General features: G+C 46.3%; 3 protein-coding genes across 3 annotated transcripts in view; all 3 read right to left on the bottom strand.

The window, feature by feature from the left end:
- Positions 1-354: 354 nt before the first annotated feature.
- On the bottom strand, positions 355-33,248 carry LOC132589539 (dnaJ homolog subfamily B member 6-like). Its single transcript, XM_060262297.1, has 9 exons — positions 33,184-33,248; positions 24,547-24,647; positions 22,232-22,341; positions 17,548-17,607; positions 16,007-16,123; positions 8,633-8,737; positions 8,178-8,280; positions 4,521-4,591; positions 355-935 (listed from the first exon to the last, which is right to left on the bottom strand). Exons 2-9 carry the CDS (start codon positions 24,609-24,611, stop codon positions 409-411), a joined length of 1,158 nt encoding a protein of 385 aa, XP_060118280.1. The 5' UTR covers positions 24,612-24,647; positions 33,184-33,248; the 3' UTR covers positions 355-408.
- LOC132590238 (uncharacterized protein K02A2.6-like) lies at positions 10,277-10,912 on the bottom strand (the record flags this gene model as incomplete). Its single annotated transcript, XM_060263212.1, has 1 exon — positions 10,277-10,912. A coding segment is annotated over one exon (636 nt), but the record flags the coding sequence as incomplete, so codon positions are not given.
- Positions 33,249-54,665: 21,417 nt separating the features above from the next.
- Positions 54,666-60,948, bottom strand: part of LOC132589450 (dnaJ homolog subfamily B member 2-like) — a 14,696-nt gene continuing 8,413 nt past the window's right edge. Inside the window, exons 5-7 of the mRNA XM_060262178.1 lie at positions 60,852-60,948; positions 58,664-58,734; positions 54,666-55,201 (exon numbers count right to left, since the gene is read on the bottom strand). The exon at positions 60,852-60,948 is cut by the window's right edge and continues 6 nt beyond it. Coding sequence (XP_060118161.1) covers positions 54,909-55,201; positions 58,664-58,734; positions 60,852-60,948 — 461 coding nt within the window. The 3' untranslated portion in view covers positions 54,666-54,908. The remainder of the gene's footprint in view (positions 55,202-58,663; positions 58,735-60,851) is intronic.

Here is a 60,948-nt window from a genome sequence, read left to right as displayed (position 1 = left end):
GATAACTGTTTGGTGGATACTTCTGATTTGTGACTGGAAATTCAAAAAGTTATGCTTTTGATCCCTCTAACTCTCAACCTCATAAGCTAAGCAGTGCTCATATTGATTCTTTGCCATATATCAGTCAATTTTTGATGCTTAAAGTTCCTTTGTTCTTTCCTTGTCTGATTACTCTTTTGGCTGTGGCCTTTCTACTATGGCAGGCCTCTGCATTTCTGCTCTTAGGAAAGTCAAATTCTAGGATGTAGATAAGTTATTCAAATTACTACAATTGAGCCTAATGGTACCTGCTGCTCCAACCCCACAGGGAAACCTGTCATTCCCCAATGAATAATACAACTGTAGAGACTAACAGCCAGGCTGTGACCTTTATTGGACACTCATTGTTCTTGTGTTGCATTTTGGGGCTCAGAGAATGACACACATGACAGATTCCCTATCTCTGCGTGTAGGAACTATCTCAGGAATGACATACTGGATGTCTCTAGGAGCAGAGTCATTCTCCTGACACACAAGCTGACTCCTCAGTGCTTCTGTGTTGCCTCCTGACTTTGGTCCTTCAACCATCTTGTCCTCTGTCTCCTTTTTGTTGTCTCCTCCACCTGGACTTTTAGCTCTGATGGCCATGGTGTGAGAGACCAAACGACCACCTACTTCCTCATTGGGTCCCAGTATTCTTTTGTGTGCCCGCCGAGTGCTGCCTCGTCTCTTCTTTGGGTTATGGGAGTTAACTAGATGCTGCCCCACATTCTCCCTCTCAGGCAGACTGTAGGCCATGGCCCTATGCAGGTCCCTGTCAACCTCCTCGGGGTGGGCAATAACAGACTCAATACTCTGTGAGCGTTGTGGAGCTAGGATGTCAGTGGCAGAGCTCAGGACCTCCGGCTGCTCCAGGCTGATCCGTTCCACTCTGGCCTTCATGTTGTTGCCAAGGTCTGGAGAAAAAGCAAAAGGGGAGGGAGTGGACAAGCAAGCATGGGAAGCCCCCATTTCCTGCAGCCACATGATATGGGACCATCTAAGGAGGGCCTTGTATTTTCATAAAATCACAGAGTTGGAAGGGATCATACTGGCCGTCTAGTTTACCTGCCTGCTCAATGAAGGATCAGCCTAAAACATTCTTGACAAGTGTTCATCCAGGCAATGCTTGAAGATTGCCAGTGAGGGGAACTGTCTTGGTGCAGCACTACAAAGTTTGTTCAAGTTCAAGTTTATTTATATCCCGCCCTTCCCACCGAAGCGGCTCAGGGCAGCTCACAACACATAAAAATCTAACATAATTTGAATTTAAAACATCTTACACAATTAAAACAGTAGAATAATAAAACATATAAAACATATAACGGCGGTCTATCAGAACTACACTCGGCTTCCAATGCCAGTTAATTATAAGCCAGCCGGAAGAGGGCTGTCTTACAGGCCCCGTGGAACTGACCAAGGTCCCGCAGGGCCCTCACCTCTTCCGGCAGTTGGTTCCACCAGAAAGGAGCCGTTATGGAGAAGGCCCTGTCCCTGGTGGATTGCAGGCGGGCCTCCTTTGGCTCGGGGATAACAAGCAGATTTTGAGATCCCGATCTCAGTACTCTCTGGGGAACATGTGGGGAGAGACGGCCCCTAAGGTAGGCAGGTCCTAGGCATTGGAATTTATATTAGAACTAGGAATAAGGCCCACTGTGGGGGAAAAATACAACGGTCTCTAGAAAGAGGCTCTGGGTGAGTGCCCCTAATCCTTGCTGGACAGCTTCCACAGTAAGAACCTGTTTCTGGCAGACCCCTCTCTGAAGCCCTAACTCCTATGCCCTCCTCAAACTCCACCACAGAATCTCCAGGGATTTCCCACCAACCTGGAACTGACAGCCATAGTCAGGACTGGGCCCAGTGAGTTCTGCCTCAGAGGCCTTTAGTGATACCTTTCAGACCAACAGTCTGTCTCTAATAACGTTGTTGGTCTTAAGCACACCGCTTATCTGTCCATCCTGCAAAGAAGCCATTTTCTCCAGGGGAAGTGATCTCTGCCATCTAGAGATTAGTGTATGTATGTATTTATTATTTTAGATTTCTATCCCACTCATCTCAAAAATGGGCTCAGGGCAGATTGTAATTGCAGTTGTAATTGTAGCTGCAATTCTGAGTGATCTCCAGCCTTCACCTGGAGATTTGCAACAATGATTCCCCTAGAGGAAATTGTCGGTTTGGAGTCTATGGCATTGTACCTGTCTGAGGTCCCACCCCTCCTCAAATCCCATCCTCTCCAGGCTCCACCCCTCAAATCTCCAGGAATTTCCCAACTATTCAGGCCCAGAAATGTTTCCCGCCTATTCGGGCCCAGAAATGTTGAACAAACTGCCAAAAGCAGTCTTTCCTCACTCAGAAAAGACACATCTCTGATGCTTCTCTCTGTCTTCTCTGTCAACTGGCCTCAGAAGGGCCTACAGCTGTACTGTAGCCTCACGAAAGGTATCACAGCTACCGAGAGCAACAGACCTCTGCTACCCTATCAATGGCCCACACAGACAGCGTCCCAGACACACAGGCTCCAAAGGCCACTGTAATAGCCAGGGAGCCTGGCGGCGCCTCAGAGGGCATGGCTGTCCCACTTTTACTACCTTTTCTGCCTGTTTCCTATCACTCCCTCCTCTCCTCAGCCTCACCCCAGGATGGTCACCCAAGAAGCCTCACAGCATTGTTGTTCAGATCAAAGTGGGGAGAGGAATGAGGAGAAGGATGTATGCTGCTTTGGTCCCCCTCCACTGTGAAAGACTGTCCTTTTCCTGTGTAGAGGCTGCAGGAAGGGGGAAGGTGATGGAAAGCTGTAGTCAGAGGGACATAAAGGGAAGGAGATAAGGTTGCCAACTCCAGGTTAAGAAATTCCTGGAGATTTAAGGGGTGGGGCCTGGAGAGGATGGGATTTGAGGAGGAGTGGGACCTCAGCCAGCTACAATGCCATTTCCTCCTGGGGAACTACTGTTGCCAATCTCCAGATGGCAGAGATCCAATTGTTCTCCAGATGGCAGAGATCAGTTCCCCTTGAGGGGTGTGGGGGGGGGAGTGAATACCTTCGCTTGGGTGGGAAGACAGCAAGGGGGGTACCCACCCAGAGGCCTTTCATGGTTGGTGGGAAATTCCTAAGGTATCACTATAGGCCTCTGAGGGAGAGGTCTTTTCTCCTGTGGAACCACTGTTGCCAATCTCCAGGTGAGGGCTGGTGATAACTCAGAATTAAACCTGCCCTCCAGATGGCAGAGATAGCTCCCTTGAGTGGGGAGGAGTGAATGCTTTCACTTGGGTGGGTGGGAAGACAGCAAGGGTAGGGGGGCACTCACCCAGAGCCTCTAGAGCCTGTTGTATTTTTCTTCACAATGGGCCTTATTACTAGCTATATATAAAAGATGAGAGGGGTGTGAGGATTCTTTAGCATCTGAATAGAGGTGGTATGGAACAGAGGGCCTCCTCGGTCAACGACACATCGACAGTCCTGACCAACGGTTCCAGTGCACAGTCCTTTATGATGTCTATAAATCTCACTTCTACAGCATGACTTGAGCACATGGTTACCCAGGCAATGTAATGGTAGTTGAAGTCTCTCAGTATGATATTATCTGCTTTAGTCACCTCCCATTTCCTTTTCCATCTCAAGATCAGCCACAAAGGTTTGATCTGGTGGGTACCCCCTACTGAAATAACTCTTAGGGCCCAGTACTTTCACTCATATCACTTCTGTTGGTGAATTAATTCCCTTGATGCTTTCTAACTTATTGGATTCTATGCCTTCTTTGATGTACAATGCAACACATCCACCAACCCATCCCTCCCTGTCTTGCCTATAGAGCTTGTACCCTGGAATGACTGCATCCCATAGATTTTCCCCTTTCCACCATGTTGCTGTGATACCTACTATATCTACATTTTCACTGAGCACCAAGCACTCCAGGTCTCCAGTCTTTGCTTATAGACTTCTGACACTGGCATAAAGATACCTATAGTGTGTCTCCGTCTCCAACAACCCTCACCTCCCTTGGCCCCTTAATCTTCACACATGGCCCTCATTCATCATCCTATTGGATGACCCCTGATGGACCTCCTGATGGCACCTGGGTTTTTTTGGCCACTGTGTGCCACGGAGTGTTGGACTGGATGGGCCATTGGCCTGATCCAGCATGGCTTTTTTATGCTCTTATGTTCTTACTTTCACTCTGAAGTTCTATTATGCTCTTATCAGTATTACCGTGAGTGTTTACGCAATCATCCTTTGACTGACTGGTCCTGAACGAGAGGCTCCCCATCTTCTGTCCGCTTGCTCTCCCATCTCTGGGGATCACCCTAATCTGGAGTGATTTATTTATTCCTGATCAGTCAAACCAGGAAAGAGCAAAGGAGTCTTAAACAATTGCATCAGAGATGGGAGTTATTCCAAACTAAGAGAGCTGATACTGAGACACTTTCTGGACGGGGCTCTTACCCTGAAGACACTTGCCTGCCTGTGTGTTCCTCTCTCATGGTCCCCAGACTCTATTTCTTACCATGCATTTCAGCGACTTTGAGCTCCCCATCCTCATCAATCTCCACTGTCTCCTGACCATTCTCGAGAATTCTGCAAAATAGGTCAGATAGTTTTCTCAGGTCAGATTTCCCAGATTTTTACATTTTTGTCAGCCAAGCAAGCTCCCCACTCCCACAGTTCCCTCTGAGCTGCGCTAAGGGGCAATGGCACACAACATTTTAACAGGCAGTTTAGGAATTTCTGCTTCTGCCCACAAGGAGACGTTGGAAATAATGGAGAATGGGGGGACTCCTGGAGCCTAAAGAATTGGACCCCCTTGTCCAATCTTTTTTAAATTTGAGGAAGAAGAAGAAGATATTGGATTTATATCCCGCCCTCCACTCCGAAGAGTCTCAGAGCCGCTCACAATCTCCTTTACCTTCCTCCCCCACAAAGGACACCCTGTGAGGTGGGTGGGGCTGGAGAGGGCTCTCACAGCAGCTGCCCTTTCAAGGACGACCTCTGCCAGAGCTATGGCTGACCCAAGGCCATTCCAGCAGGTGCAAGTGGAGGAGTGGGGAATCAAACCCGGTTCTCCCAGATAAGAGTCCGCACACTTAACCACTACACCAAACTGGCTCTCCAGGAAGTTTTTGAGGAGGGGCACCAGCAGCTTTGCTGCATTTGGTGTCTCTACCTCCAGCCCCCCAAATCCCCTGATACCCCTAGATCAATTCTCCATTATAGACTCATGGACTATAATGGTCACCATAGGTGACACTGGAGCCGGGGGGGGGGGAGATTTTTTTGTACACCCCTATTATGCTTTTCAGTATGAATTGTAAGATGCCTTGAGTCACAGGGAAAAGTGGGATATAAATATTTGAATAAATAAGCAGTTTGGACAACTTGATAACATTTAAGTAACTTCCTGTTGGTTGGGCTAGGCAGGGTTCTGACTGTGATTGATTGTTCCTCCTCTGTTGTACTTGACCTGTAATGCTGGTTGTTGTATTTCACTAAAAAAACAAAGTAGGCTGCAAGAGTTCCACCCACCCCCCACAAGTGCTGATACGTTTTCTAAGGCTCAGTACAGGGCAACAGTAAAACAAAGTCATCCTTTCAAAGAATCTAAAGCACAAAGTATTTATCTATGACAGGGTGGCCAAACTTATTTAAAATAGGAGCCACATAGAATAAATGCCAGATGTTTGAGAGCCACAAGACATGAACAGATGTTTGAGAGATGGAAGGAAGGAAGGAAGGAAGGAAAATAAATGAGGGAAGAGAGGTGGAAAAGAAGCAACTTTAACGTTAAATGCATTCTCTGAGCTGCTGGCTGGCTTGACTTGGAGAAGATGGCTGACAAGGTGGGGGGAGACTTCAAGAGCTACACAATATGTGTGGCTTCTGAGCCACAGTGTAGCCATCCCTGCTGTATGATGATCAAACTAAGACTAATAGCATATACAAGCTTTTAGACATAGATCAACATTTCAATAGACAATACTTACAAAAAATACAACCTTGAGTCAATCATATCCATAGTTTATACATGTGGACGGTTGACATTTTAAAATAGCATGGTGTAGAATATGTCCCTCTTGGAGGCTGTTTTCACTTATAATGTTTAAATTATTCTTAAAATATAGTTTTAAATATAATTTATTCTGAGGTTTGTACAAGGTTAATTTATGTGATAGTGAAATGTAGATTATGTGATAGTGAAATTTAATGCTACTAGTGGGTTTTTTTGCTCATGAGAGAATTCTGCTCACAACACTGGGGAGCTTAGAGGAAACGTTGTTCCCCACATATCCACACAATGGCATTCTTCATGACTGTTCCCTCCCTTTGGAAGCTCGCCTTATAGTCCAAATTCCAGCAGCTTTCAGAAGCACTGAAGGACCTATCTTTATGTGCTGTCTTTTAATGGTTAGAGCTTAGATAGGATGGATAATTTTAATGTAATTATTATCAATTTGTGTTCAGTGGATTATTATAGTACTTAGCTGTCATGGGAAGGCTCCAGGCTACAAATCTTTCGAAAGAAATTGATTGTGTAATTAAAAATACTTGTAAATTAAAAGAGTTGTAGATAATTATTCTTTGACCATCAGTTTTGGGGAATAGTAGCCCCGTTGCGCAGAGTGGTAAAGCAGCAGTACTGCAGTCCTATGGTCTGAACTCTCTGCTCACGACCTGAGTTCGATTCTGGAGGAAGCTGGATTCAGGAAGCCGGCCCGAGGTTGACTCAGCCTTCCATCCTTCCGAGGTCGGTAAAATGAATACCCAGCTTGCTGGAGGGGAAGTGTAAAAGACTGGGGAAGGCAATGGCAAACCACCCCGTAAAAAGTCTGCCGTGAAAATGTTGTGAAAGCAATGTCACCCCAGAGTCGGAAACGACTGGTGCTTGCACAGGGGACCTTTCCTTTCCTTTCCTTTCCTTTCCTTTCCTTTCCGGTATCATTCAGTACTTTCATCAATTATTCGTGCATAGGAGTGAATAAAATAATTGACATAATTGTAGGTGATAGAAAATGGGGAGGGGCTGCAAACATTCTAGATATGAGATTGTGGGGGGGGGGATTGCTCACCATAACGTACAAAAAATATGAGATTGTAAATTCAAAAATATCTCAAAAAATTAGAAAGAGGAACAAAAACAACAAAATGGAAATTTAACAAGTACCAGTTCAAAGTGTGACCCTCTGCCTACAATGATAAGCTCTCATTTCAGTACGTTGTTTCATTCTGGACACTACAGATTACCAAAAAAATTGCAAGTATTCAAAAGCAAGATGCAATGCATTAACAGATCTTGAATATAAATCTAGTGAGGACAAGCTTAAAGAGGTTTGAGCTCATCAAAAGAAGATTATAACAGTGGAAGAAGAAAACATGCGGACAGTTTTTAAATGTTAAAAAAAAAACTCTCAGAAAGAAAATGAAGGTAAGACAAAAACAATGGGATGTAGAATTAAGTAGTAGAAAGAATTTCCTATCTGTAAGTGTGGTATAAGTAGTACCCATGAGACTAAAAAGTAGCATTGAGCTTCTCTCCCATTATGCTGCATGTAACTGCAAGTAATGAGGGGCAGATTGCAGAAGAGAATTCAGATGTCCATTCTACCTATTCTAGGTTTTATCTTCACATTACAGATAAATTTAAATACAAATTGATTTAAGGCTTCTATATGATATTTCTTGTCACAGGAATTCAACAATGGAAGGAACCACAAGTTCCCTGTGGAGGCTGGGGAATGTTTACTCTTAGTCAGGTTTCTTTTTTAGAGAACACCCAGCAGGAACTCATTTGCATATTAGGCCACACCTTCTGATGTCATCATTGTTTTGCATAGGGCTTTTTTGTAGAAAAGGCGCAGCAGAAACTCATTTGCATATTAGGTTGCACCCCCTGACACCAAGCCAGCTGGAACTTATTATTATTAACTGCTTGCCTGTGCGTTCCTGCTCAAAAAAAGCCCTGCCCTTGGATACTTGTCAAAAAAAAGGTTGGTGTGGTTGGAGGAAGCTTTACATAGAGCCCAGGTATCTTTTCCCATTAGATGACCGAAGCAGTCTCTTCTAGCTTTTAGACGTTGTCATCTGTAGACCACAGGTGAGAGAGACCACACTTGCAGTGTGATTATGAGACATAGCAGCCGGTGTCACCGGATTCATCCTGTCAGCTCACCTCCTGGTAGTTATCCGCTTGCCATTGATGTACTTGGTAGTTGTAGAGACAGAATGGAAGCCAATTCCCATTTCAGCACCAGGTCCAAAGGTAGTGTAGAAGTCTAGAAAACAGGAGGTCAGCATCACCACTGAGAGGAATCTGTGCAAGCAGCGCAATACTTAAGAAGCCCATTAGAGGCCTTCCTGAGCAGTGAGTCACACCAGTAGAAGCTTGCAGGTATAAATTTGATAGGTGCAAATGCTCTTTATACTTTTGAAAAGCAGAGGTGAATTGTTATGAGCTGACAGAACAGCTAGGACAGAAAAATGCAGAAACTAAAAACTGAAAATCACAGAAGATAGATTGTGGCAATGGCTGCAATAGATATGTGCAAATAGTGTGAGATAAGATTGTCACTGGGTTCTTCAGAGTACTCCTCAAAGCTGAAAGACAATGGGAATGTATATCCTTACCTGTCTGTCCCGGGGAAGTATAGGAACAATAAGAGTAGGTGACATCTCCGGGCATGACCAACTGAGACATGCTGTCATCCTGATCTATAATTGGAGAAAAATCATCTAGAAAACAGGGACAGACTTATTAGATGTGCTCTGACAATAGAAGTGACAATTAATTAAGTGCACCATATACTCCAGATGATGATGACGATGATTATGAGAGTCGTCGTGCAGTAGTTGTTAGAGTGTTGAACTAGGATCTGGGAGACCCGAGTTCAAATCTCCATTCTACCACAGAAGGTTATTGGGTGACCTTGGGCCAGTCATACACTTGCAGCCTAGCCTAATTTTTACGGGGTTGTTGTGAAAATAAAATGGAGGAATGATGGAAAGATAGCAGAGCGTAAATGAGATAAATAATACATACATCGACCAATTCACCAGGAGACCTGAGCGTGCATAAACTTATTTCAGTGCTTTACAATTAAACAATACAAATCAGGAATTATACTGTTATTTCGAAAGGAAATCCTCTGTAATATTTCAGGAATGGGGAACAGAGCAGGATCTTGTAGCCGGACTACAAGATTAGAGAGGAACTGATATTTAAAGAGACCTGGCACCCTTCTTCTGTTCTTTCCTACAATTCCCAAGGGCTACAAATACAATATAGATTGTACTAACATTCTAAACCTGATACTAGAGAAACAATAAATCCTCAAGCTTCGTTTGTTAGTTTGTCTCATGGATTTGAAAGCATTTGTACGGTCCATAAAGGGCTTGAAACACTTGTTAATGGGACTGCCCAGTAGGTTCATGGTTATTCTCAGGATACAGTCGTTTTGAACCTAGAAGTTCAAGCACACAGTTTGAATCATTGCGCACATATATTTTGATTCTTGCACTGTAATGTACTGGGAGACGAGACGTGGTAAAGGCATTGGTCTTTAATCGCTGGTACATTACAGAACTGGGGAACACGCGGCCGGGTCCGCTAATATATACATGCACCCCGGATCAACCCCCCTGCTGGCCAGCCCAATCCTGGCCAGTTAAACTTCCCGCGCTTGGTCTTGATTGGCGGTGACTTTTCCCGCGCTGCGCCAGGTAACCCGAGGACGTCCCGGCTTGCGCGGCGCGGGTGCAGAGTCCGATACTCAACACTCCTCCCCCCTTAGTTTAAACCACATAGTCCCGGAGGTACGCCGGTGCTCTCCGTTCCCGTGTCGATCTCCTCGGGGTCGCTCTTGGTGCGGAGGCTGGTTCCGTTGTGGGCGATGCTGCTTCTGGCTGCGGGATGTTGGGGTCTGTTTCAGGCTCCGGCTCTGGTTCGGTGTCTCTGGGGGCGTCATAAGTGGGTAGTTCCTGTATTGGCGAGCGCCCTTCCGGACCTTCGGTTGCCCGCGGTTCCCTATTCCCTACCTCCTCTGTTTCTTCGGGTAGGGTGCGGCGGCGCAGCTGATCTATGTGCCGCCTTAGTACCTGGCCCCCTTCGGTGGTCACCTCGTATGACCTGGAACCTGTCACCCTAAGGACTCTCCCCGCGACCCACTCGGGACCGCTTGCGAAGTTCTTCGCGTATACCGGGTCACCCGGAAAGAACCCCCGCACCGCCTCCCGGACCTCTGGGGACCCGCGGACCTCGGGGGCCCGGTCGGGGTGCAGCCTGTCTAGGCGTGTTGTCAGTTTCCTCCCCATAAGCAGTTCTGCGGGGCTGGATCCCGTTATAGGGTTTGGGGTGATCCTGTTGTGGAACAGGAAGGCTGAGAGGCGGTGGTCCCAATCCCCTTGTACTATTCTCCCCAGTGCTTCCTTGGTGGTCCGCACCATCCGCTCTGCTTGGCCGTTGGTGGCCGGATGGAAGGGTGCGGATCTTATGTGTCGTATGAGGTACCTCTCCGTGAACTCCCGGAATTCCCGGGAGGTGAATGCAGTACCGTTATCCGTCACCAGGGTGTCTGGGATCCCGTGCGTGCATAGGACCCTCCTGAGTGCCCGGACGGCTGCTGCTGTGGAGGTCGAGGCTACTGGAATCACCTCCAGCCATTTTGTGTAGGCATCCACAAGTATAAAAAAGATTTGGCCCTGATACGGGCCTGCAAAATCTAAGTGGAGGCGGGACCATGGTCGCCTGTTAGACTCCCATCTGTGGACCGGGGCTGATGGGGGATCGGGCCGGGATTCTTGGCAGGGTTGGCACCTCCTCACCCACCCCTCTATCTCCTCATCCATGCCCGGCCACCACACATAACTACGGGCCAGGGCTTTCATCCTCACGATGCCCGGGTGGGTCTCGTGGAGGTCTTCCAGCACCTGCTTGCGCAAGGGGGGGGGAACCACCACCCGGCTGCCCCAAAGCACACACCCCTTGTGGGTTGATAGCTCGTCCTTCCTGGACGCGAACGGCCTGAACGCGTCTTCGACTTTGCCTGATGGCCACCCCCTCCCCACCCAGTCCCTGACCCATGCCAGGATGCGGTCCCTCCCTGTTGCCCGAGCCACCTCCGCCGCGTGCAGGGGGCGCTCGGGGAGCGATTCAATGAGCATTACCCCATGTGCAGGGGCGGGATCCGGTTCTGTCATGGGGAGCGGCAGGCGGCTGAGGGCATCGGCGTGTCCCATGGCTTTACCCGGGCGGTGGACCAGTTCATACGTGTAGGAGTTCAGGAACTGGTTCCACCTCAGGACCCTCTGGGATAGGATTTGGGGGGTCTGACGGTCTGGAGCTAGGAGGCCCAGGAGCGGCTTGTGGTCCGTGGCGATGGTGAAACGCCTACCGTAGAGGTAGTCGTTGAACTTGTGCACCCCCGCCACGATCGCCAAGGCCTCCTTGTCAATTTGAGCGTAGTTCCGCTCCGCTGGAGATAGAGTCCGTGAATAGTACGCGACTGGCACTTCCCTCCCGTCCGGGAGTTGGTGCCCCAAAACCGCTCCTACTCCGTAGGGGGAGGCGTCGCAAGCTAGGATCAGGGGTAGGTTTTCGTCGTAGTGGTGAAGTACCGCGTTAGAGACCAAGAGGTCCTTCACTGCTTGGAACGCCGCGGCTTGGCGTTGGCCCCAGACCCACGGGGCCTGTTTATCCAGCAAACGGTGCAACGGTTCCGCTACGGCGGCTTTGTGCGGTAGGAACGTGTGATAAAAGTTCAACAATCCTAAAAAACTCTGTAGTTCTGCCTTGCATTTGGGCGCAGGAGCCTGGACTATGGCCCTGGTCTTGTCCGCCGTCGGGTGTATCCCCGCCGCGTCCACGGCGAACCCCAGGAACTCCACTCGCGGGACCCCTAACAAACATTTCTCCTTTTTGACTCTCAGCCCCGCCGCTTGGAACCGTCTGAGGACCTCGCGCAGGCGGCAGCAGAACTCTCCTTCATTGGGGGCGGCGATTAAAACGTCGTCAAAGAAGGGTTGAACTCCGGGGATCCCTTTCAGGAGAGCGTCCATTATGCTCTGGAATATCCCCGGAGCCACACTGACCCCGAACTGCAGCCGTTTAACCCTGAACGCGCCCCTGTGGGTCACGATCGTCTGCGCCTCCGCTGTCTTAGCGTCGACCGGCAGTTGCTGGTATGCTTGTGCTAAGTCCAGCTTCCCAAAAACCTTCGCCCCGGCTAGCGCTGCTAGGACGTGGCTGACCACCGGGACTGGGTAGGGGTTGTCTTGTAGCGCCTTATTGATCGTGCACTTGTAGTCAGCGCAGATCCTCACCTCCCCATTGGGTTTGACGGGCGTTACTATGGGGGTTTCCCATTCCGCGTATGTTACCGGTTCTAGGACGCCCTGGGCCGTTAGGCGGTCCAGTTCTGCCTCTATTTTCGGCTTAAGGGCGAACGGGACGCGCCTCGCTTTAAGCCTTATGGGCCTGACCATTGGGTCAATCGGTAGGGTGATGGGCGGACCCTTATAGCTCCCCAAAGACCCGTCAAAGACCTCGGGGAACTCCCGGCAGACCCCGTCGAAATTGCTTGCCTGCAAGTGGTCCACCCCCACCAGCTGGATCCCCAGGGGATTGAACCAAGCCAACCCTAGAAGTGTGGTCAGTTGGCGCTTGACCACTAGGATGTCCAGGGGCCCTCTGAAACCCCTTCTTTCCACATGCACCCGGGCCCACCCCACGATGTGTACAGGGTTCTTCTGAAAGTCCCTCAGTACGAAGTCCGCTGGCCTCGTTTGAAGGCGGCGGTGGGGGCATAGTTTCTTGAGGGTTTCCTCCGAAATGATGGAGATGGAGGAACCCGAGTCCACTTCCATGGTGCAGGGGGCGCCCTCGATTAGGACCGACATTTTGACCTTGTCTGGGGCCGATAGGGGCAAGTTCAATACCTGCAGAGTGGTGGATGCCGTCGTGTGGGTGTCCAGGGAGTCGTGATGCGCTGATGGTTGTCGGCGGCTGTTCTTGGCCCGGCAAGCCCGGGCGATGTGGCCCGTCTTTCCGCAGCTGCGGCAGTCCAGGTTGCGGTACGGGCAGTCCCGGCGCTCGTGGGGGTCGCCGCAGCTGGCGCACCTGGGACCGGTGGTGGCGGTGGCCCTCTCCGTCGCTCGCTGTCTAGTGGGGGCCCTTGTGTCCGTTCTTTGGGGCCGCCGGAGTTGAAACGCTTCTTCCTCTGTTCGGTCTTCTGGCTCCGTTTCTCCTTGGTGGACTGCTTCACCTCGTGGCTGGCCGAACGCCTTGGTGGCCCTCTCGAAGGCCGTTGCCTCGTTGAAGGCTTGTTGTAGCGTTAGCTCCTCCTTCGCGAAGAGCTTCTGCTGCAATCGCTCGTCGCGGAGGCCCCAGACGAAACGGTCCCGCAGGGCTTCGTCCCTTTTGTCAAAGTTGCAATTTCCGGCGATCTGCCGAAGGGCCGCCAGGTAGACCGCCGCTGTCTCCCCCGACTTTTGGTCCCTCTTGTGGAAGAGGAATCGGCGGGCGACGATGGACGGTTGGGGTGAAAAGTGGCCCGTGAGGAGCCTCACGACTTCCCGGTAGGTCCTCTCCGTCAGCTTAGCTGGAGCGGAGAGACCTCGTGCGATCTCGAAGGTCTCTTCGCCACAGACGCTCAGCAGGACGTCTCTCTTTCTCTCGTCCTCGTCGATCAGGTTCGCCCGCAGGTAGCACTCGACCCTTTCGGTGTAGGTCTCCCATCTCTCGGGGTGCTCCGGGTTGAATTCCGCAAGATGGCCCTTCGTTACGCTCGAGTTCGCCATGGTGGCGGCGGGCTGCCCGATCCTGCGGTCTCTCGCCTTCCTCGTCTCCGGCCGGACCTATCTAGATCCCACCTTCGTCGCCAGTGTAATGTACTGGGAGACGAGACGTGGTAAAGGCATTGGTCTTTAATCGCTGGTACATTACAGAACTGGGGAACACGCGGCCGGGTCCGCTAATATATACATGCACCCCGGATCAACCCCCCTGCTGGCCAGCCCAATCCTGGCCAGTTAAACTTCCTGCGCTTGGTCTTGATTGGCGGTGACTTTTCCCGCGCTGCGCCAGGTAACCCGAGGACGTCCCGGCTTGCGCGGCGCGGGTGCAGAGTCCGATACTCAACATGCACATAGAAGCATTCATTAGAACCACTGGAGTACTAGGGATTGATTCCATGGTTGAACTGACTGTCCAAGGCAACCTATCAATTACCAGTGTTTTTAAGCCCTCCCCAAGCCCTCCCGTGTTTGTGGAGAAACCGGCAGTTGGGGAAAGGGGCTGAGATAAGGAAAATGCTTTATGTGGCTGAAACCTGCAAAAAGGCACATTTTCTCATCTACAGGGCTTCCAATCTACATGGCTTTCAAAGGTGCTTTGATTTTTCACAGTGATTGTACCAAACCAGGGTGAAGAAATATTGCAGCAAAGTAGGGGGAAATATGGAAACAGAACAAATAGATGATAACCAATAACCCCTCTAAGCTGTAGTCTTGTGAGCAAAAATTCTACTTTGTGAACTGCCGTCATTAAAGTTGTGATCTACTGCATAAATCAGCTTTCTCTGGGGCCATTTTTCCTGAGCGGACAAAAATTTGGGAGTCAGAAGCTAAAAAACTGTGAGCTATCTCACACTAACTCAGCTTAGAGGGAACACTGATGATAACGTCATGTAGATGCTCCTGCAACCAACACTGCTGTAAAGGACGCCAAGGTGGAGCAAAACATCTGTGTGGATATTGCCCCAGTCTTCACCCTTGTCTTTCAAATTTACCTTTCCTTCCAGGCTTCTGAATTAGATGGGTCTCTTTTTGCATCTTTGCTGGATGGATGATAGGCAAGTTGTAGCCTTCCAGGTTTAGCAGCCCTGCTCCATCTCCTAGGTTTCTGACAACAGTATCCAGCATAGTCTAAACTCTAGACATCTAGACCTGAGTTCAAAACCATGTGCCCAGCCACAAATGCTGTCTTTGAGAAAGTCACACTGTCTCTAAGTTTCTGTTCCCCATCTGTAAAGTGGAAGCATTTATTTGCTTGACTTTGGATCAGCTAGTGATAACTCCTTGCCAACTGAACTCTTTTAAAATCTTTTTTTTCTTTGGTGAGTGTGTGTGTGCATACGCACACATCTGGAATTCATGGCTGACTTCTGGAGACCCCTAGCGGAGCTTGGACATTTCAGAGAGGTGGCTTGCCTGCTTTGGTATTCCTTGGAGGTCAACCAACCAAGTATTTGCCAGGGTCAGCCCTGCTTAGCGTCCAAGATCTGATGAGATCAGGCTTGTCTGGGCTATTCAGGTCAATTGAACTCTTATGTTACTTCCAGTTTTTCCTCTCATTGCCTCTATGGATACAAAGACAGTCACAGTGACAAAACAGTTTCTGCACCAAAATGTTCTCTATGCTTCCCCTCCTACCTGCCACCCTCTCAACCTCCATCACCTGCAGGATTTTTGCCAGGTTTTTTTTATCAGTTGTTGCTGTATTGTTGCAGGGTTTTAATATGCATACAACCAATATTTTGTTAAATATCAAAAAGTCTGCTAGTGGTTGCTTTGGGGAATGGAAGCTAGTAAGGGAGGTGCAGAAATCTGTGTCTCTTTAGATATACTTTCTCCAAACGCACTTTGCATATGATCTTTTAGGAGTGATCATGCCAAAGCAAGTGTGAGGAAACCCACAATGGAGCCAGGAAAGCTCTAAACATTTGGCAAAAATATGACAACGTCATATGGAAGACAAAACAAAATCTATGGTTTTGAGGGAATGCAAAAGAAACAACTTCAGAGATGTATCGAATGATAAGTAGGGGCTGGGCCCTTTGCTAAATAGTAATGCACATGCTAAGCATCCTAGACTCAGTCCCCTGCAGCTCCAGTGATGGTATAGCTGGTGAAGACATTTGTCCTACACATTAGGGATCTGATACAAATTGGCCTGGTCTAGACTACTTCATATGTTTTCTACATTTCCATCAATATGCTAGCTCGTACCAAAGAACTCTGTGGAAGGACCTTGTTCTCCAAAGACTTCCTTGAAGACCTCGTCTGCATCACGAAAGGTGAATGTGAAGTCAGGAGTCCCCCCTGTGCTCTGATAATGATCAGTTCCTTTGAAGAAACAAATAAGATACTTCTGTTCAGACTACATTATTTCAGTAAGCTATGATGCAGCTCAGGGTGGGAAGAAAGAAGGCAAACAGGGCGGCAAGGGATCTGTTTCAGAAAATTATGCCTTTGCTCAAAGGCTATTTGAGCCAAAATGAAAAGGTCACTGCTAGACAAGAAGGGAGCCCTAGCCGCAGGACCACAACGCAGAAAAATATGATTCTCAAGATGCTTTATTTCACTTTATTAAAAGGGCCGACTCTATGCAGGCATCTCTTAAGAACCATGGTCAAATAGAGGAAAGGTGTACATCAGGAATGCACAGAAGACAGAAATGCCATTGGCCATATTTTGAGCCAAATGATTCATCAGAGTCATTAAGATAATTTATAATACAATGAAAGTTTTACCTCCAGCAGCAATGGTGTAATGCCCATAGAACAAGGTGGGGTGGCCACCAAAGTTTGTTGCTGTCCGCAACTGCTGTACCAAGTTTATCTCTGTTTCTTACTCCCTAACTGGAACACTCACAGAATAGTTTTATTTGCAATCCTCACCCTGTCATAATTCTTCCCAACCACTGGGAGTGCTGTAGGTGCAGCTCTTGCTGCCTCAGAGAGACTAACAGAATAATATACAGCAAGAATGTACAAGAAAAGTTGATTTGGATAGGAAAACTAATGTATTTGCCAAAAAGAAGATACAAATTGAGCATCTGCAAACTTTAACACTGAGTAAGTAAGATGAACTAAGAGTAACATTCATATTTAAATAAATAAAATTAAATACAGACATAATTCTTAAATAGGATTGCCAGGTCCACTGGCAGAGGAAAAGGTGTTAAGGTTGCTACATCAAGGCTGGAAAACTGTATCCTTTGGGGTTGGAGGCTAGAGAGAACAGAGACTTCAGTGAGGTACAACGCCATGCAATCCACCCTCCAAAGCATCCATTTTCTCCAGGGAAACTGATCTCTGGTCTGGAGATGAGCTGTAATTCCAGGGGATCCCCAGGTCCCACCTGGAGGTTGGCATCCCCATTCTAAAATCAAACATTTGTGTTGAAATGTTGCGGGGTGGGGGTGGAAGAGAAGGGAATGCTATCAAATATGAACATCGTTTTGAAACACTTTCTTTACATGCACACATACAATGGGTGTGGGTAGAGGGGTCCCAAAAATGTGTCTTACACCAGGGCCCAGACATGATGCCTCCACTCAGCAGGGAAGAAAAATTCCAGATAAAATTATGTAGGGTTGGCCAGGGGCCTGCAGTGCTGAACAAAATTCACGTTTTCAGGGTGGAAGGAATCACTAGTTTCTACATGCCAACAATGAAAACAACGCATAAGCAAGGCATGTAGTGCATCCCATGCATACCTGGAAATTATGCTACTACATCATAAGTTTCTTTGAATCTGGTGTTTACCTGTACTTGCGTCTATAAGTCCTTCGATGCCATAGAGGTCATACAGATCACGTTTATAATCTAAGAACATAAGAGAAGCCATGTTAGATCAGGCCAATGGCCCATCCAGTCCAACACTCTGTGTCACACAGTGGCCAAAAAAAATTATATATATCTAGAAGGAAGAAGATACTAAACCTGAACTTTAACCAAGTTCTTGATTACATAGGCATTCAGCAGCACAACTTGTGCTCCCTCTTATCAAGAGAAAGGGGGAGTGAGAGAAGGAAAGCCTAGCAATAAGACGGAGGGACAGTCTAATGGAAGGGGATGTGAATGGGGTGGAGATTGAATAGCAGTTTATAGTGGATGGGCTGTACTTTATTTATTTAAAGCATTTTGACTCTACCTTTCTCCCAATCAAGGTCCGCAAGATGGCAAACATAAAAACATTTAAACAATTGAAATACAGTTACAAATATAAAATTAAATTATAATATATAGCCAAAGAACAGTAGAAGGAGGGCCAAATAGAGGAAGGCACCTTGGGCAAGGGGTTCCAAAGTTTTGGTGCCATGTCAAAAAAAAGGGGCCCTTTCTTGAGTCAACATTCATCTAGCCTCAGATGGCAGGGACAACCAAAGCAGGTCCTCCAGGGATGGCCAGAGTGAATGGGTAGGAAGCCAGTGAAGGTAAAACACGACTGGAGTGATATAGACCCTATGACCTACTACATGGGGAGGGATGGTGGCTCAGTGGTAGAGCATCTGCTTGGGAAGCGGAAGGTCCCAGGTTCAGTCCCCGGCATCTCCAAAAAAGGGTCCAGGCAAGTAGGCGTGAAAAACCTCAGCTTGAGACCCTGGAGAGCCGCTGCCAGTCTGAGAAGACAATACTGACTTTGATGGACCAAGGGTCTGATTCAGTAGAAGGCAGCTTCATATGTTCATATGTACACTCAGTATCCTGGTCACAGCATTCTGTACCAGCTGTAGCTTCCAGATAGTCTTCAAGGGTAGCCCCACATAGAGTGCTTTGCAGTAATCTAATCTAGATTTTACTAGGGCATGCACCACTGGGCAAGATCTTTTCTGTCCAGGAAGGGCTGCAGCTGGCTCACCAGCTGAAGCTGCTGAATGGCAACCACCAGCCACTAGGAGGTTTATCCAACAGGAGGCCCAGGGCTGGGAACACTCCCAAGCTACAAACCTGCTCCTTTAAGAGGAGTACAACCCCTTCCAGAACAGGAGATAACCCATTTCCTGGGTCCAACCTTCCCCCCACCAGTAGCACCTGCATTAAAAAAAATGTTTGTGCGTGTGTTTCAATGTATAATAATAATAATAATACATTTTATTTATAAACCGCCTTCCCCGCCGAAGCAGGCTCAGGGCGGCTCACAACATGAATTCAATATACAATAAAATCATATAATTCAATAAATACTACATTATATAAAACCATCATTTAAACCAACATCTCTATTAAATTTTAAACATTTGTGGTGCTATATTACAGATCTTTGATAAATTTAATGGCGAGATACGTCTACAGCGAATCTATCTTTGGTTCAATGTTAGGCGAAGGCCATCTTAAAAAGAGTAGTCTTGCAGGCCCTGCGGAATTGGTCAAGACTCCGCAGGGCCTGCACTTCGTCCAGAAGTTGATTCCACAGGTGTGGAGCTACAATAGAGAAGGCCCGTTCCCTTGTGTTCTTCAATTTGGCCTCCCTCGGCCCAGGGATGTTCAGCTGGTTCTTTCCTGCTGACCTCAGTACTCTCTGGGGTTCATATGGGGAGAGACGGTCCCTCAGGTAGGCAGGCCCTCAACCATATAGGGCTTTAAAGGTAATAACCGGCACTTTGTAACGAACCTGGTATGCAACTGGCAGCCAGTGAAGCTCGAGCAGCCCCGGCTGTATGTGCTCCCATTTCGGGAGCCTTAACAATAGCCTAGCCGCTGCGTTCTGCACCAGCTGCAGCTTCCGGGTTTGGCACAAAGGCAGCCCCATGTAGAGGGCATTACAGTAATCCAGTATCAAGGTGACCGTTGCATGGGTCACTGTTGCTAGGTCCTGACACTCGAGGAAGGGGGCCAACTGCCTCGCCCGTCTAAGATGAAAAAACGCGGACTTGGCAGTGGCCGCTATCTGGGCCTCCATTGACAATGAAGGCTCCAGTAGGACTCCCAAGCTTCTGACCCTGTGCGCGGCTTTCAGTGGCACACCGTCAAAAACTGGGAGAAGAATTTCTCTTCCCAGAGCGCCACGACCCAAGCGAAGGACCTCTGTCTTCGTTGGATTCAGCTTCAACCCACTCAGCCTGAGCCAACCTGCCACGGCTTGTGTGGAGAAACGCCATCTTAGTTAATGGTGGTGCTTGGTTGGGAGGGAACATGAAACTGCTAAGGCAGGCTTTGTGGCCTAGCCTTCCCTTCACTCCCTCCTGCCTTCTGGAGTTAAACCATCAACTCTAGGGGGAAAGCCTCCTAGAGGGGCAGGAAGTTCTTTTTTTTATTGGAGTGAGGCGGGAAAAGGTCAGTTCTTGGCTGGCACTCAAGGAGAGCGGTTGTCAGTCTGTGGGCTCCTGACTGTGGGAGAGGCCTTCTCTTGAGGGAGAGGAGGACTCCAGGAAGTCAGAACGAGGAAGTCATCCACAAGGCAGGGCAAGGTTAGACCAGAGACGGGAGGATGCGTTTAAATCCACCTTTTATTTGTCTTTCTAGTTGTTGTTCGGGTGCTGTGCTAAACTTTTACATGCAACTGCTTTTGTTTTTTTCTTTTCTTTTCTTTTTCTCTTCTAATTAAATATTTTTACTGTTTTGAATGCTGGCAGTCAAACTCTGTATCACATAGATCCCCAACCGCTTTAGACCACGCTGCTTTATGAAGGGGGCCCCGGGGAAAGGGGGAAGGCCTGTAGTTGGATAGGGTGCCAATCCTCCAGGGGTTCCCCGAAGAAGTGCTGTGGCCTCTGTGATACCCAAGTACAGGGTGGCAGAGGACCTTGAGGCCTGGCCTCCGAGCTGGCGAGGGGGATTGGGAGTCCTGTTCCTCTCAATCCAAACCCCTAGACTGAGCAGGTGGTGGCAGCGAGCCCAAGTGGCCGGAGGAGAAATAGCTCCCTCCAAAAAGGGGAACTGGGGTCTGGTAGGCAAACCAGGGCCGTTCCGTCACAGCTTGCAATGCAAGGTCCAGATTTATTGGGATGCAGTCAGGCCGACCATCCATTAGTAGATAGAGCTGGGTGTCATCTGCATATTGATGCCACCCCAGCCCATACCTCCAGGCAATCTGGGCAAGGGGGCGCATATAGATGTTAAATAACATCGGAGAGAGGACTGCTCCCTGCAGCACCCCACAATCTAGTGAGTGCCTCTGGGACAGTTCTCCCCCAATTGCCACCATTTGTCCCCGTCCATCAAGGAAGGAGGAAAGCCACTGTAAGGCCGACCCCCTAATCCCTGCGTCGGCGAGCCGACGGGTCAGTAACTGATGGTCGACCATGTCGAACGCAGACAACAGGTCTAACAACATCAGCACCACCACGCCGCCTCGATCCAGATGCCGCTGGAGATCATCCACTAAGGCGACCAGCCGGACTGGTGAGGATCTAAGATGGAAGCGTCATCCAGAAAACCCTGCAACTGTAACGCTACTGCCCTCTCAGTAATTTTACCTAAAAATGGTAAATTTGAGACCGGTCGGTAATTTGCCAATTCGGCTGGATCTGCTGTACTCTTTTTTCATCATTGACTTCTGGCAATCTTTACTGGGGGCTTGGACATTCAGAGAGGTGGCTTCTGTTGCCTGCCTCTATGATCCAGCCCTCATATTCCTTGGAGATCTCCCATCCAAGTATTTGCCTGGGTTGGCCCTGCTTAGCTTCCAAGGTCTCATGAGATCAGGCTTGCCTGGCCTAACCAGGTCAGAGCTAGTAGCACCTGCATTTTGTTAGGATTAAGTTTCAGCTTGTTAGCCCTCGTCAATTCCAAAACAGCCTCCAGGCACCTGATCACAGTTTCCACAGCCTCCCTGGGATCCTCTGATAGCATGAATTAGAGCTGAAATTAATCTGCTTATTGGTAGCAGCTCAGCCCAAATTTCTGGATGACATCTCCCAGCGGCTTCACAAAGGTGTTGAAAAAGCATGGGGGGCAAGACGGAACCTTGGGAAACCCGACATGCCAAGGGGCAGAGCAGTAGCACCCCAGCACATCCTTATGAAACCTACCCTCAAGGTAGGGCTGGTACCCTCAAGGCACCACAGAAGAGTGCCTCCCAGTCCCGAAAGGCAATCCAGAAGGATACCATGATCAATGGTATCAAAAGCCACTAAGAGGTCCAAGAGATTTAACGGAGTTGCACTCGCCCTGTCCATCTCCCAGTGGATGTCATCCATCAGGGCAACCAAAGCCATTTCAGTCCCACAACCAGTTCTGAAAACACATTGGAACGGATCTAAACAATCCACTTCATTCAGGAATCTTGTTGGCCAGCTACCATTCATTCAGGCCTAGTCATCACTTCTATGACCTGCAGAAGTAAGATCTTAAAGAGCAGGCAGGAGGCCATGAGACACATCTGTAGAAGACACAATGCCGCTAAACAAAAGTAGGAAAGGGGAGCACACTGGAAGCTACTTAAGACATCAGGGACCCTAGAACTCTTGCAGAAAATGTGAAAGGAGAAAAGCTGCTGAACTCTTACTGTCTGACAGCACTTCGTATGCTTCTGCTATCTCCTTGAACCTCTTCTCAGCATATTCCTTATTCCCCGGGTTTTTATCTGGGTGCCACTTCAGTGCATTTTTTCTGTACCTGCAATATTTCAGGGGAAAGAAACAGGACTATAGGCTTACAATTAAAATGAATGATCATCTCACTCAGATACCAACAGTGGGAGCCCTGCCTGCATGCTGAGATATTTATCCCTTGACAGCAACATTAATCTGGAGGGGATGTTGCTAATCCCACATTTTTTCAGATCACTGCATCCCTTAGAGTGATTTTAGAGGAGAATTTTGCTCTGATTTAGGGACAGCATGAATAGTAGATGTGTACATTCAGACCCGAGAATCTATTAATTCTGAAGTTGCCCAAAGCAAGTAGTTTAATCACTTGTATGTTCTTGATAACCTCAAGGCTAGCCTACTGTAATGCTTTCAGTGTTTGGCTGACCTTGATCTGTTGAAAACATCAGCTGATATAGAACACTGCTGTTTACTTCCTTGCTGTTGGGACACAGGGAGCCCATTGATATCCGTGCTTTAGTAACTGGCTCTGTGTTGTCTTCCAGACATGATTCCTGGTGCTTGATCTGAATTGTAACGTCATTACCAACATTATACCTATATATGTCAGATTGTCTTTTCTTTGCATCATCATGAACTTTGAGATCAAAGAGCATCCCCTCTTGATTATACTATCCAGGCACCAAGTTGAAATAGAAAAGGCACATAAAAGGTTTGGGTGACTGTCCCACGATTGCAGAATTCCATTTCCTTGGGGGTCCACCGGAGCCCACAGCTGAATATTTTATAGCAGACTGCTAAAACTTTGGGCTGACAAAGGGTCAAACAGGTTTTGGGTAATTCTGAGTATTTTATTTTACTGGGTGTTTCGAACTGCTGTTATCCACTTTGAGTCCTTGGGAAGTAGTAGGATAAAAATTGGTTGAATTAACCAAATAAAAAGCCAGTTTTACATCATTGTGCAGCTGTTATGCAACCATACACTTATTAACATTTGAACCATACACAACAGATCATGATAGAGCTCACTGCATAAATGGCTCCCTACCTCACCAGCTTTTTGGATTGTACCCCAGACACCCATAAAAAGATTTGGGTTTTTTTAAAGGAAATGTAATATGAAAGTACATTAATATGAAAGGAAATTAACATAAAAGCAGCCATAGTGACTACGAAAACTGTCATTAAGTAGCACCACGTAGACCTATTGTTGTACATAAAAGATGTACAGTGCAATCTATGCAGGATTACTCCAATCAAAGCCAATGACATCAATGGAATTAGACTGGAGTATGTACATATGAAGCTGCCTTATACTGAATCAGACCCTCGGTCCATCAAAGAAGAAGAAGAAGAAGATATTGGATTTATATCCCGCCCTCCACTCCAAAGAGTCTCAGAGCGGCTTACAATCTCCTTTACCTTCCTCCCCCACAACAGACACCCTGTGAGGTGGGTGGGGCTGGAGAGGGCTCTCACAGCAGCTGCCCTTTCAAGGACAACCTCTGCCAGAGCTATGGCTGACCCAAGGCCATTCCAGCAGGTGCAAGTGGAGGAGTGAGGAATCAAACCCGGTTCTCCCACATAAGAGTCCGCACACTTAACCACTACACCAAACTGGCTCTCAGTATTGTTTACTGGCTTGCCTCCATAGCTCTCCAGGGTCTCAAGCTGAGGTTTTTCACACCTTTTTGCCTGGACCCTTTTTAGTTGGAGATGCCGGGGATTGAACCTGGGACCTTCTGCTTCCCAAGCAGATGCTCTACCACCGAGCCACCGTCTCTCCCCACCTCCCTAGGTTCCAGAGGAGAAAACTGAGCTGAAAAGAACTCTGTAGTCTCTCTCAGCCCTGACCTGGGATCTCATTCATTTATTATTTATTTATTACTTTTAAATTTCTATCCCGCCCTCTCTGCCAGCGGACTCAGGGCGGCTGACAGCATTCATATTCACAAGTTAAAACCAAGAAGAACCAAGAAAACATAATTACAATTGAAGATTTTAAAAGCATTTCGTGGTGCTGTATCGCTACAATATAAACGAGTTCACTACAATATAAACGAGTGACTCTGCACAGGACTGCACTGTTAAACGAAAAACCTTGGACATTCAAAGCCAAGGTTCCCGCAACCACAGATTAAGATAAAATTTGCATTTGTGCCTCTCTTATTCCCACCCCAGCATAGGCGAATGGAAACAACAAAGAATGCTTAACAATTTAATTCTTGGTGGCACCCGTGTAGGAAAAGAGACCTGAGGAAGAGCCACTTACGCTTTTTTAATGTCATCTGAAGAGGCGATTTGTGGGATGCCCAGTGCTTGGTAGTAATCGACCATGGTGCTGTTTATTCTGTGCAGAGACCAGTTGTAAATCTGAAAAGAACACAGGGTGATTGTTGGTACATCCATGCTTTTGTAACCTCACAGATGGACTGCTGCAATCCACTTTATGTTGGACTTCCTTGGAAGAGAACTCAGAAATTGCATCTGGTTCAGAGCACAGAAGTCTGATTGTTGCTATGGATTGGCTGCTAGGAACACATAATTTATGTCTCAGACAAGACAGAAGTAATGCTGGTTGGGAAGCCTGATGTCTTAAATGGCATCATGTTTCCCACTTCAGTGGGGTTCAGCTTGAGCCTTGCTGACCTGGTTAAGAGTCTAGGGGTTATAATGGACCCAGCATTACTCCTGGAGAAGCAAGTTAATGCTGCCAATTAAACTTTTTCCCTTACCTTAATTTAGACTAACCTCACTTAGCCTATCTGGCCACCTGGGATCATGCCTTGTTAATATCAAGACTACGTAATGCATTCTACATAGGTCTCCCCTTGGAATCAACTTAGAGGCTCCAGTTGGTGAAGAATACCACAGCTTGGTTATTATTGGGAGCTGGATATTGGCTATCCCATGCAAAGCCCTTCATGGTCTTGGACCCTCATATCTGCAAGGCCACCTCTCCAACTCTGTCTCACCACAACTATTGTGCTCATCTGATCAGGGCCTTCTATAGATCTAAATTTTTACAGATCAACAACTGAGCTTATACATGCCTTCTCTTGTAGTGGTCTCCATCCTATGGAGCGACCTGCCTGAGGAGTTTTGTAAACTATGTAAAACAGAATTGTTTGGGGGAGCATTTTTATAAAGAAAATATGGCTGCCTCATAACAGATTGGCCCAGGAAAATAGCACATAGCTAAAGGACCAACTTGTCCCAGTTGCAGTTCTCAGCAGCCATCTCCTGGTTCTTAATACATAAATAAGTGACCACTAATAATCTCCAGCCAGCCTTCACATCTACCTACTGCCGTCATTTATGCCATGCTGAATCTGGCTTGGGGAACTCGGAGATTTGGAGGTGCTACTGCCTGGGCATGGAGCTCAGCAAAGATATGATGCCATATATACACCACCCTCTGAAGGTACCGTTTTCTTCAGGAGACTAATCTATACAGTCTGGAAGTTCTTTGCAGAGTTACAAGGCAGGCAGTCTGTTTTTAAGATGGGTTTGCAATACAGAAGGCATTTTGATCCTGGTTTGTTTTTTTTAAAAAGCTCATTTTATGATAATAGATAGTAATAAAACTGCTGGAAAGGCTGTGGTGAACAAGGGACCTTTATTCATATGTGGTGGTCATGTCCAGTTATAGGAAACTTTTGGAAATTAATATTTGCAGAAATTGGAAAAATAACTCAGGAACAAATAAATCCTATTGTGGAACTAGCATTACTGAACTCATTTATCAATAAAAATTCTCAATGTAAACAAAAAAAACCCCAGACTTTTTTATTAGTTGCTGCTAGAATGCTTATTGCCCAATGCTGGAAGGCTGCTAAAGGGATTTCTTTGGATAGGTGGCATGCTATATTAAGGAATATAGTGGTACTTGAAACACTGACAAATGATGATTAATCCAGGGGAGAATAAAGAAAGATGATTGCAAGGTATTTTGGAATTGTTTTATGAATTATTTAATGGAATTTCCAGAATATAGCGCATTTAAAAATTGTCCCTTATTGGATGGAAACCTTTATTTAAAATTTTGACTAAGGCATTAATAGAAATATCAGAGGATATTATTTTATAGAAATTGTATCAATGAAAATTATATAAAATTACATCCAACTAGATGGAAGCAGCCCGTTCCCCTCTGTTTCGTCTCACTTATTTTTTTTGTTTTATTGTTAGTGTTTTAGTTCCTTTTGTTGGAATATTACCATAATAAGATGGCTACAGATGGTTTTGCTGTTGGTTTTGTTATTATTTATTTTGTGTAAGTATAAAATAAAAATATTTTTTCAAGAAAGATAATTCATTATAAGGGTTTTTCCACACTATCAGTTTTTGCGGATGATAAATGTGTACATTCTTATTTGTTGTGTGTGGGCCCTACATCTTCCCTCAGGACTGTGCTTTTGTTGTGGGGGCACTGGGAAAGGTCAAAATCTTGTTGTTTTGTTGTGCAGGATGCAACAGTTATGTATGTGTTTATTGTACACACTACACAGCATGACTGTAAGGCGCCAGGGGCACATTTTAGATGTTCTTAATGAAAGGATTAACGTGTCACACCTTCCTGCCTGTACCATTTTGTTAACCTTCTTGAAAAACCACTATATAGGAATGTGGGTATTTGAAAGGTTCTTTAGAGATTAATTTATCAAGGTGAACTCTCCTTTTTGCTATTTTTGCATATCATTTTTGCATGGCTTTATTAAGCGACAAAGAACAGGAAAGCTACCTATTATAATTATATTACACCTATTATATCAGTCCTCCATCATTTTGTGAATGTTTTATTGCTACTTCTTCAGAATTTGTGTTATCCTCCCATCGAGTACTGATGTGTGTACCTAACTAATCACATTAAAAGTGTTATGGCCCACACACCCATTCCACTTAAAGCAAGTTTATCTTCCTTAGCCCCCAGCCCAGTTATCTGGTACAGGCAGACAGGATAAAATGCTGTTGACTTTGAAAAGAGATTTGTGGGACTGTCATACTAAAGCTAAAATGTGGTTGGGATATGCTTTGATCATGCAGAAAGCCCTTAAATGTGCCTATTAATTGATGTTGTTTCTTGCAGTAGCTGTCAGAAAAAGACCAATTCTGTGTTGGGAAATTCCTGAGGTTTGTGGGTGGAGTCTGGGGTGAATGGAGATTAGGGAGAGGGGGAAAGGAGCTTCACGGGATAGATTGCCATAGTCTCAAAGCAGCCATCTTCTCCACAAAAACGATATCATTTGGAGCCCAGTTGAAATTCTGGGAGACCTTCAGGCTCCATCTGGAGGTTAGCAGCCAACTGTTTATAAATAAAGGCGCTAGAAGCATAATTATGAGGCTCTCTGAGAGGTAAAGGGAGACCAGTGTTTCATACCAGATAGGCAAGCTTGTTTCAAGAATGCTTAACTGGAAGCCTAAGAAACAGCCACAAATATGTTGGTGACATGACAAGGGAGATGACTCTGGCTATATTAGCCCCAGATTTGGTAGAATCAGTAGAAGCTTTTGCCAAGCCCCCACAATTTCTCAAAGGATTAAAAGATTAGCACAGAACCTCAAACCCCTGTTTACAGCATTCCCGTTAAGGCCAACAAACAGAGCACATGGGCTTTCCCCTGGTGTTGCTGCCCAGCGCTGGTGTTCATAAATTCACTGCAGCTGGACATTTTGGTTAGTAGCCATTGATGGACCTGTCTCCAGTTAATCCATCTAATCCCCTTTTAAAGACATCTATGGTAGTGGCCACTGCTACACCTCTGGCAGCGAAGTCTCTGGTCGAAGAACTTGGCAGTTGCTATCTAAACCAGTGTCAGCACTAGTCATTTAACACATGATGCAAAATTGCAGTCAGTTTTAAAGCTGCAATAGACATCCATCTTGTATCTGTCCTATATTGTGCATATTCGATCATAGTCATACAAACTCAGTTCAGTGACATATTGTAGGAAGAATATTAAAAGTGTTTGTTCCTTAGTGTGGAAAGGTGTTGAACTGATTCTAATGCTTGCGAAGTCAGAATACACTAAGGGTGTTTTCGCACTCACCTTCAGCCGGCGCGACCCCCCTCTTCACCGCGCAGGATCTGCGCAGATTTCGCACTAAACGCCGCGGAGCAGCCGGAAGAGCCGGAAACTCCCGGCGCAAAAGCCGCTCAAACGGAAACTGCCAAAAAGCAGTTTCCGTTTGCGTGGCTTTTGCGACGGGAGTTTCCGGCTCTTCCGGCTGCTCCGCGGCGTTTAGTGCAAAATCCGCGCAGATCCTGCGCGGTGAAGAGGGAAGTCGCGCCGGCTGAAGGTGAGTGCGAAAACACCCATAGAGTGGTCCCGGTATCCCTCTACCTAACCTACTTCTTAGGATTATTGTGAGGCTAAAACATAATGCTGAGCTCCTTGGAGCAAGATTGAGATACAAATGACATAAATAAATTAAAAGGGTAGGTTTCCCTGCTTCAGTGTCCTTCATTTTTATTCAAATCAGCCGTAATGTCACCAGAAACGACAGTCTGTATCAACTTTCTCTCCCAGCCTTTTAATTTTTTTATTTGCATACATTCAGAAATGATAATATCATTATAAAACAACTGCAATGGAAGGTGCAGCACTCAGTCTTTAAACAAAATGCGGGATTGCGTAAGTGCCACACTAGAAACCACATACTCCAGGATCAGCCCAGTTGCTCCCCAGGTCTTGTCATTGCACATGGACACAACTGAAGATTTATCTATTACAATAATTATCCTTCTTTGAACTGATATTGCACCACAAGAACCAACATGCGCTAAACTCACATAACAGGGTTCTTTCAGTCGTGGCATCCAGACTTCAGAACTCGCTGTCTGTCACGTTCTCAGGGTGCAGGCAGGCAGGAGTCCAAAGCCAGTCCAAGGTCAAAGTCCAGGAAGTCAAGCAGGAGCCAAGTCACCAATGCAGAATCACAAACCGGAATCAGAAGTCAGTGTCCAAAAGCCAAAAGATCAGGGTGCCAAAGAAATCAAGCAGATCAGGAAGGCGCATGGATACAAGCCAGAGTATAGACTCGTTGCTTCCACAAGGTTACCAGGTCCTGTCTGGGAGCTATATGGGGGCCTCAATCAGCCTGCTCCCTGGGTGGCAGTGACTCTGCTAGAACTCAGGGCTGAGAGATCTGAAGCATCGGCGTACCTCATGTCTTCGCTCTGAAAGTTCTTTCCGGAGCCTGCTTCAAACTCTTGAGATGGGAGGGGAGGAGCTTGGAGGAGATTGATCGTCAACAGCTGACACTGGTGCCTGGAGAGTGATTGATGGGCCAGCTGCTGTTTGTTCAGCTGAGGAACTGGCTGGCAATTCTTCCAGGTCTGTTAACCCTTTCAACTCCTCCTCGTCAGGGCTCATGACATTATCCCCCCCACAGGACACCCCCCCCCAGATGGGCCAGGCCAGTCAGGGTAGGCCGTGTGGAACTGCTGCACGAGGTCGGGGATGTGTAGGTTGTCCACGGGTTCCCATGAATGGTCCTCGGGGCCATAGCCTTCCCATGAGGTACTGGAGGTCCCTGCGGTGGATTCGGGAGTCCAGGAGCTGGTGGATCTCATATTCCTCCTCATCATCGACCAGGACAGGTGGAGGCGGCACTGGAGGCAGTGGTCGGATGGGATCCGGTGGTATAGCAGGAACAAGGAGGGATCGGTGGAAGTCCGGGTGGATGTGGAGGATGGCTGGAAGCTGTAGCCAGAAAGCAACAGGGTTGATTTGGTCTGTGATCAGGTAAGCGAGAGTCCAGCTTGTGAGACTGGCCAGGTTGACGCAGGTAATGAGTGGAGAGCCAGACATGGTCCCCAAACTTCAGTGGGGGCCCCACCTGTCGCTTTCGGTCAGCAGCTGTCTTGTAGGCCTCTTTAGCCTGTTGGAGCTGCTCTTGGAGCAAGTCCTGGAGAGCCTAGAGTTCCTGCAGGTGCGCATCAGCAGCAGGGACTGCTGTGGGGGGCAGGACTGCAGGAAAGAAGCGAGGGTGGTACCCATAGGTGGCTGTAAATGGGGTCTGTTGCGTGGATGCATGTATGGCATTGTTGTAGGCAAACTCGACCAGGGGTAGCAAGGTGGCCCAGTCATCCTGCTGGTAGCTGGTGTAACAACACAGGTATCGTTCCAGTGTGGCATTGGTGCATTCGATCTGCCCATCCGTTTGGGGATGGTACGCTGAGGACAAATGCACCTGGATGCCTAAGCTGGAGTGCAGGGCTTGCGAGAATCGGGAGGTGAACTGGGGGCCTCAGTCTGAGATCAAGTGTGCCGGGAGCCCGTGCAGGCGAAAGACATGCTGGAGGTAGAGCTGGGCTGTTTCAGGAGCCATGGGTGGCTTGGGACATGGAACTAAGTGAGCCTTCTTGGTGAAGAGGTCCACCATCACCAGGAAGCAAGTTGCCCCTCGGACCTGGGGAGCTCGGTGATAAAGTCCAGGGAGACGGTGTCCCAGGGTCCTGCAGACGTGGGTAGGGGATGCAAAAGCCCTGGGGGCTTGGCCGGTACATCATTGGCCCGCCGGCAGACCTCACAGGAACCGACATAGCGGGCCACGTCGGCACGAACGCGAGGCCACCAGAACTCCCACGTGAGCAGGTGGAAAGTCTTGTGTTGGCTGAAATGCCCCGCAGGAGGGGAGTCATGGGTCAGGCGGAGCACGTCGGCCTGGAGGGGCCCCAGAGGCACGTATAGGCGCCACGGTGCAGGAGGAGACCTTGGCGGGCAGAGAGGTCCCTGGCCAGTCCGTTTTGCACTTCCAGGAGGCGTTGCTGAGCCCAGGGGTCTTGGGCCTGGCTGGCCTGAGTGTCTGCAGCCAAGGCCGGGCGAGTCATGATGGCAGCAAAGACCGAGGGTGCAAAGATGAGCCCAGTTGGGGTCTCCTCCATTAGAGGCACAGCGTACTGTGGTTTTCGGGAGAGGGCGTCTGCTTTCCAGTTCTGGTTCTGCGGGATGTAGGTGATCCGGAAGTTAAACCTGGAAAAGAAGAGGGACCACCGGATCTGACGCTGGGTGAGGCATTGAGCAGTCTGTAGATGCTCCAGGTTCCGGTGGTCAGTCAGGACCTGGACGGGGTGGTGGGCCCCTTCAAGATGATACCTCCAAACTTCAAAGGCGGTCTTGATGGCCTGGAGTTCCCGCTCCCAGATGGTGTAGTTGCACTCTGCGGGCGTCAGCTGCCGCAAGTAGTATGCACAGGGTTGTAGCAGCTGGGAGGGGTCCTCCCGCTGGGATAGCACTGTGCCAAGGGCTACACTGGAGGCATCAGTCTCTACTGTGAACAGCAGCTGCGGGTGTGGGTAACGCAGGAGCGGCTCGGTGGTGAAGCAGGTTTTCAGGGTGGTGAAGGCATGGTCTGCCTCTGGAGTCCAACTCCCTGCTCAGCGCAGGATCAGCCTAGAGCATCCTGGACAAGTTTTCGTCCAACTGCTGCTTAAAGATCACCAGTGATGGGAAGGTCACCATCACCTCCCTCAGTAGTTGATTCCACTGTTGAACAACTCTGACTGTAAAAAAGTTCTTCCTAATATCCAGCCGCTACTTTCTCACTGTTAATTTAAACCCATTATCGCAAGCCCTCTCCTCTACTGCCAGCAGGAACAGCTCCCTACCTGCTATCCTCTAAGAGACAGCCCTTTAAATACTTAAAAAGAGCAATCATGTCCCCCTCTACCTCCTCATCTCCAGATTTACTAGTTTTAAAAACATTTATCAGTAAGCTGCTGAGTATTATTTTAGCAGAATGGTGAGGTAGAAACGAAATAAAGTAGGAATATTAATATTTTAATTTTAAAATAATTTGTATTTTATCTTTCTCCATATAGATCCAAGTCAAGGAATAAGTTAATCTTCAGTGAAACCGCAGCCTTCAATTAGAATGGCTTATTTTAGAACTAGCAGGCCATGAGAGAATTGATAAAGTGCCAAAGGCAAGAGAATAGATGTAAGATTCTCACATCAGTGGAAAGATGACAATAGCTCTATTGGGGGGGGCAGGAAATTAATTCAGAATTGAGGGTGAGAACAGTTTTATTCCGGTGAATTCTGTGTCCAGAATGAAAGAGGTATTGTTTACTGGACAAGATAACTGATTTCTTCACTGTCAAGGCAACTCCTGAAAATCTAGCAAGCCTTATCCTCAAAGGTTATACCAAACTGCAGCATGGGAGCCACATGTGGCTCTCAAATCTGCATTTAAAGTTGCTTTCTTTCTACATCCCCCTCCCTCCCAATCTATTTGCCTTCCTTCATTCCTCCCTCCCTCCCTTCCATCCATCTTGCATCTCTCAAACATCTGACATTCATGTCTTGCGACTCTCAGATATCTGACATTTATTCCATGTGGCTCTTACATTAAGCAAGTTTGGCCGCCCTTGGGTTATATTAACACAAACGCACAGCAGGACCACTAACCTTTCTGAATGTGCAAAGAAATTATGGCATTTCATTTTATGCATTTTGTACATGAACAAAATAGAGATTCCTCACAATACTGACAACTTAATCCTAAGCACCCTTACTTTGAAGGAAATTCCACTGAAATCAATTAGACTTCTTCTATGCAAATGTATTTAGGATCTAGCTGTATCAAGAACATGCTGTGTGGGTTTGGGCATTTACTTTGCTTATATCTGGACCAGTTACCCTAAACTGCCATTTCAACATGGTTATGAAATACACCCCTCAAAAGCCAGAAAGTTCAAAGTCCTGATTCTGATCTTGAAATTCTATGATCACTACATCCTACTTTTTTTGCATCTGCATTCCTGGAGACATGTGGTTATTCTGCCCTCTCTTCAGGATCTGTTTCTTGACCCGCTTGCTCTGGTATTCAAAATTCACCAGCAGGGTAGAGACAGAATGCATGCTAGCTGCTTCATGGGCTCAGAAACTGTGTTACTTCATACCTGTGAGAGCCCCAATTTCTGCCTCTGGCTATCCTGGACATTGGGAAGGACAGTAGGAGCTCTCCATCATCCTTTTTACATCTCTCCTCTCTCTCTGCTGCAGCCAATGGCTAGCTTGGTCAGATTGTGATGTCAGGAGCATGAGGCTACATGCTTCTCCTCACGGTATAGGTAGAAAATAGCAAGAAAGTAGTTGAAGGAGAGGAACTCCAAGTCAGGGAATGGGTGTCACAAAGTGGTGCCTGGGGTCTAGATAGCAGATCTAATCACTAATATGCCATTGTAAGGAATATATTTTGTTTACTTTATTCATCCCGCTTTTTTCCTCGATGGGGGCCCAAAGGAGCTTCTATTATTCTCCTCTCCTCTGCTTTTTCCTCACAATAACAACCCTTTGAGGAAAGTTAGATGCAGAGTGTGTGAGTGGCTGTCACCTAGCCAACTTCTGTAGCAGCATGGGGATTTGAACCTGAGTTTCTCAGATCCTAGTTGGACTCTTTAAGCACTATACCAGGGGTGGCCAAACTGTGGCTCTTTCATGCAAATTGTGTGGCTCTTGAAGCCCCCACTGCCCCATCAGTCAACTTGGAAATGGCTTTTCTCCCTTTAAATCGCTTCTTCAAGCCAAGCCAGCTGGCAGCTTGGAGAATGCATTTAAAGTTAAAGTTGCTTTCTTTTTACCTCTCCCTACCTATGTTTTCCTTCCTTCCTTCCTTCCTTCCTTCCTTCCTTCCTTCCTTCCTTCCTTCCTTCCTTCCTTCCTTCCTTCCTTCCTTCCTTCCTCCCTCCCCTCCCCTTTCCTCCCCTCCCCTCCCCCTTCCTTCCTTCCTTCCTTCCTCCCTCCCCTTCCTTCCTCCCTCCCTCCCCTCCCCCTTTCCTCCCCTCCCCCTTCCTTCCTTCCTTCCTTCCTTCCTTCCTTCCTTCCTTCCTTCCTTCCTTCCTTCCTCCCCTCCCCTCCCTTCCCTTCCTTCCTTCCTTCCTCCCCTCCCTTCCCTTCCCTCCTTTCTTCCTTCCTTCCTCCCTTCCTTCCTTCCTTCCTCCCTCCCTCCCTCCCCTCCCCTCCCCTTTCCTCCCCTCCCCCTTCCTTCCTTCCTTCCTTCCTTCCTTCCTTCCTTCCTTCCTTCCTTCCTTCCTTCCTTCCTTCCTTCCTTCCTTCCTTCCTTCCTTCCTCCCTCCCTCCCTCCCTCCCTCCCTCCCTCCCTTCCTCCCCTCCCCTCCCTCCCTTCCTTCCTTCCTTCCTTCCTTCCTTCCTTCCTTCCTTCCTTCCTTCCTTCCTTCCTTCCTTCCTTCCTTCCTTCCGTCTTGTGGCTCTCAAACATCTGTTCATGTCTTGCGATTCTCAAACGTCTGATGTTTATTCTGTGTGGCTCTTACATTAAACAAGTTGGCCACCCCTTCACTGCACCATGCCAGCTCCCCAGTTATGGTGTTCTATATAATTTGAAGTATGGAATCAATGTATAAAACTGTTAAGCAGCATCTCTGCAATGCAAATTTGTATAATATCACCACTAATCACTAGTGGTTAGAGTGTCAAACTGGTATCTGGAAGATCCAGGTTCAAATCTCCACTTGTACCATGGAAGGTTGTTGGGTGACCTTGGGCCAGTCACACATGCTCAGCCTAACTTACCTCACAAGGTTGTTGTGAGGATAAACTAGAGGAGAGGAAAATGACATAAGCTGCACTGGGCCCATACTGGAGAGGAAGGTGAGGGATAAATTAATTAAATAAATAAAATAATATTTGTCACTGGCTTCCCACCATTTGTGAGCAGTATTGTAAAAAGGTAAAGGCAGTCCGCTGTGCAAGCACCAGTTGTTTCCGACTCTGGGGTGACATCGCATCACGACGTTTTCATGGTAGACTTTTTATGGGGTGGGTTGCCATTGCCTTCTCCAGTCATAAGAACATAAGAGAAGCCATATTGGATCAGGGCAGTGGCCCATCCAGTCCAACTGTGATAATTGACTTATAATCTTCTCTCCTAAATATTTTAGTGATCCTGTGACCCATTTGAATGAAAAATGGTATTTCAAGTGTTCTATTAAACCTTGTGATAGATGTATTTTAAGAATTTCAGTTTTATCAACATTTGTCTTAAAACCAGAAGAGGCAGGAAAGAGAGTGAATTTCTGTATAATTGCAGGTAAAGTTTCTGGGTTGCTAGCAAACAAAATTATATAATCTGCATATAATCCTATTTTGTGTCATTTTTGTCCAATCCAAATTCCTTTCATATAACTGTATTGCCTAATTACATTAGTTGTAGGCTCATAAGAACATAAGAGAAGTCATGTTGGATCAGACCAATGGCCCACCCAGTCCAACACTCTGTGTCACACAGTGGCCAAAAAAGCCAGGTGCCATCAGGAGGGGCCAGGACACTAGAAGTCCTCACGCTGTTGTCCCTCCCAAGCACCAAGAATACAGAGCATCACTAGCCCCAGACAGAGAGTTCCAACAATACTCTGTGGCTAATAGCCACTGATGAACCTCTGCTGCATATGTTTATCCAATCCCCTCTTGAAGCTGGCTATGCTTGGAGCTGCCACCACCTCCTGCGGCAGTGAATTCCATGTGTTAATCACCCTTTGGGTGAAGAAGTACTTCCTTTTATCCGTTCTAACCAGACTGCTCGGCAAGTTATAAAGCTATACTTCTATCCTGGACCCTTTCCAGTCCAGCTTTCGCCCTGGTCATGGGATGGAATCTGCTTTGGTTGCCCTCACAGATGACCTCAGAAGGCATCTGGATCAGGGTGGGTCAGCGCTGCTGTTACTGTTAGATCTTTCAGCAGCATTTGACACGATCGATTATGATCTAATGACTCACTGCCTTGCCGACATTGAAGTTCAGTGGGTTGCCTTACAGTGTTTTTCCTCTTTTCTCCGTGGTCGGGGACAAAGGGTGGCTCTTGTCGAGCAGATCTCTATGCGTCACCCACTTGAATGTGGTGTACCAGAGGGAGCTATCTTCTCGCCAGTGCTGTTCAACATCTGTATGTGCCCCCTTGCCCAGATTGCTCGAGGCTTGGGGCTGGGTTGTCACCAATATGCAGATGACACCCAGCTCTATCTGTTGATAGATGGCCAATTAAATTCTGCCCCAGATCACCTTAGGGCTCTAGAAGCTGTGGCTGGATGGTTGTGACAAAGCTGGCTGAAGCTTAATCTGGAGGTCCTGTACCAGAACCGAGGGGGATTGGAGCCAGGCCCCCGACTCCCAACCCTGGATGGTGCATCTCTTGTACTAGCTCAGAAGGTGAAGAGTCTGGGAGTGATACTGGATGTAGGCTTCCCAACCCTCCCGCCCTGGCGGGGGACCCCAGGATTCCCAGCCTCTACGCCCACTCCACAAAAAAACGGAAGCGGGGGAGGGGGAGGTATGGGAGGCCGTACCATTTTGTGAGGATGAGTAGGCTATCGGAATCTTTCAGAAAAAAAGAGACACTCTTTGCCTTCCTTGCTGACGTTGCGCGACTTCCTCCCAGAGCTCCGTCCGCCCTGGGCTTCTGGGAAATCACTTCCCCTTCCTCTCAGAGTGGTAGCATCTCCTCCTTGACCAGCGTGTGGCGCGTGCATGAAGGGGATCATGGCTGGGCTGCTTAGGGCGGTTGGGATGTGGCGTTGGCGCCGTCGCGCCCTCCTCGGCGCCGCTCCACTCCGCTCGGGCCGCAGTCTCCCACGGCAGCAGCAGGTGAGTGTCCCTGGCTGGCCTGGCAGTAGTCACACCGGTGGTGGGTGAAAGGGCAGGAGAGGCCTGGCTGGTCCCCTCAAGAACGAAGGTCACGTCCTTCTTTTTTCACAGCGAGTAATGTAGGCTGCATGTTTTATTGTTGTTTATATTGTAAGCCACTGTTCACAAGGCTGCAAGGCTCTGAACAGCGTAAGTATTACACCAGCAGTTGGGGCGGCTCGCCACGCTCCTCCCCCCTAGCTCCACCCCCAAAGTCTCCTGGCTCCACCCCCAAAGTCCCTTTAAATGTGATGGCCAGAACTCCCTTTGGAGTTCAATTATGCTTGTCACAGCCTTGATCTTGGCTCCACCCCTAATGTCTCCTGGCTCCACCCCAAAGTCCCCAGATATTTCTTGAATTGGACTTGGCAACCCTAACTGGATGCCTCACTTACCATGGAGGCCCAGATCACAGCAGTTGCTCAATCTGTCTTCTATCATCTTTGGCAGGTCAGTCAGCTGGCACCCTATCTATCCCCCCCAGGATTTAGCTACAGTGATTCATGCAATGGTCACTTCCAGGCTGGATTACTGTAACTCGCTCTACGCAGGCTTGCCCTTGGGGCTGATCTGGAAAGTCCAGCTGGTGCAAAACGTGGCAGCACGGCTATTAACTGCAACTGTCTTGCCTCAACCAGGGCCAGGGCTTCTGCATGGGTAGAATCCCCATACTGTTCTCTCATGCCTACCTCCCCTTCCCCCACTTCTGGCAAGCTTTTTGCTGCTCTTGATAAATCAATCGTAGAAATATTTCTGTTGCGTTATTGTTTGTTACCAATAAACAAAGAGGAAAAATAGCTGCTAAACAGTCTGCTGCTGGTGATGAGGCATGGCGCATGTGAAGGGAAATGGTGATGACTCCATAGAGGTGTAGAAATCTGCACCTTTCCATCTACTCTTTCCCCAACCCCACTCTGAGTATGTTCTTTCTGGAATGTCCTACCAAAGCAACTTTAGGAAAACCCTGATCACAACCAGGACAAACCCGGAAGGAGGGTGACCATACATCAAAGTTGTGTGGAAGCCTCAAAAAGGACTGCTTCAGTTTCAAGGGGACAACAGAGGACAACTTCCATGTGGAAAAAGATTTAAATAGCTTTTGAGCTTTTCTCACTATCATCAGACATGTTATAATAGACCACAATGCATTTTTTAATGTATTTGTTTTAGATTTTTGAATTAATTGAGGCAGGACTAGGCAAGAAGGTGACTTTATAATTGCATTTCGAGTTTCTTGTGATTTTTATGTCACCTGTCGACAAAACTGTTCTATCTGAAGCATATTTTAGACCCCTCATCCCACCCCGCTCCTGCCATTGAGTTGCATACATTTGAGAATGGCTTGTCCCCATATCTTTTCCCCGCTCTTGTGTGTCTCTTTGGTAACTATTAACAGGCGTAACAAGCAAATATGTTATCCTTAAGTCATGCATTCTCCTGATCCATCTTCTGCTTTCCCTTTTTCAGTCTTCATTCAGTGAAACCAACGTGAAAGAAGAAAGGTCAAGAAAATCCTTGTCTAGTTCACCTAGTCAATTTTTTTTAGAAGAAGATATTGGATTTATATCCCGCCCTCCACTCCGAAGAGTCTCAGAGCGGCTCACAATCTCCTTTACCTTCCTCCCCCACAACAGACACCCTGTGAGGTAGATGAAGATATTGGATTTATATCCCGCCCTCCACTCCGAAGAGTCTCAGAGCAGCTCACAATCTCCTTTCCCTTCCTCCCCCACAACAGACACCCTATGAGGTGGGTGGGGCTGGAGAGGGCTCTCCCAGCAGCTGCCCTTTCAAGGACAGAGGCTCAGAGCGGCCTACAATCTCCTTTCCCTTCCTCCCCCACAACAGACACCCTGTGAGGTGGGTGGGGCTGGAGAGGGCTCTCACAGCAGCTGCCCTTTCAAGGACAACCTCTGCCAGAGCTATGGCTGACCCAAGGCCATGCCAGCAGGTGCAAGTGGAGGAGTGGGGAATCAAACCCAGTTCTCCCAGATAAGAGTCTGCACACTTCACCACTACACCAAACTGGCTCTCCAATTCAAGTATAACTATGTGCACCAATGCTGTTTGGCAAACATAGAGGGGAGGAGGGGAACAATGGAATGGGGGAAACCAAGTTGATGGCGTTGGCAAGGATTTAGCTGACCTTGTCATTTAGGAAGGCAATGCAGAAAGTGGGGGATTATGTGTGTTGTTAATTTGTCCAGTCATGTCTATCGGATTGCATTAATCTCTAACCACAGGGCACTACTGGTTACATACAGGGTAAGCAAGGTATGAGCGTCTTGTCCGGTGCTTAGCTGAAGGGTAATGGTGACACTGCTGAAGAAATATAGCTTGTGGTAGTGTGTGCAAGGTGAAGCAGGAAGTTTCCAAGTGATTTCAAATGGGTTTGAAAATATGTGTGTGATTTGACCCAAGACTGCAAACTAATGACCATTTTGCTGGGGAGTAGGCCCAGTAGGGAGTAGTGCAAGATACAGCCACATTGGTCTGCACAGGTTAGTGTTGCTTATGATCTGATTTAAATGTGACACTGGCCCCAAACAAAGCACTTACCCATGTAAGCCTACCACATGATCACCATCTCATTTTAATGCTCTTACCACATATACTGGACAATTGTCTCCAAGGCACCCACTGGAATGCGGAGTTCCTCAAGCAGCACTTCTCTCCCCAATGTTATTTAATATCTATACTGTGTGGACCTGATCCAGTGGAGCACCACATCAGGTTCAAGGTTCTGGTTTGACCTTTAAGGCCCTTAGCAGTTAAGGACCCACATACCATCAGGACCACCTCTCTCCATATTCCCCCAGAAGAGCATTACACTTAGGGCTGCCAAGCCCCCGGGCCGAGCAGGGGATCCCCTGCCCTGGAGGTTCCCGGAAGTGACGTCATCGTGACATCGCCATGCACCGGCTGCTCTAGGCATTTCCAGGAAAACTCTAGGGTTTTCCCAGGTGCTTTAGCAATTTGGGAGGGAAAACTCTATTGTACAATAGGTGGACTCTGTGGTGTGACTTTTGTTTCCCCAAGTTACACAATTATTTATTATATTTGGAGCCCACCTTTCTAGGGTTGACAATCTCCAACCAGATTTTCGGGTATAACCTTTTGAGAGTCAAAACTCCCTTTATTTGGTTTCTAAGGTGTTTTTGGACTAAAACCTAGATTCTTGTTTTGGTGTTCCAAAACTGCTTTCTCTCATGGTAGACCATCTTCATAGTGAGATGAGGTGATCAGACTTATCTTTACCTTTTTAATCATTTAGGGTGCAATTCTGTTAGCATGTGACTGCACCTTTAACACTTTACTGTACATTTCCTCAAAAATCTCATTGAGATTATTTCCATTTTATATTTCAACAGAAATTGAGACATACCCATTCCACAAAATGGATGTGTTCACACAACACTAAATAATGTGTTTTGCAACTGGATTTTTACTATTCCTACACAGTAAAAACCCAAAGATTTCAGGGTTTCACGGCTGGTAACATCATTAGGGTTTGTAGAATCTTTCGGGCTCAAGTGCCGTGTTCCACTAGACACCTCACTTGAGCCCGAAAGATTCTACAAACCCTAATAGTAAAAATCCAGTTGCAAAATGCGTTATTTAGTATAGTGTGAACACACTCAAAGAGTCCATGATAGAAATGGGACTTGAACACAAATCTCTCATTTCTACATCCACCTCACTTTGCATTAAATCACAATGGCACCTACAGTATTATTTGTGTTCTGCATTATTATTGATATTTTCTATAACATCTGTCAGATTCAAAGGGCTTTACATTTCCTACATATAGTAGGACCTTTCCCAACACAGGTTGGGTTAAACATAGTATGAGTAGCTCATGCCACGGGTATCAGGGACAAAGAATGATGATAATAGAAAGTCCTCTGATTCAACACCTACAGCGTCCAGTTCATTCCTACTGTGAGTTCTATTGATGCCCCTGTCACAATTGTTCCAATGTATCTTGCCGATTATGAACAAATAAGGAAAAAGATGAGATTTCTAATTTATTAAATAGCAATTTGCTAACGCCTGGTTATACTTTTAAACATCTTGTGATGTTATGCATGTTTTCAGAGATGGTCGGGATACCTCTTGAACCAGCACTGAGAGCATCTTGAACAGGGGCATAAGGCTGGTGAACTTAATAATTCAGCCTGGGTATTTGATAATACTTGATTACTTAAATGTGGAGAATAATTCTTTCCATTCTGAGACTGCATATTGATATGTGGAAGCAGATTCTTCCTATTATGCAATAGAGATATTTTGTTCCAGGCCTGGATGTTTGCCCACTGGTTTCCATTCAAGGTCTGGGTCGCTCTACATGGTCTTCTCTTACCCATCGGAGGGGCTTGGTCATCAGTGAATGGTGCAGTCTCACCAAAGAGCAATTTGGCTGTGCTTTCTCCTGGAGCAAACCAGACAGTAGCTGGTATTGTCCACAAATAATCTGGCTCGTGGCTCTCAGTCACTAGTTCTTTGCACTGAAGGGCTGCTTTATTATATCCCCCACTGCATGGCTTACTGTTCCAGTCATGCAGCTTGCTTTTCCCAGCATACAACTCCCTCACCTCCATATTGTTCCTCTTTTGATGCAAATCCTTTGTCTGGACATTGCTCTTGTTCTTCCTAAAAAGCAACTCCTTTGTCTGGACATCCATATTGCTTTTCCCAGCATGCAACTTGCTTCTTTCAGTCTGCATCTCACTCCTCTGGAAATGTGTTCTGTTGTTTCCTGCTTGCAATTCACTCTTTTGGGATTGCCATTTAGAATTCTCAGTCTGTATGTCTTGCCTTATGGATGGTGACGCTTTCCTCCTGGTATACCTCAAGTATCTGATACCCGATCCAGATTCATCAAGTAATTTTTTCTGCCCAGCATTTTGATTGGGTCTCTTAATACGTTCAAATCTTGTATAAGACCTGTTCTTCACAGCCAGAGATTTTGTGATCTTCTTCTTGAACTTTTCAACATGTCCATCAGCCTTTCCTTTTGGAAGTTTGTTCTCTGCATGAAGCTCAGGCTTACCACTATGTTGTTTTGCCTTCCCTGTATAGAGCTTGTCTTCCCTGCTACAAGGCTCAGTTTTTAATTTTGGAAGTTTTTGTTTCCCAGTATTGTTCTCCCAGTTTTCATACTGTTGTATGTTCTTTCCTGGGCAAGGCTTATTCTTCTCAGTTTGGGTCTTACACTTCCAAATATAGCTCTCACTATTCTCAGGAAAAGGTTTTTTAATGGACTTGCTTTTAGTATGCAATTCAGTTGTCATAGCTGGTAGGTTTTCCTCCCCAGTTGGCAGTCCATTTCTCCCATATTGGGGTCCATGCTTTTTGAGGGACAAATCCTTCTTTCTAGGGGATAATTTGTTTTTCTGGTTGCTCTTATCGAACTTACTGTGCACATGTGACTGAAAGGATTTGTTAGACTCAGGACTTGTGTCTCTTGACTCAGAATCTGACTCCAAGTTCATATTTTTAGATGTGGAACTTGACCCAAAACTTGACTCACTAGACTGTTCAGATAACTCCTCAGACTCATGGCTAAGGTTGTCTTCTGAGAACTGCTCGTCATAAGATTCAAAGGTTGTCTCTTTGTATGCAGAGAAGGACTCACTACTTTTCTCGGGACTTGACTTGCCATCCTCAGAAATTAGCTTGTCTACTTTGGCATGAGATTCCTTCTCTGTCGTGCTGATCTTGCTGTTCCCGTAAGAAGGCAACACGTCTGAAAGAAACTAGCTTTTTAGTCTCCTTTAAAAGGTCATTCAGACAGTGGCTTGAAGTATCTGACACTTTTAGCCACCTCCTCTGAACATCTTAGCAGGCAAAAATAGTGCTTACGGGAGTGTAAACTACACTGGACAGCACTTCAGGGTCTAGGGTTGCCAACCTCCCCAGGGAAGGTAGGGGTCCCCTGCTTCAAGGACTTGTCCCCCAGCCACCAATCAGTTGCCCAGCAGGGGACTTACCAGTTGAAAGAAGAAGGCCTAGGCCACATTGCAGATGATGCACAGGAAGTGACATCACACCAGTGACTTCCGGGTGACATTCAGGTATTTGGGTAAAAACTCTACGGTAGAAGTTGATTTTACCATAGAGTTTTTCCCCCCAGATTCCAGAGCATCTCCTAGAAGTTGCTGACATGCCACTTTCTGTGTCATGCAAGTGATATCCAGTGATATGGCCTAAGCCTTTCCCCATATATCCCCCAGAGAGCACTGCGATCAGGGACAAAAAATCTGCTGTCTGCCCCTGGCCCAAAAGAGACAGAAGGAGATGATGAATAAATAATAAACCAGTAGAATTTCCCCAGCTTTTTGACCAGTACCACAAATTCCCCACAACAGACACCCTGTGAGGTGGGTGGGGCTGGAGAGGGCTCTCACAGCAGCTGCCCTTTCAAGGACAACCTCTGCCAGAGCTATGGCTGACCCAAGGCCATTCCAGCAGGTGCAAGTGGAGGAGTGGGGAATCAAACCCGGTTCTCCCAGATAAGAGTCTGCACACTTAACCACTACACCAAACCAGCTCTCCGGTTTCATTAGCATTGAAATTGTACTTTGACAACAGTAAGGAGCCAGCTGCTGTATTCAACATCTGCCATAGCCTTAGAACAGCCTTCAAGGGAAATTTTACATCATCAAGGTTAAAAAGACATGAATGGTGATGCAAGCTAGGGTTGCCAGGTTGCAGTGGACGGATTTGGGAGGCATTCCAGGGGGTGGGTGGGACATCGTATGCAATGTCCCCAATATGATGACATCACATCGGTGACATCAGAGGTCATGCTCCAGATTTTTTTTGCAAGACTGTATGGGGGCTTTTAATTCAAAACCATAGAGTTTGCCCAAAAAACAAAGAATTGACATGGGACATCACCGCCACAATGATGTGTGACCCAGAAGTTATGCCCTCATGTTGGGGACATTGCGTGATGGAATCAGTGTTTGGGGGTGGAGTTTCTCCTGTCTGCCATCTGTTCAGTGGTGGGCCAAAGTCCCCAAAAGCGGGGGAATGCTTGCTGGGACCTGGAAGCTATGTCAGCGGAGATCAGGACCACGGAGGTAAAAGGACTGAAGAAAGTGAGTGCATTGTTTTTCTTGGGACCTGGAAGCTGGCAACCCTAATGTAAGCAGAAGAGCAATGGATGGACCAATCCATGTTTGGCCGATGATTACTGAAAACTTGTGCCAATTAGGGATGGAGTGCCTGAGGAGTCTGGGTTAGTTACCAACCTACAGGTGGGGTCTGGAGATCTCCTAAAATTATAACTCATCTCCAGATTACAGTTATCATTTCCCCTCTATATGGTTGCTTTGAAGGGTGGACTCTATGGCATTTAGGGCTGCCAAGCTCCTACTGGGGGCAGAGTTTCCCCTAGTTTGGGGGGCCCCAACCCCCAACAGAGCAGGCCACTGGTGGGATCCCTGCCCCCAAAGAGCTTTGTTGTCATATCATAGAGTTTTTACCCCAAATGCTAGCGCATCCCTATGCAACATGCCCATTGATGTTAGGTGATGTCATCATGCCATGTTTGCAGAGAGTGTGTGAGACAACCAAGGTAGGACTTGGGAACCCTAATGGCATTATACCCTGCTGAGATCCATCTCCTCCCCAAGCCCTGCTGTCCCCAGCTCAACTGCCAGATCTCCAGGAATTTCACAATCCAGAATTAGTAGCCCTACATGAACATCTCATCAGAACTAGAAAGCATGTTATCTCTATACAAGTTGGGTAACAATTTATGTTCATATTGTAAACTCAGTACATTGATTTATTGTACTCCAGCTGATCACTGTTATGGATCCCATCAACCAGAGGCAACAAAAATGTTGTTATATTAATTGTGTTCCTTCTGGCTGACCACGATGTAATACAGGTTGGTTGAGCCTCCTGGGAGCAAATAATCTCAATGAGATTAAAGCAATACTGAATACAGTTCTGAAGGCTGTCTTTTGATTAAGACTCCGGTCCCTCACTTCCAAACTATACATTATAAGGAACAAGTAGCTACATAAAAACATAAGAGAAGCCATGTTGGATCAGGCCAATGACCCATCCAGTCCAACACTCTGTGTCACACACAAAAAAACACCAAGTGCCATCAGGAGGTTCACAAGTGGGGCTAGAAGCCCCTCCACTTTGCCTCCCCCCAAGTACCAAGAACACAGATCATCACTGCCCCAGACAGTTCCAATAATATACTGTGGCTAATAGCCACTGATGGACCTCTGCTCCATATTTTTATCCAATCCCCTCTTGAAGCTTGTAGCCACCACCACCTCCTGTGGCAGTGAATTCCACATGTTAATCACCCTTTGGGTGAAGAAGTACTTCCTTTAATCTGTTCTAACTCGGCTGCTCAGCAATTTCGTTGAATGCCCATGAGTTCTTGTATTGTGAGAAAGGAAGAAAAGTACTACTTCTTTCTCTACTTTCTCCATCCCATGCATAACCTTGTAAACTTCTATCATGTCACCCCGCAGTCCACGTTTCTCCAAGCTAAACAGCCCCAAGCGTTTTAACCTTTCTTCATAGGGAAAGTGTTCCAAACCTTTAATCATTCTAGTCGCCCTTTTCTGCACTTTTTCCAGTGCTATAATATGCTTTTTGAGGTGTGGTGACCAAAATTGTACATAGTATTCCAAATGAGACCGCACCATCAATTTATACGGGGGCATTATGATATTGGCTGATTTGTTTTCAATTCCCTTCCTAATAATTCCCAGCATGGCATTGGCCTTTTTTATTGCAACCACACACTGTCTTGACATTTTCAGTGAGTCATCTACCATGACCCCAAGATCTCTCTCTTGGTCAGTCTCACACCCCATTAACTTGTATTTGTAGCTGGGATTTTTGGCCCCAATGTGCATTACTTTGCACTTGGCCACATTGAACCTCATCTGCCACATTGACGTCCACTCACCCAGCCTCAACAGATCCCTTTGGAGTTCCTCACAATCCTCTCTGGTTCTCACCACCCTGAACAATTTAGTGTCATCTGCAAACTTGGCCACTTCACTTCTTACTCCCAACTCCAAATCATTTATGAACAAGTTAAAGAGCATGGGACCCAGTACTGAGCTCTGCAGCACCCCACTGCTTACCGTCCTCCACTGAGAAGACTGCCGATTTATACTCACTCTCTGCTTCCTATTAATTAGCCAGTTTTTTGATCCACAAGAGGACCTGTCCTTTTACTCCATGACTCTCGAGCTTACTAAGGAGCCGTTGATGAGGAACTGTATCAAAAGCTTTCTGGAAGTCAAGGTAAACAACATCTATTGGGTCCCCTTTGTCCATGTTTGTTCACCCCCTCAAAGAACTGTAACAAGTTAGTGAGGCAAGATCTTCCCTTACAGAACCCATGCCTAGTCTTCCTCAATAACTTGAGTTCATCAATGTGCCTATTCATTCTTTCCTTGATAACGGTTTCTACCAACTTTCCCGGTATTGAAGTCAGACTAACTGGCCTGTAGTTTCCCGAATCTCCTCTGGAACCCTTTTTAAAGATGGGGGTGACATTTGCTACATTCCAGTCCTCAGGAACAGAGGCAGATTTCAATGAAAGATTACATATTTTTATCAGGAGATCCAGAAGTTCACCTTTGAGTTCTTTCAGAACCCTTGGATGTATGCCATCCAGACCTGGTGACTTATTAGTTTTTAATTCGTCAATCAGTTGTAGGACCTTCTCTCTTGTCACCTCAATCTGACTCAGGTCTTTAAACACCCCTTCCAAAATTAGTGGTTCTGGAGCGGGCACACACTTCTACTAATGACTTTCATCTCCCCTGTAGAGTTTAAAGAAGACACATTATGCAATGTACTCACAATTCCCCCACCCAAGCAAGCACAGTGGCACGCAATTTTCCCTACTTTCCTCCGGGCTCTAGATGAGAGGAGGGTCTAACTAAATCCCTCACCTGCTTCTTTCTGTCTTTCCTTGAGGTAACAATCATACAGGTCACGCATGTTCTCTGAAAGGCAAAAGATACATCCTGAGATTAGGTGCCACCATCACCCTGCAGTCGGCTGAAGCACTTGATTCAGGACTCTGATCACCTCCAGTTCCATTTCAGAAAGGATCTGCCGTGTATTTGCCACGGTATTCTTTCCCACTGAGCAGCTATTTGACATTATTACAGCAGCATAGGAATCTTTCAGAATGCCCAAAGATGCAGAGTGACACTATATCTAGAAGGCTTATGGCAGGATCACTGGCACAAAAGCAGCAAAACCAGGCCACCTGCATGTGACATAATGGTCTCTACATTCTTGGGGACTTCCCACATAGACAGAAAATATGTTTTTGTAATTTCATCACAAGTTTTTTTTAAAAATCAAAGAAACACAATCTGTTAAGAATTGACTCCAGGTGTGGGATGTTGATAGTAGGTGAGAATCAGTTAAAGGGGAGGAAAAACACAAACGCACAGAGTGGGGAACGCTAAAGCTCCTTATAGAGTCATGGAAGGGGAAATCTTCAGGTTGATGGATTTCCAGATACCTCCTCCTGTGATTTCTCATTGGCCACCAGCTTGTATAAGGATAATCTCTAATTGACCAGCCCTGGGCACCTACTAACATGACAAAGTACATAGGTGAAATTATGTAGTCCCATGTTCAGCTACTTGGGAATGGTTTCAAATCGGTTTCATAAAAGAATAGGATGCAAACATGCATAAATCTCTCATGCAAATGGTCAAAAACATTTCTCCATTTAGGGATTGTTAGACTCCCCCCAGGAAGAATGCTCCCAGAGCAAAATTATGCTGAAAAAGACTCTATCTCTAAACAAAGGCAAGTTTATGTATCTCCATGAAAACACCTGTGAAATATGGACAGAGAGGAGGTAGGAAGGAAAGGAGAAGGCTTGTCCCTTACTATTGGATAGTAGTTTGTATGCTTCCATTATCTCTTTGGACTTCTCTTCAGCTTCCTTTTTGTTATCTGGGTTTTTATCAGGATGCCACCTCTTCAGCTGCAACCTGTAGCTGTTGGGTTCCAGGAAAAAAATACAAACAGATTACAGAGTTGTCAAACTCATTTGTTACAAGGGCTGGATCTGACAGAAATGTGACTTGGTCAGGCCGGACCATGTGTGCCACAAAACATCATGCTAGGTACCAGGGATATAAGCTTTATAAAAGAACGCAGCTGGTAAGCTTTGAGTTAGTGTGTCTTGACTACAGGGCCCCATGGGCACTGCCTGCGGGGGGCGGGATCCCTTCCCCAGCTCACTCCTGCTGCCGATACTGTGAGCCTGGGCCACAAGTTAAAAATATGAAGCGTATGGGTGTTGCAAGCTTCCTCCCTGCCTCCAAAGCCACCATGGAAGAGAACTGGGATGACAAGTTGAACTAACCCACCCATCCTGCCTGCAGGGGTACCAGTGGTGGCCCAAGTCCAAAGCCATGTGCCTGGCAGGACCTGGGCCGAGTAAAATTTGATAAGCCAAAGATGCCTTTGTGACAGTGGCCACCAGGCAATCCATGCTTGGGCGATGCTGCAGGGTCAAGCCAGAGATTGTCAGCACGACATGCCACTCCCATACCCCAGGCTAAAGGCTGCACATGTGGCAGAGGCCACCCAGGAACCAGTATAACCAGAGATCGCTGACACCCCCACCCCCATGAGGTGGCAGTTGCTTACTGCAGAAGGCCCCTAGGTGGTCCATCGGGGTAGGGTTGCCAATCCCCAGGTGGGGGCAGGGGATCCCCCGGTTTGGAGACCCTCCCCCCGCTTCAGGGTAGTCAGAAAGTGGGGGGAGGGGGGGAAATGTCTGCTGGGAACTCTATTATTCCCTATGGAATAATAGGAAGGGAATTGAAAACAAATCAGCCAGTATCATAATGCCCCTGTATAAATCGATGGTGCGGTCTCATTTGGAACACTGTGTGCAATTCTGGTCACCGCACCTCAAAAAGGATATTATAGCACTGGAAAAAGTGCAGAAAAGGGCAACTAGAATGATTAAAGGTTTGGAACACTTTCCCTATGAAGAAAGGTTAAAACGCTTGGGGCTCTTTAGCTTGGAGAAACGTTGACTACGGGGTGATATGATAGAGGTTTACAAGATTATGCATGGGATGGAGAAGGTAGAGAAAGAAGTACTTTTCTCCCTTTCTCACAATACAAGAACTTGTGAGCATTCAATGAAATTGCTGAGCAGTCAGGTTAGAACAGATAAAAGGAGGTACTTCTTCACCCAAAGGGTGATTAACATGTGGAATTCACTGCCACAGGAGGTGGTTGCGGCTACAAGCATAGCCAGCTTCAAGAGGGGGTTAGATAAAAATATGGAGCAGAGGTCCATCAGTGGCTATTAGCCACAGTGTGTGTGTGTGTTTGTATATATATATATATATATATATATATATATATATATATATATATATAAAATTTTGGCCACTGTGTGATACAGAGTGTTGGACTGGATGGGCCATTGGCCTGATCCAACATGGTTTCTCTTATGTTCTTATTGTCACTGGGTCAAAATGCGCTCATATCCAATAATCTTCTTTGTGTTAGCATGAATCAGTCTCCAGAACATTTGCATTTTAGTACAGGTCTACCAGGTGTGAAAATATATACCTACTTTAGAACATCCCTTCCAGCATAACCCTTGACATCTCCTACCAATTGCTGGTGTTTATCTAGGCTAAGTAATTTTTTATGCTAATCCATATCCAAGGATCTTTTAAGGTCAGCTTTTATCCAAACAGAATAATGATTTGGTGACAATCTGCCTTGGAATAACTGATATTGTAGGAACGAAGTAAATGGATGAGATTCTTGGAGATATACATTTATTTCATTTAACACAATATTTTCAAAGAAGTACCAATAGTTAAATGATTATACATTAATGGGCTTATTTGTGATTTTGTTTGCCATAGGATAGCTCCCAGTGATATGGGAGAGACTTGATATTGCTCTCTTTTAGACCATAAAGGGCTGGAATTGGTCTTTCCCCATTTTAATATTTGGGACAATGGTGATGCAGCATAATAATACCACAAGTTTGGCATTGCTATTCTCCTAACTGGTTGACACTGCTTTGGACCAATGTTCCCTCTAAGCTGCAGAGTCTTGTGAGCAAAAATTCTACTTTGTGAGCTACTGGCATTAAAAGCTGTGAGCTACTGCATAAATTACTGTGCTCTGGGGTCATCTTTCCTGAGCTAAGACAAAAATGTGTGAGCTGGAGGCTAAAAATCTGTGAGCTAGCTCACGCTAACTCAGCTTAGAGGGAACATTGCTTTGGGCCTACTCCCCCCCCTCCCACGAGGCAGTGGCATATTCCTGGCAGTTGCATTGCCATTTTACTGGTTATATGTTGTATTTGTATTATAAGAGAGCCCCGTGGCACAGAGTGGTAAAGCTGCAGTACTGCAGTCCTAAGCTCTACTCACAACCTGAGTTCGATCCTGACGGAAGTTGGGTTCAAGTAGCCAGCTTGAGGTTGATTCAGCCTTCCATCTTTCTGAGGTCGATAGCTTTGCTGGGGGGAAAGTGTAGATGACTGGGGAAGGCAATGGCAAACCACCTTGTAAAATGTCGGCCATGGTGATATGAAAGCAGTGTCATCCCAGAGTCAGAAACGACTGGTGCTTGCACAGGGGACTACCTTTAGCTTTAGGGAGCCCCATGGCGCAGAGTGGTAAAGCTGCAGTACTGCAGTCCTAAGCTCTGTTCACGACCTGAGTTTGATCCCGGTGGAAGCTGGGTTCAGGTAGCCAGCTCAAGGTTGACTCAGCCTTCCATCCTTCCAAGGTTGGTAAAATTAGTACCCAGCTTGCTGGGGGGAAAGTATAGATGACTGGGGAAGGCAATGGCAAACCACCCTGTAAAAAGTCTGCCCTGAAAACGTCGTGATGCGACATCACTTCAGAGTCAGAAACGACTGGTGCTTGCACAGGGGACTACCTTCACCTTTTGTGTGTAAACCAATCTTATTGTTTTGCAATATATTGAAAAATATTCATCAAACATATACTTAAAGGTATTAACCAATACACTACAAAATTCCCTCCTCCCCCCCTCTTCCCTTACAGAACCCATGCTGAGTCTTCCTCAGTAACTCGTGTTCATCAATGTGCCTACTCATTCTGTCCTTGATAATAGTTTCTACCAACTTTCCCAATATATATAATTTATATATAATAACAATGTTATTATATATAAATGATGATGTGATATAGAAAGATAATCTAGAATTTCTTAGTGGCTATTCATCTTGTCATTACATAGCAATGGAAGAAACCAGAATCTCCATCTGAACATAACTGGGTTCAGAAAGTTTGGGACCTTATAATTATCAATAAACTGCCAGAACTCAACAATAGAAACAAAAATAATTTTTGGAAGAATGGTGGCCCATCATCACATTTTTTGGTAGTAAAACCTATAAATTTGGAAAACCAAACATAAGAACATAAGAGAAGCCATGTTGGATCAGGACAATGGCCCATCCAGTCCAACACTCTGCGTCACACAGTGGCAAAAAAATGTATACATACACACACACTGTGGCTAATAGCCACTGATGGACCTCTGCTCCATATTTTTATCTAAACCCCTCTTGAAGGTGGCTATGCTTGTGGCCGCCACCACCTCCTGTGGCAGTGAATTCCACATGTTCATCACCCTTTGGGTGAAGAAGTACTTCCTTTTATCCGTTTTAACCTGGCTGCTCAGCAATTTCATCAAATGCCCACATATAATACAATACTTTTATATTGATGTTATTAAAACATTTCGGCAGTAATGTGAGCAGGCAATGGGTTGGGGAGTAGGGAAGGAATGAAACAGGATGTCTGTAGTGCTTTTCTTATTTTTCTATTTACAGTCTTAATGAAAAACGGAAACTAAAGTAAAAACGTGGGTGCAGAGAAAATGTATGCTGTATGGGGACACTTGGAATATTGGATGCGCTGAAGACTGACTTACGCTTTTTTAATGTCATTGTGGGAAACACTTTGGGAAACACCTAGGACTTTGTAATAGTTTACGTTGACTTTTGTCCATCCTGTGGAGAGCTTTGAAGGGATTGAGAGGAGACCCATGCAAGGTGGAAACAGATGGGTGCCGTTAACACATGGACCTAAGAGAGAAAAGAAAGTGATAACTAGCTAGCGCTTGAAGAAAGCAGACACTTGGCCTTTGCGTTATTGCCCCTGAAGGCTTCTTTACATTATAAAATCATCTTGGATTCATGTTGAGTAATTGGTCCAACCAGCAGCTGACCTACAGCATCTGTATTGCAAACATGTAGGAATTATAGCCAGAAGCTATAATAGACAAAAGCTTGATATCTGGAGAGATATTATTGAGAAGTTATAAAAAAAAAAAATGGCCTGTGCTAGCCAGAACAATATATACCAAGGCTAAAAACATGGTAGAAGAAATGGCACAGTCGTCCAAATGGTAAACACTCCTACAGTAAACTATTAACTTCTTCGCAGCTGGAAACATCGCATCTGCTTCCCTGTAAGGTAAGCTAGAATGTTCTGTATTGTGAAGGATTTTACAAACCATCAGAAGAAGGAACAGGATAGTCCCATTTCTCTAGCCATAAAGACTATTCAGTGTGTACCTCAGTCTGACAAGGGCCCTATTCTACTTAGCAGCATGAAATCTGGTTTTATTTATGAAAAATCAGTTGCCTTCAGGAGGCATGTAGCAAACTCAGGCCCGATTTTATGATGTCTGAAAATGCCTTAGCAGACAATTTCATAAAGAACCTGAAGTTCTGAACTGTTGGGTAAAACTCACACCCTACCTGACAAGATTTTCCTGAATGTTATTTTCACATCCTCTGATATCATTTTCCATGTAGGCAAGGGGAAGTCAATTGTGATGTCAGGGGCTTTGCAGTCTGCATTCATGGTTTGTGATTGGTTGGCAACAAGTAGGAAAACATGTTAAGTCCCATGCACACATATTCATCATTAGTGCCACACAAAAATTGTGACAAAGACTGTGACAAAGCCAACAGGTCTAGCTAAGCCAACCATCTATTTAACACTAGCCCAGTGGACTGGTGCTAGTGGGCTTCCAGGTATTTATTTGCTTCTTCAACAAAGCATCTGTTTCCCAAAGCAAAGAGTCAAGCCAGGCTTTCCTCAACCTCATTAGAAAAGGTCCTTCAGAAGTTCAGAAGAGTACAGGGTCTGGAAAGAGTCCTTGGGGTCTGCAGGAAGGAACTTTTCAGAAACAGGTGCTTCCTTCATAGCAAGATGTTTGGCTTACAACCTCCCGATATTTTTTGATTGCTGGAGCCATTTGGTGGTGATGCCAACACACCTCCTGCTCTTAAAAATTTGAACAAATGCCTACAAGCTCAAGGTGGCTGGGGATTCCTGGTCTGAAATGTATACTCAGCGTTACCTTTAGAGTTGGGTAGATGAATGGCATTTACATGTAGAAAGACCCAAGTTCAGCAGAGATTGCTGTGATTCATCCCCCAACTATCTTAACAGTTCATTGGTCTTCAAGAATTATCTATCACATTCCCCTTCCCAAAAGTAGCTAGAGGTTTGTTTGAGACACTCAGAGGCTGTCCTGGGTCTCCACCCAGTGGTGCACCACTCTGCCAAGCCCACCCAACCCCAAGAGGGGCTCCTAATTTCTCTCTATCTACATAGCTACCAGCTGGTCGACCATGGTCATAATTATTACACAAATGAAAGAAGAATTTCTACAAAAGACTGTTGTGTAATTTTTGTGTAATATCAAAATGACTCTTATATGAACTACTAACAATTTGACATAATGAACAACTTTACCCAAAACAAACAGCTACATGGTGGAGATGAACATCTCACATAGACAACTTAGACATTCAAATAGAGACCAATCAAACATTAAGGGGGAAAAAAGTCTCTTCATAAGTGTCCAAGAATACAAATTCATGAAGTGTCCCTCATGATCCAGCCACACCACTCTGGTGACGGTGACACTAGCTGAATATTTGAAGAGACTTTTTTCCCTGAATGTTTGATTAGTCTCTGTTTGAATATCTAAGTGGTCTATGTGAGATGTTCATCCCCTCCATGTTTTGTTTCAGGTCAAGATGTTCATTATTATGTCAAATTGTGAGCATATCAGAGTCATTTTGATATTACACACAAAAAATACACAACAATCTTTTGTCAAAATTCTTTCATTTGTGTAATAATTATGACCGTCAGCCATTTGGCGTTCCTTGTTGTTTCTTTTGTGGTCTCCTTGTGGGGTTGCTTGTTCACTGTGAAATCACAGCAGTGAAGGAATCAGCTGTCTTAAGCTACCAAATAAAGTTCAACATAAAAGCAGGTAAGTCTGGTCTCTTTTGCACATCTTTAGCTTTGTTGTCTGAAGACCAGATGGATGAATGACAGGCTGCCCTTTAGGGGCAGTTCCACCCCTGCAATAAATCCCCAAAGTCAGAAATCTCGATCTTTGAGCGCTTTTGTCTAGAAGAACTCAAGTGACGACAAGATACCAAGACCAACATCACTGTTCCCAACCTTTATTAAACAGCCTATTGCCCTTTGCAAACCTGCTTCCCAATGGATCCCATAATTTTCAGTTCTCATTATATTGGTAAGCAAGTAGACTTAGAGAACATGGTGGTGTTCTTTTGAGAGACAGAGCCTTCTTCAGCCATCATGGAGTTGATTTGTTCCTTGTGGGAGGCAACCTATTCCCTTTGGCAACGGACTGTTTTTTCCTGTCTAGGGGGCTGCGTTCAGCATTTGATGTTGTATTCTCCTCTCCTCCTTGGTTGCAATGACGCACTTTTTGGTAGCCAGACTTTTCCAAACCACAGGTGCCTAGTTCCATATTGTTGTCTACTGGCTGATGCCTTCTCCTCAAAAGTGTCTTAATTGTATTCATCATAGCAGGCACACCACACATTCCTCCTGACTTGCCACCAATACATGGGATGTAATTCATATGCAGCATGTTGCTAGATCTCATCTATACCGGATTCATCATCCTCAGTCTGGAACCCGTCATCTTCTTGGTGTGACTCGCTGTCTGTGTGAGAATCATTGTCCTCTGTAGGAGACTCGTCTGCTGCTTTGTAGCTCTTATTTTTTTTAGTAGGGAATAGTTTCCTCACGGTACGCACCTCATAGATGGAATCAGAATCATATTCATCATGGAAACTGAACACTGGTGCTGACCTGTACCTGATGGGCTCACCATGAACCCTGTGATGTATTTCTTCCCTAATGGATGCCTTATCAGCAGGCACACCTGCAAGAAAGGAAGAGACCTCTTTTTGTTAGCATTCAGAACTATGCATCATGCTGTCCTTTAAGAACAAAAGGGCAGCCTTCTACCTCATCTGCGTGCCTGATGCAGCAGAAGTAGTTTCATATAGCAACCAAAGTCACTGTAAGTCTGTCTTCATAAATGAGGTACATTTTTCTTGACTTTGCTGTTGTTATTACAGCATGGAAATGCCTTAACAAGTGTTCAAGAAATCTTATTCAAGAACCATCCAGCTGAGCATACCTACTGGGGCAAAATCAAGAGAGCACACACAAGGCTGCAGTCACACTGGAGGCTTGGCACAATCTGGTCAAGCCTCTATTTGTAGCAGTTTAAATAGTTGCAGGAAATTTTGCAGACATCCCCAGGTAGGGTTGCCAATCCCCAGGTGGGCACAGGGGATCCCCCGGTTTGGAGGCCCTCCCCCTGCTTCAGGGTCGTCAGAAAGCAGGGGGAGGGGAGGGAAATGTCTGCTGGGAACTCTGTTATTCCCTATGGATATTTATTCCCATAGAAAATCATAGAGAATTGATCCGCGGGTAACTGGGGCTCTGCGGGGGCTGTTTTTTAGGATAGATGCACCAAATTTTCAGTATAGCATCTAGTGCCTCTCCCCAAAATACCCCCCAAGTTTCAAAAAGATTGGACCAGGGAGTCCAATTCTCTGAGCCCCAAAAGAAGGTGCCCCTATCCTTCATTATTTCCTATGGAAGGAAGGCATTGAAAAGGCGTGCCGTCCCTTTAAATGTGATGGCCAGAACTCCCTTTGGAGTTCAATTATGCTTGTCACAGCCTTGATCTTGGCTCCACCCCTAATGTCTCCTGGCTCCACCCCCAAAGTCTCCTGGTTGCACCCCCAAAGTCCCCAGATATTTCTTGAATTAGACTTGGCAACCCTATCCCCAGGCCTCAGCTTGGGCAGGGGTGCCCCAGAGCGCTGCTCCGGGAGTTCTAGCATTGCCGCCCCCATCCCCCCCATCCTCCTCACCTACCTCCCTCTGCTTTGGAAGCAGAGTTTTTTTCCCACCATTAAGAGTGGTGAGGGAGGGAGGAAGGGCAGGCAGCCAGCAGGCAGGAGCTTAGCCTCGCCCCCAGCAGCCCTCAGTCTGGCAAGGACAAACTGGGTTTGACCACATGCTGCCTTCTCACCACTGCTGCTGCCAGACAGATGGGTGACTTGGAATGGGAGTTGGGGTGGCAGGGGGCTCGCTGACCTTTTGGGGAGGCGGCTGAGGAGAGCCCGGGTCCTGCAAGGCCTGCTTGAGCCAACTGGATCTCCGGTCAGCCTGGGCAGGTCTTGTATGCAGCCCAAGCTCTCTGAGCCAGTGATGGGCCTTTCCTGGGGGGTGGGCAGCTCAGGAGAGCCTGGGGCCTGTGAGGCCTGCTGTGCTGACCTGGGGGAAGTCTCTCCTGGTCAGCCTGCGCAGGCCTCACATGCAGCCTGGGTTCTCCAAGACAATGGCAGACCTTTCGGTGGTGGTGGTGGTGGGTGGCTCAAGAAAGTCTGAGGCATGCGAGGCCTCTCATTCTTTTCTGTCTATCTTTCTGTCTTTTTCTTTCTTTCATTCTGTCTTCCTTCCTTCCTTTTTCTTTCTGTCACTCCTCTCTCGCCATCGTTTTCTATCTCTTCCTTCCTTTCATTCTCATTCTTTCTGTTTTTTTCTTTCATTCTGACTGCCTGTCTTCCTTCCTTTCATTTTTCTCTTTCGCTCCTCTCTCCCAATCTTTGTCCTACCTCTCCCTTCCTTCCTTCCTCTCATTCTTTCTCTGTCTGTCTTACTGTTTTTTCTTTCATTCTGTCTGCCTACCTTCCTTTAATTTCCCCCTCTTTCACTCCTCTCTCCCCATCTTTTCCCTACCTCTCCCTTCCTTCCTTTCTCTCATTCTCTCTCTCTGTCTTTTTCATTCATTCTGTCTGCCTACCTTCCTTTAATTTCCCCCTCTTTCACTCCTCTCTCCCCATCTTTTCCCTACCTCTCCCTTCCTTTCTTTCTCTCATTCTCTCTCTCTGTCTTTTTCATTCATTCTGTCTGCCTACCTTCCTTTAATTTCCCTCTCTTTCACTCCTCTCTCCCCATCTTTTCCCTACCTCTCCCTTCCTTTCTTTCTCTCATTCTCTCTCTGTGTCTTTTTCATTCATTCTGTCTGCCTACCTTCCTTTAATTTCCCTCTCTTTCACTCCTCTCTCCCCATCTTTTCCCTACCTCTTCCTTCCTTTCTTTCTCTCATTCTCTCTCTCTGTCTTTTTCATTCATTCTATCTGTCTACTTTCCTTCCTTTCATTTTTCCTTCTTTCTTTCACTCCTTCTGACACACTTCTGGTGATGTCAGGGGGTGTGGCATATGCAAATGAGTTATAATTAACTCCAGCACCTCTTTTTCTACAAAATGACCCCTGGATATCCCATCCTGAACTGGCTTCACTGTGTGCTTACCCCATGGTTGATTGTTAAGATTGTTGCGGCATCCTTTTTTCTTTTTGTCTTTCACCCATGAGCATAAGCATGTAGCTGAAGCTTTTTGACAGCTCCTCAATCCCTCTGCCAAGTACTTCAGCCCCTCTCAGCCTCCTTCCCTTCACCTCTCTTCCTTGGAATACATGGGGGAGAGTGCAGATTTACATGATAGTAGTCCTATTGACTTCAGTACATTTATCCTTGTGTCAATATGGGATGCTCTCAAACAGAAACTCAGATGCAGAAACAGGGGAGAGGGTTTTTTGGGGGAGGGCTTTGTCACTCAAAAACAAGTCCCCTGGGGACTTCTAATTCAGAATGGCTACTTGGCCATGGTGACTGACAATGCCAGGAACAATTGTGCACTTATGCACACATCGCTACCTGATCCAAAAGGGAAAAAAGGAAGCAGAAATGGAAGGGAAGGTTCAGACTTCCCAAACAGCTTGATTTCACAAGAGGAGAGTTCAGACATCTGGAAATGCAAGATGAATGCAAAGACAGCTGTAAGTGCTAGACTTTCTCCAGTGGCTGCTTACTCCACATCCAACTCATCATACAACAGGGTGAGTACAACTGGAATGGGTCGCAGAAATGACTGGGTGAACAAGCCCATTTAATCCATAAGGGAACAGCATATACCGTATATCAGGCCAAACTACCTGTCTGACTACAGCCCTAGTGTCTCAGCTTGCATTATTTGGGCTTCTGTCATTTGAGTTCCTGGCTCTTCACATCAAGGAATGAATACTATTAAGACTTTGTGGTCAAGGCAATGGGGATTTTGCTTCATGACAAATTTGGAAAACAAGTCTATGCATTTTTTCTGTCAAATACTCAAAGGTATGCAAGCCGTGGGCAGCTCTGTTAACCTGCTTCACCTCCAGTTTCTAGGTATTTCTGAAGTCAGAATTGGCAATCCTGTGTGACCTTTCCTAACTCCAGATGCATCAAAGCAGTTCGGTTCTTCAGGGTTTTTGCTCCTTACCATTAACAGTAACAGATTTAAGTTCCCCATTCTCTTCAACTTCCACTCGTTCCTGTCCATCCTCAACAATTCTGGGAAAGAGGTAACAATGAAATAACAATGTGTTGCTAACTTACTTTTGGGATAATGACACCCACAGCCACATCCACCCACACCCTCCCTCCCTCTCTCTCTCTCTCTCACACACACACAGAGGGCAGCAGGATGAATTGAATGGTGGTGAAAGAAGCTGCCCTTTTACATCTTAAACAAAGGTTGTGATGAAAAACATAACTGCACTTGCCATGCTCTTTATCTGGAGAAAGTAAAAGCACCAGCAGCCACAGCAAACGAAATGCCTGCTAAGGGTTCCCACACAATCTTTTGTTTCTTTACAAGAGCTTTGTGAAAAAGGCTCCGATAATATTATAGCATTGGAGAAAGTCCAGAGAAGGGCAACTAGAATGATTAAAGGGCTGGAACACTTTCCCTATGAAGAAAGGTTGAAACGCTTGGGACTCTTTAGCTTGGAGAAACGTCGACTGCGGGGTGACATGATAGAGGTTTACAAGATAATGCATGGGATGGAGAAAGTAGAGAAAGAAGTACTTTTCTCCCTTTCTCACAATACAAGAACTCGTGGGCATTCGATGAAATTGCTGAGCAGCCAGGTTAAAACGGATAAAAGGAAGTACTTCTTCACCCAAAGGGTGATTAACATGTGGAATTCACTGCCACAGGAGGTGGTGGCGGCCACAAGCATAGCCACCTTCAAGAGGGGTTTAGATAAAAATATGGAGCAGAGGTCCATCAGTGGCTATTAGCCACAGTGTGTGTGTATGTATAAAATTTTTTGCCACTGTGTGACACAGAGTGTTGGACTGGATGGGCCATTGGCCTGATCCAACATGGCTTCTCTTATGTTCTTAATAGTGACTTGCAGAAGGCCTTCAAATGTGGCTATATGACTGAGCATACTCCACATCAAAACCCAACGCTACCTGCTGAATCATATGTGCACAGCTCACAGGTTATAGCAAACGCATTTAATACAATCTGTGTATAGCACACACGATATTTTTAATATGTGTTGCATAATTCTCAGGTTACATTCAGCAGAATGTGCAACATAAACCTCACATCCTTTTTTTGTGTAACAGATGTAAATGCAGGAAGTGACATGAACAGAGCTCTGTACTTTTCCATCTTGCATATAAGTTTCCTGCCTGCACCAACAGGTGTCCTGCTGCAACTGGGGCAGTTAACTTGCCCATATATATCCCAAAACATCTGGGTGCAGCTGCAGAATAAAAACCCATATACAATTCATTATTACTATGGTAGTCATAGAGGGGGGAAATCAGCTAAACTTGTGATGTAATTTGTGATATCTGATAATGTGCAGTTTAATAAAACTTATGAAATCTATTCTTTCAAGAAGGTAGATAAGGGGGGGGGGGAACAGACATTAATATTGCATCCTCCCAATTGCCCCATATGCAAACTGCTTAAAAGCAAGTTCCAGGATGGAGCATGTCTATCAGTACATGAACACACTTTCATTTGTGGAAGATTTTTGGCAGGGGAGATACTGCACAGGAGAGATACTGAGAGACAATTTGGTGTAGCGGCTAAGTGCGCAGACTCTAATCTGGGAGGACCAAGTTTGATTCCTCACTCCTCCACATTCACCTGTTGAGTGTCCTTGGGTCAGTCACAGTTCTTGAAAGAGCTGCTCTCCCAAGAGCAGTTCTGGAAAGAGTTCTGTCAGCCCCACCTTCCTCACAGGGTGTCTGTTGTGGGGAGAGGAAGGGAAAGGAGATTGTCATCCAATCTCTTCTTCACAAATGAAGTGGAGGTGATCTAGTCGGATAAATGCCTGGAGGGGTGCTTTCAAATAGACTTTTGACTTGTCCTTACTACAGTGGCTCATCCCTTCTCCCCGCAGCCCATATTTTCATTTTTACTCTTCCATAAGCATAGGGTTGACCAACTCTTTTAGTACTCTTACTCTTGTGTGATTCCTCTCCCCACCAGACAAACATAACAGCTTGACACAGAGAAATGACAGGGGAAATGAAGAGGGAAAGTTTCACTTGCCAACTTTCTGAACATTTTACGAACAGTGCTGGAAAGATGAAAACTCCTTGCTTCATTAATATTTGGTCATTGCTACAGCTGGTGCTGCCCCACCCTCACCTCACCTCACCTTTTGGTGGTGATTTGTTTCCCATTAATGAAGTTAGTTGATGATGAGTAGAAACGAAACCCTTTTCCTCCACTGGCACAAGCACTGAAAGGCATCG

The sequence above is a fragment of the Heteronotia binoei genome, chromosome 21 (genome assembly GCF_032191835.1).
Source record: "Heteronotia binoei isolate CCM8104 ecotype False Entrance Well chromosome 21, APGP_CSIRO_Hbin_v1, whole genome shotgun sequence".
Lineage (NCBI taxonomy): Eukaryota > Metazoa > Chordata > Lepidosauria > Squamata > Gekkonidae > Heteronotia > Heteronotia binoei.
This window is presented reverse-complemented; position numbering and strand designations above follow the sequence as displayed.

Coding starts and splice junctions, on each gene's coding strand:
- LOC132589539 (XM_060262297.1), bottom strand. CDS start 24,611: ATGGTCGATTACTACCAAGCACTGGGCATCCCACAAATCGCCTCTTCA. Junction 4,592..8,177: donor AAGCGGATAACTACCAGGAG/GTGAGCTGACAG, acceptor CCTATTTTGCAG/AATTCTCGAGAATGGTCAGG. Junction 936..4,520: donor CAAAGTCGCTGAAATGCATG/GTAAGAAATAGA, acceptor CTTTTTCTCCAG/ACCTTGGCAACAACATGAAG.